At 36.5% G+C, this 72,089-nt stretch overlaps 1 protein-coding gene across 1 annotated transcript; it reads left to right on the plus strand.

The window, feature by feature from the left end:
- The first annotated feature begins 29,350 nt into the window (after positions 1 to 29,350).
- On the plus strand, positions 29,351 to 54,716 carry Cylc1 (cylicin 1). The gene is made up of 7 exons (XM_090327130.1): positions 29,351 to 29,373; positions 29,772 to 30,037; positions 38,293 to 38,413; positions 45,627 to 45,667; positions 47,264 to 47,382; positions 50,429 to 52,111; positions 54,564 to 54,716. Exons 1-7 carry the CDS (start codon positions 29,351 to 29,353, stop codon positions 54,594 to 54,596), a joined length of 2,286 nt encoding a protein of 761 aa, XP_090183256.1. The 3' UTR covers positions 54,597 to 54,716.
- Positions 54,717 to 72,089: the final 17,373 nt, after the last annotated feature.

Here is a 72,089-nt window from a genome sequence, read left to right on the forward strand (position 1 = left end):
TCAAGTGGTAACGTACTAAACGAGCACAATAGCTGAGGGGCAAGTGCTCAAGCCTGGAATTCAATCACACAATTTTGGTAAGCACTTATTGAAAATTCTGTGAAGTTTTCTTTCTAAGAGAAGTTCCAGGTTCATTTTGTAAGTAATGATGTACACTTCACATTCCATAATAATGTCATTATACAAATGACACTAAAACTTTTAGCCAATATGTTACTTCACTGGCATAAAATTTGTTTACTTAACTAAAGTACTAGGTCAATGTCTTCAAATTTTTAAAGTAGCTGTTTAGTCTCACTAACTAGAATTCTACATTCTGGATCACTGGATGAATTCAAAGTGTTGAATTTTATGTTATATAAATGATTTTAGCAAAACACTTATCTCTTAATAAGTACTTATATTTCGCTATCAAGTCTATGCCTATTCAACTTAATCTTAGACAATAATGGAATAAGTAGATATGATACTCTACAAAAATTAAAACAAGAAGCTACTACTTATTTGTACGTTTTGAGTTTTTTTGGTCAGTCGTGTGGCTTGAAATCTGGGCCAGGGCACTGTTCCTGGGCTTTTCAGCTCAAGGCTATCACCCTACCCCTTGAACAACAGTGCTACGTCCGGTTTTCTATTGGTTAATTGGAGATAAGAGTCTCATGGACTTTCATGCCCTGTCTGACTTTGAACCAGGATCCTCAGAGATCAGCCTTCATGCATGAGCCACAGAGCCCAGCTTATGTATAGTTTTGAAGGTTATCCTTCACATAATACTGTTTGACATCTCTTGGCTTATAAAAATTTGTATTGATCTATGCCTTTGTTTTCTCATGTTACTCTGATTGTGCATGTCTCTGTACCCAAATCCTTCCTAACTCATATGAACTTAATAACTCTGCAAAGATCCAATATCACCATAAGGTCACATTCTGGACCCTAACATGCACACACACACACACACACACACACACACACACACACACACACACACCTCATATGCATACACATTGACAATATTGAAGTTTAAATTCTGGGTCTGAGCTTTCTCTGCTAATGACACTCTGCCAGTTGAACTATAGCTTTTAGTTGATTATTTTGGAGAAGAAATCTCATGAAATTTTGTGTCCAGGCTAACCTAGATGCCCCTCAGTATATGATGAATGGATGATGAAGATGTGGTATATTTACAGCATGGCATTCTATGCTGCCTTCAGAAAGAATGACATTGCCTCATTTCTAAGGAAATGGAAAGACTTGGAAAAAAATCATATTAAGTGATGTAAACCAAACCCAAAGAAACATAGGTTCCATGGCTTCCCTCATTTGTAAAAATTAGTATTCATTTAGGATTCTCCTAAAAGAGGATCATAACAGCTCAAAAGCTATGACCATATAGGATGAGGCTAAACAAAATTAACTCCAGGATATGGAAAGAAGTTTATGTTTGTGATTATTGTTCTTAATGTACTTTGTGAAGCCATTTCCTTTTTAATTTCTTTTCCACTTAAAGTTTATGTCATGTTGTTACTGTATCTGAGTTTACTTGGAATATTCCATACATGTTTACATGTGTATTTGTATGGCAGTTCCTCAAAAGACTAAACATAGAGCTCCCCTGTGACCCAGCAATTCCACTACTTGGCATTTACCCAATCATCCAGAAACAAGGACATACTAAATCCACCAGCACGACAATGTTGCTACTTACCATAGCAAAGATATGGAACCAACCTAGATGTCCCTCAGTTGATGAGTGGATCAATAAGATGTGGTATTTGTACACAATGGAATTCTATGCTGCTGTCAGAAAAAAACGACATTGCCCCATTTGTTAGGAAATGGAAAGATTTAGGAAAAAATCATATTAAGCGAAGTAAGCCAGACTCAAAGGAACTTAGGCTCAATGGTTTCCCTCATTTGTCATAATCAGTAGAAACCTTGGGCTCTACTAGCAGAGATTTGCAATAGAGCAAAACCTTCATACAAAAGGCCATATAGTAGGATGCTGAATGAAAGGATCTCTAGGATATAGAAACATAATCCATATAATGAATTATTGTTGTTCTTAATGTACTATGTTATCTCTCATCTCTTTTGCTGTCCCTTGGTTATCTCATATTGTTACAGCATCTCACTTTGTTACCTGATATATCGGATATATTTGTATTTGGTTATTTGAAGCTGGATAGGGAAGGGGGGAAAACAAGATGAGGGGCAGGGGTGGGGGGAAGGGTAATGGGGACCAAGACATATGAAAGGGTATCAATGTATGTGAATTAATGCACATTCTATCTGGCAAATATCATGTAACCCTTCTATTAATTACAATAAAATATATGAAGAAAAAAAGTTGGAAGGTAAGGGGAAAACAAGACGAGTAGGAGGGTTGTAGGAGCGAAAGTCTGAGAAAATCATGGGATGAGGTAACAATAATCAATAAATAATGTACTCACTGCCTGATGAATGTATGTGTAATCCCTCTGTACTTCACCCAACAATAAAATTTAAAAAAAAGAAAATTTAAAAATAAAATAAAATAATAAATTTAAAAAGAACCACCATCTTCCAGATCTCACTTTCCTGAATAGCTAGGATTATAGATGTGAGCTATTCATTCCTAGCTCATATAATGTATTCTTTATCCCATCATTATCATCATCATCATCATCATCATCAATTAGTTGTACAAATTATTCAGTTTTGTATGTCCATTTATGGATGCAGTGCATTATGATCAGTGTCTCTTTCCATCTTCTCCTTTTTACCTCCTTCCCCTCCCTACAACCAGTGGAACCAAGCTGCCTTCTTTAATTGTGCATAGAAATAATTATGAACATGTTCACCATCCCTCCCCCTCTCCATTTGTCCTCACACATGCCATTATTCATGTCTCAGTCTAGACTGGAATATGCTTAGTTTCACCCTCCTTGTGTTACACTCCCTAGTAGTTGTTTAAAGGGATTTCACCATGATGCCAAACACATGGGAACATGTGTTTGCTCAGTAAGGGAGCATATCACACCCAGAAAGAGCCACAGTCTATGCCTTGTCTACCTACTAAATCCCAAGTCTCTGTATTGAGAAGCATGTACCACTGCACCTAGTTTATTTGTTAAGGTGTGAGCTATCTATCTTTTTGACTAATGTATATGTGCTGTGCACTTCTCCAATTGCCAAGTATCTTGGATTATAAACAAAAAACCCACCACTAGGCCTTCATTATAACTTCTTGATGCATTGCTTCCTTACACAGTATCCTTTTTTATCTCTTCTGATTACCTTTGACTTTAAGTATATTTTCTAAGGTATGAGATTTTGATATTTTTTAATATTTTTATTGTATTTAATAAAAGGGTTACATGATATTTGCCAGATAGAAGGTGCATTAATTCACATACATTGATACCCTTCCACATGTCTTGGTCCCCATTACCCTCCCCCCCACCCCCCCCCTTGGTTTTCCCCCCTTACCTGTCCAATTTCAAGTAACCAAATACAAATGTATCCAATGTAACAGATAACAAAGTGAGATATTGTGACAATATGAGATAACAAAGGAACAGCAAAAGAGATGAGAGATAACATAGCACCTTAAGGACAGCAATCATTCATTATATGGCTTTTGTTTCAATATCCTAGAGGTCCATTCAATTAGCTTCATACTATATGGCCTTATGTATCAAGTTTTTGCTCTATTGCAAATCTTTGCTATTGGAGCCCAAGGTTTCTACTGGTTATGATGAATGAGGGAAACCATTGAGCCTAAGTTCCTTTGAGTCTGGCTTACTTCGCTTAATATGATTTTTTCTACATCTTTCCATTTCCTAACAAATGGGGCGATGTCGTTTTTGCTGACAGCAGCATAGAATTCCATTGTGTACAAATACCACATCTTGTGCATCCATTCATCAACTGAGGGACATCTAGGTTGGTTCCACATCTTCGCTATGGTGAATAATGATGAGATGAATGAACATTGATGTGCTAGTGGATTTAGTATGCCCTAGTTTCTGGATGCTTGGGTAAATGCCAAGTAGTGGAATTGCTGGGTTGTAGGGAAGCTCTATGTTTAGCCTTTTGAGGCACTGCCATACTGCTTTCCATAGTGGTTGAATGAGTTTGCACTCCCACCAACAGTGTAATAGGGATTCCTCCTGGCCACATCCCCTCCAGCATCTGTTGTTATTAGTTTTCCTGATCCTGGCCATTCTAACTGGAGTGAGGTGGAATCTTAGAGTTGTTTTGATTTGCATTTCTTTTATGACCAGAGATGTCGAGCATTTCTTCATGTGTCTATAGGCCATTTTTGTTTCTTCTTCAGAGAAGAGTCTCTTTAAGTCTTTGGCCCATTTTTTAATGGGATGGTTGTTACTTTGGAGATTAGTTTTGGAGTGATTTAATTTTTTGAGCTGTTGATATATTTTAGATATGAGGCCTTTGTCCGTTGTTCGCTTGGTGAAGATCTTCTCCCACTCTGTAGGCTTCCTAACTAATTTACTAGCTATGTCCTTTGCCATACAAAAGCTCTGCAGTTTAATGCAGTCCCACTTATCCAGCCTTTCTCTGATTTGTTGTGATTCTTGGTCTTTATTAAGAAAGTTTCGACCTGTGCCAAGGAGGCCTAGTGTATCTCCTACTCCTTCTTGTAAAGTTTTCAGTGTGTCAACTGTTACCTCCAGGTCTTTGATCCATTTGGAGTTAATTCTAGTGCAAGGTGACAAAGAGGGATCCAACTTTAGTTTTCTGCAGGTGCTTAACCAGTTCTGCCAGCACAACTTGTTGAAGAGGCTATCTTTCTTCCATTCTATTTTTTTTGCTCCCTTATCAAAGATTAGGTGACCAGAGGTCTGTGGGTTAATATCTGGATCCTCAGTTCTATTCCATTGGTCTTCAGGCCTGTTCTTGTGCCAGTACCAAGCTGTTTTGATAATTATTGCTCTGTAATAGAGTCTAAAGTTTCGTATTGAAATTCCTCCTGCACTGTTCTTTCTGCTAAGAAGTGTTTTTGTTATACAGGGTTTTTATTATTCCATATGAAATTTTGGATTGCCTTTTCTATTTCTTTAAAGAATGACATTGGGATGTTGATGGGTATTGCGTTGAATTTGTAGATAACCCTTGACAAGATTGTCATTTTCACGATGTTGATTCTTCCAATCCCGGAGCATGGGAGGTTTTTCCATTTCCTTAGTTCTGCTTAATTTCCTTTTTCAGGGTTTTAAAGTTTTCATCAAAAAGGTCCTTTACATTCTTAGTTAAGCTAATTCCTAGGTACTTTATTTTCTTTGAGGCTATTGCAAAAGGAATAGCTTTCCTGATTGTTGCCTCGTTCCTCTCACTGTTGGTGTAGATGAAGGCAGTTGATTTTCAAGGGTTAATGAGATGTTTACTCCTGCTTAGTTTCAGTTTTTACATGCTTACGACATCATTTTCCATCCTTCCACTTTTAGGCTATGTGTCTTTGCAGTAAACTATGTTTTTTATAGGCAGAAAAAATTTGGATGTTATTTTTTATTGCAACTAACCAGTGTGTCTGCATCGTTTAACTAGAGAGTTAAAACCAATTGTGGGGGCCGGGAGTGTGGCCTATTGGTAGAGTGCTTGGCTGGCATGCACGAAGCCCTAGGTTTCATTCCTCGATACCACATGCACAGAAAAGGCCAGAAGTCATGCTGTGGCTCAAGTGGTATAGCATTAGCCTTGAGAAAAACCCAAGGACAGTGCCCAGACCCTGAGTTCAAGCCCAGGACTGGCAAAAAATAAGATCAATTATGTTTAGGATTATGCTAGAGTGACATTTGTTTAATCCTATAATTTTCTTTCTTCTGTTGGATTCAGTTACCATTACTTCATTGCTCCCTTGTTTAGAGTTAATTGGTTAATTGGTATCTGCATGGTATGCAGCAGTCCAGTGTTAAAATGGATGTTTGCAGAGTGCCAACAGAGGGAGTTTCTCCAGTCTTTCTTCTCTTTTGCTTGTAGCCCTACTAAATGATATTCCTTTTCTCTCTAATTTGCTGAGTAGCCCATTTCAGAGTTCATTGTATTTCTATTACAAATATTTTATTCAATATATTGAATTTCATCTGCTCTCCATCTACTGCTTCCTATGGTTCTCTATTTCCGTTCCATATCAGCCATCACTCTCCACAAGCTTCTGTTGGATCACATTCACAAAGATGTAGAAAAATGCTGTATGTGTTTAATATGCCATCTTGCTTTCTGTCTTTGGTCTGGGAACATTTGAGAAATATTCAAGACATCTTTCCTGAGGCAAATTACTTGGCTTCTTTTATATGGTGCTATTTTATTTGAAAACCATGCCTTTGCTAGCCTCAACTCTACACTGACTTTTCTGGCCAACTAAAACTTTGTGAATCTGTCTGCTTCTTGGTCCTCATTCTCACTAAAAAGATCTGCTTAAAAGAAAATCATAGGGGTATCAATATTAGAGAAATAATGTACCCACTACCTGATGAATGTAACGGCAATGGCTCTATATCTTAACTTGACAGTAAAATACAATTTAAAATAAAGAAAATCATAGCATCATCTATAGACTAAATCATGATGTCTCCCATATTGTCTTGTAGAACAGAAAGAAGATCAATTCTTTCCCATAATATAACACGGATAACTTCTTGTCTAATGCTCAGTAAGTTCCAGTTTTCCATTTGAAAACTTATGAGCACTTGTCAGCCTCCTGCTCCCAAACCCACTTTGTTTAAACTTAATTTCCTCAAGTAGACTTACTGAAAATGTCCCAGTAGGTCCACACTTTTATATAACCTATTCATTGTCAAGAGAAGGAATTTAAACTAATTTCTTTGATATTTTTTGAACCTATGAAACACCCACCCATGCTTCACAGAATCAACTCCACACTACCACAAATACAATTCCAAGTAAAACTCACTGTAAAGTCTCAACATACAACGGCACCAGCATTACGGTCTATGGTAGGTTGAACTCTCATCTTGCAGTGTAGTGAATCACCACATTTATAATCATGCACAATCATGTGATTATCCAGCTCAAGTCTACTGAATTCTTATTCTCATGATATTTTTGTTCTGAAGTGTTCTTTCTTCTCACATTGTCGAAATTCTACTTACTGATCTATTTTAGCAACATTTGCCCTATTAGAACCAGTTTTTAGACTACTATTACATTATTACACTGCTTAATGCCCAATTTATTTATGAAAATGTATTTGTCCCCTCTACTGAAGAGATTTCTTGTTCAACTGTTTCCCTCTAAAATGCCTTGTACATAAGAGATACTCAGCAAATGTGTGTTAAATTGAATCTAAGCTGACAAGATATCACTTCCACCTCTTCAAAAGCAGCTTTTATGTAAGTGTTAAATAAATTCATGATAGAACATTAAATCAAATTCCATTAAGAATGATATTTTAGCAGTATGCATGACTAATTATTAGAAATAAGATAAGTTGAGTGACAATGGCTCACACCTGTAATCCTAGATACTCAGGAGGCTGAGACCTGGGGAATCACAGTTCAAAGCCAGCTGTGGCTGAAAAGTTCCTTACCTTCAATTAACCACTCAATAGCAAAAGCACTCCGGGACAGTGTAGGCCCTGAGTTCATGGCTCCACAAGTGAAACCAAAAAAAAAAAAAAAAGGGAAGAAAAACAGCAAGGAAGGAAAGAAGAGAGAAAGGGAGGAGAAAAACAATGAAGAAAGAAAGAGCTAGACTGACTTTTCTCACTTCTTTCTTTCTTTCTTTCTTTCTTTCTTTCTTTCTTTCTTCCTTCCTTCCTTCCTTCTTTCCTTTTCCTTCCTTCCTTCCTTCCTTCCTTCCTTCCTTCCTTCCTTCCTTCCTTCCTTCCTCAAGGCTAGTACTCTACCACTTGATCCACAGCACTTCTAGCTTTTTTTGCATATGTGTTACCAAGGAATCGAATCAAGAGCTTTGTGCATACTACGCAGGTACTCTGTCACTAGGCCACACTCCTGGCTCAAGAACTATACTTTCTGTACAATTAATTTACCCTAGTAAAAAATTCATTGTTCAGTAAATTTTCTGTTATAATAATCACGGGAAAATTATGCTGTAATAAAAATACATACAAAAATATGAAGAGAGCAAATTCAATATGTGACATCATGCAAATTGAAAGCACTAGGAAATGGCATGAAGGTAAGAAAATTATGCTATCAGTAGGAATCAGTGGCCACCATCTGTAATGCTAATTGTTTAGGAAGCTGGGATATAAGGATTGTGATTCAAAGCCAGTCCAGGGAGGAAAGTCTGTGAGGCTCAATTGCTAAACACACACACACACACATACACACACACACACACACACACACACACACACACACACAACCAGTTACCAAAAAAAATGGAAGTTGGGTTGTGGTTCAAGCCATATTGTTATAGTATTTTACATGGTTACCTGTTTTTGTTTTTATTTTTGTTTTTTGTTTTTTTGCCAGTCCCGGGCTGAGCTCAGGGCCTGAGCACTGTCCTTGGACTTTCTCAAGGTTAGAGCTCTACCATTTGAGCCTCAGCACTACTTCCAGCTTTTTTCTATGTATGTGGTACCGAGGAATCGAACCTGGGTCTTCGTGCATACTAGGCAAGCACTCTAATACTAGGCCAAACTCCCGGCCACATACATGGTTATGTGATATATTGTATATATGTTTATTGGTTTATTTGAAATAGGAAAGGGAAGGGGGGGAAAACGAGATGAGGGGAACGAGTGGGGGGATGGAAATGGGGACAGTAACATGAAAAGGGGTATCAATGTGAAGTAATGCACCTTCTACCTGGGGAATATAATGTAACCCTTCTATTAATTACAATAAAAATATATGAAAAAAAGAAAAAAAAGTGTTAGTCATTCTTGTACTGGGAATGTGGCTTAGCATGCTTGAAGCCCTAAGTTCAATTCCTCAGTACCACATAAGCAATAAAAGGTGGAAGAGGCACTGTGGCTCAAGTGTTAAGAGTTCTAGCCTTAAGCAAAAGAAGCTCACAGATAGTGTCCATACTCTGACTTCAAGCCTTAGGATTGGAAAATAAACAAAAAGAAAAAAAGAAAAACAGCAGCAAGCAAGGAAGAGAAAAACAAAAAGAAAGGAAAAAGTTATTCGTGGGCAAAAAGCTGAAGGACAATGTTCATAGCCTGAGTTCAAACTCTAGTACTGGCACAAAAAATAAAAGAATAAAGAAAAGAAGCTCTCAAAAGTAAAAGGTAATTTTTCAAGTCTCCATTCCTGTATTATGCATGAAATTGTGTACAACAGAAGCAGAAGTCATGAAAAATAGTGGGGCAATGTATTTAGAGAAAGGACTTACAGTAATATCCTGGAGTCTAAAGCAATGGAAATATCCCTGGAGAAAAAAAAATGAGACAAGATATTGCAACATTAAAATACTCTACTCGTTATTATTGCGGGTTATTAGGAACTGAGATTTATTCGAAGTATAGATTTTGATGCTGGCATCTGTTATCTTCCATATAATTAACCTTGAAAGAGTAGAAGTTCCTCCCTCTGCTCCCACCCCCAAATGTACCATCGTAAACCATTGCTGGAGTGATCCAGTGCAATGTCAGCTTTTGAAGCCTCTTTTTTTCTTTTTGTTGATCATGGGGCTTGAACTTTGGGCCTGGGCACTGCCCCTGAGCTCTTCAGCTCAAGGTTACTACCCTACTCCTTGAGCTACAGTGCCACTTCCGGTTTTCTGGTGGTTAATGGGAGATAAAAGTCTCATGAATTTTCATGTTCCGGCTTGGTTTGAACCGCGATCCTCAAATATCAGCCTCCTAAGAAGCTAGGATTACTTACCTGGCAACAATTCTATGCTGTTTTTATATCAAGGGGTTGATTAAGTATGGAACCCTGAATCACCTTGGCAACTATTGTCAACTATTGTCTTACCCAACATTCCTGTGGCACGGGCTCTGGCTAGCAGGAGGACAGAGTTAGTGCTCCAGGTTGGAGTAACACCCTTGTCAAGTCTTTCAAATCTTTATTGCTCAGATAATTGTCTGAAGTCCTGTAGAAGCTGAGTTCTTCACTCCGTGAAGGTATCACATTACCTGGTATCACATTACAGGGTAAAGGAGGCAGACATAATTAGATTTGGGGAAGGGAACTGAACTGAGTAAGAAATAGTGGATTCTCAATTGTAAAACCAGGGTTAGATTTCAGAGTTAGATTTCTAAGCAGGGTTAGATAAATAGGCACTGAGAATGTTCATGTTAGTAGGATTATGAGTTTTGGAAACACATTTGTGGTCGAATGTAGTTTAAGCTATTTAAGCTATTTAGTGGCTTTGAGATTAAAAATTAGTATAAAGGTGATGTACAAAGGGGTTACAACTACATAAATAAGATAATGAGTAGGTATCTTAAGGAACATTGTTACCCCCTTTCAATTTTTTCTCTTTCCTATCCCCTTGAATCCTATAGCCCAGGTTGTAAAATTCCCTTCCAACCTAGTGTCTTGTGAGTATCGCTGTTGCCTTGGTTCATCCTTTACTTTTTCTCACCATTTTGTTATTGCCTTCCCTTCCCCAAATCAAATAAATATATGTACAACGCCCATGGTACCAAAATTGAAAGCAAAAACTGCAGGAAATAGACCAAAGGAAAAAGAAAAACCAATGGTTAATGACGAGTGGTTACTGTATCTGACTTCGTCACCTGGTATATTGTATACAGGTTTGTTTATTTTAAATAGGGAAGGGAAGGGGGAAAACAAGATGATTGGGAGGGGTGCGGGAAATGGGGACAAAGCATGAGAAGGGGTATCAATGTGTGAGAAGTTATGCACCTACTACCTGGCGAATGTAACTATAACCCCTCTATACATTGCCAGACCAAAAAAAAAAAAAAGAAAAAGAAAAAAGAAACACAAAAGAAAAAAAGAAAGAACTTCACAGGGTACATTAAAAACAAAACAAAAACATACAAAACAAAAAAGTCAAAGACATTAGATTTTAAACCTGTTTACGCATTAATAAAGTAATCTAAAATGTACTACTAATCTTTAAAGATTTTGGTTTGAGGCAAGTGAAGCAGTACATATGAAATGTAACCCTGCTATAATTAAATCGTATATATGTTGATACTTAATTTCATTTACTTGTGTGCAAAATGGTGGAAATTGTAATACATATCTGACAAGAATAAATGTAGTTTGGAAAAAACACATGAAAATAAATAAAATAAAATGATATAACTAGCAATAATTTGAAAGGAACCAATCATAATTGCTTTACTTACTCTTAAAACATACCTTTTCAAGTCCTATAGAATAATATTTCAAGTAGGTAAAATGAGACTAAAACATAGGATGTGAGAAGAAAGAATTAAACATTTTATCCACATTTATTTATTTATCTATAAATTTACTTTTCCTTCTATTTTTTGGTTGCTTTATTTTCTAGAAATATCATACATTTTGTAGAAATATAGTACACTTCATTTTTACTTAGAGAAATACCTACACAGGGATTTTTTTTCAATTACATAATATTCATATCTATTATCTTAGGCAATTATTTAGTTTGATATATTTTATATCAGTTCCATAAAATAACTGAAGGCAGAAACATGCTTTTAGATATCTGTATTTCTATGAAACAGTACCCTGTGTCTTCCACATATTCACTACACATTCAGTAAACATGATGATGCCTTTAAAAATTCAGTAATTACTGAGGATTGCAGTAGTTTGAAGAGAAACTAGTTCAATTTATTTGTTATAAACATTAAAATATTTATAAAATATTCTTTTCTATACAAATAATTCTGCTAGTACATTCTTACTAGCACTAACAAATATGACAAGAGAAAAATATTTGAGATGTGACAAACCAACAAAACAAATTAAGGAGACAACAGAATAAGGAATTAAATATTGCAATTGCAGAGCTTTTTGCTGCAACATGCTTCAACATCTCATAATTACTTTTCTTTTCCAAACAGGTACTTTAAAATACTATATTATAGAAAACTAAGAACAGAAGAAACATGGATAATTCAAAAACGTATGTAAAAATCTTAAGATATACTAGAACTACTACTGTGCTATCAAGAGTCCTAAAAAGACTTCCTCCAAAAGGAAGTCTTAAAAATATTCATATGCAGCCAGGAATGTGGCCTAGTAGAAGTGTGCCTGCCTAACTTGCATGAAGACCCAGGTTCCATTCCTTGTTACCACATACAGAAAAAGCCAGAAGTGTTGGCTGTGGCTCAAGTGGTAGAGCTCTAGCCTTGAGAAAGCCCAACGACAGTGCCCAGAACCTAATTTCAAGCCCCAGGACTTACAAAAAAATTCATATGTGATTCTCTTTCATGAAAATGCCTCTTACTAAGTGAGTCAGAGGCTTTAGTAAGATGTAAACTAAGCAAATATTTCATTTTCTATTTTCTAGATCTGAAGATGAATATTTTGATACAGATTCATGTTTAAGAACAGAATCTGAGGAAATAGAAAAAAATGAAGAAGATAGTGATGAAGGGGAGGAATTTTTTGATGCGTTGGAAACTCTAGATGAGCCACCTCCCCAAACTCTTGAAGAAGAAAATGCTCATCAGGAAATAAATAAAACTGCAAGTATGAACCATTTAAAATTTCTTCTTCCTAAGATGATTTAATAAAACAATTTTTAGTTTTTCCTATTAAACTATTTTAAGAATTTAGGATATTAAGTATGTTTAGTGTTCCAAATTTTTCCAGTCCTGGAGCTTGAATTCAGGGCCTTAACACTGTCCTTGGGCTTTCCTCAAGACTAGCTCTCTACCATTAGAGCCACTGCACCATTTTCAGCATTTTCTGTGTTTGTGGTCCCAAGGAATAAAACCTGGGTCTGCATATGTGCTAGGCAAGCACTATATCACTAGGCCAAACTCCCGGCCCAAATGTTCCAAATTTTAACATTAAATTTTTATATTAGAAATTATGGTTTTTGTCTTTTTGCAAATTTTGACTTTAATCAGAAAACTGAAAGAAGAAAAAGTCAAGACTTTAACTAAATTTGAGGACAAATCTGTAAAATAATCCTAGAGTTAGTAAGAATTTAGGTCTCAGGTTGAAATACTTAAACTTACTATATAACCCATCATCTCTAAAAATAGGTAATTCTGTGATGTGTCAAATATTCAAACAATTCTCATATTCCCCATTCTTGTTTCTCATTTAATCAATCTGAAAATGTCCGATTTTTAAAACGCAAACAAGATGTCTTAATTTAGCTATCATAATTCCATCCATTTACTATTTGTAGAGAAGCACTGTGTTAGAGTTAAACTTAAAAGACAGCATGGAAATGGATAGATCTGGGAAAAATCATACTGAGCAAATAAGCCAGTACCATAAAGAGAAAGGGTTCATATTTTCTCTTATACATGGATCTTAAAGCCAATATGCAATCTCCCATGTGAACACTCACTGGGCATTCGTGTGTGTGTGTGTGTGTGTGTGTGTGTGTAGGTGAATATTAAATATATATATATATATATGAGTGAAACATCATGGTGTAAACTGAACAATTAACAGTGTAACATAGTAATTATCAGAAAGCCCAAGTATATTTTGAAGGTGAGTCCTAGTGTGAGAAGAGTAGGTAAATGGAACAGAGAAAAGTAGATCAATATTGTCATAATATTCAATGTATGAATGTAGAAAAAGAAGCAGGAAACTTATGGCTGTTGGAGGATTATATAACTTGGAGAAAAAGAATCATGCAAGAAGCACTGTACATAGGTAAATGAACATGTTAAATTGTAATTCCCTTGTACAATCATGTTGAAGATAACACTATATACAGTTTCTTAAGACAGCAAGTTTAAAAAAGAAGATTCTTGTACACACATTCCCTTGATATTAAACAAGGGGATATTTTCTGACTGAAGTATATCAATGATGCTTTTCTGTTGATAGAACAATTTTCTCTTTTGAACAATATTTGGACATCAGTTTTATTACCCTTTAAATAAATTTTATTTTTATAATATCTAAGTGACAAAATATCAAACCGAAAGTTCACAGAATAAAGACCTATATCCAGTTCATTTATGATACAAGTCTTTGAATTTAAATCTCTAAAGTTATTTTTTGTTTTTAAATATGTGTGTGTGCACGTGTGTGTACATATAAAAGAAATAGCTATGAAACTAAATTTCTTTTACAACCTTGACTCATATGGGACATATTATCACTTAAAGGTGATAGGATTGGAAAATATAAAGCATATGGCATCAAGGAAAGAAGGATAAGAGATTGTAAGTCAAAAACCTGGCCTGGAACTCTTAGTGTTTTCATCAGTTTTCTTGCTCTTGAACAAATCATTTCTTGTCTCAGGGGCTTAAGTCTTTTTTCATTAAATGAGAAAGTGATATTGAATTCTAAAACTGTCTTTCAACACTGGGACTCTATTAAACCCACTGGAAGTATAAAAAATGTATCAATACAAACTTAGATAAATTAATGGATTTATATGAAAGAGATTTTCTAAAACTATAAATCTTTAAAGTACATTCTTAACTTTTGGAGTATGACATTGCAGAAAGTAATTCTGTGATAGTTTTTAGTAAAAAAATATTTCTAGTGACCTACAGTGGAAATGGCAGGTGAAAAAGACCAATGTTATAACACAATACAACTATAGGTTACCCAATATATAGTTTAGTCTGAACAGAAGTTAATGTGAATCAAAATTTGTGGACGTATTAAATTTGTTTGTTGGATGAAAATAGATGAATATATTAATAGATGATTTGTGTAGGGACCTACAATGTGAGTGTTATTTTCCTTAGACATCATCTGTTGGTAGATACTAATACTGCAATGATATGATCAAGACTATCAGAAGAAATGAGAATTGACTTAGCCATATTCATGAATGAAATCTCAGACCTATTCGCAAGATATTAATTACATTGGTTTCATTTATAATTGTTAATACTAAGAAAATTATTAACTTAAGAAAACCAATATTATCACAATTCTTGTGACTGCATATATGTAATTAAGAATAACATGCCTATTTTCTATTTCTTAGCTCTAGATTTAACTTTTGGTGAATAATCTCCAAAGTTAATCATTAAATTCACTCCCCTCTTTCAAAAGCCAATTTATCCTCAGAGAAAAGTTCAGTATAAATATTTTTTAAAACAATGTAGAAGTCAGTATCCTTTAAATTATGATTTATATGGCAACACGGAATCTCCCACTTATTTTAATTAGCACTGTTTATGACAGCAGTATCTTTCAAAAGCCAATGTGGTACAGCCACACATTAGTTATTCTGGAAAAACTCTGTGTACAATGTAGATTGTACTTTTTAGTACTTTTCAAAGATATTTTCCTGTATAGAGTAGAAAATCATAATGGATAATATAATGATGGTTGTAATTATGGCTTGTATAATACTACCTTTTTTAAATCTCAAAATGTGATTAAATCTGAAGGAGTTAAATAAATATTCAAACCTTATGAAAATTGCACGTTTCAAAATATACTAAGCTGGACTACAATGACACACCTGTCATCCCAGATACGTGGGTGTTTGAGATCTGAGGATCATGGCTGAAGGCTCCCCTGGACAGAAATCTCCATGAGATTCTCATCTCAAATTACCTATCCAAACCTAAAACTGCAGCTACAGCTAGAGTGGTGGCGTGATAGCGTTGAAAAACTAATTACAGAACAAAGCACAAATCCTGAGTTCAAGCCCCAACACACACACACACACACACACACACACACACACACACACACACACACTCACTCACTCACAAGTACACTGCTAAAAATATAATATTAATACTCATTCACTGGCTTCTAAAAACTGTTTAACAAAACTACTTTTCAGCTTGTTTTTCAGGCATGGTGTTGCCTGAAATGAAAAATGTTGTATTTAAACATCTAGAAAGACATATATTACAATACATTGCATAGCCATCAAAGCTACAATAAGAAATATAGGTTTTTATACTCATCAATCATGATAGCTTATTTTTTTTACAGTCCTGGGCTTGAGTTCAAGGCCTAAGCACTGTCCTTCGACTTTCTCAAGTCTAGACCCCTACCAATTGAGCAATAGCACCAATTCTTGCTTTTTTCTATGTATGTGGTATGGAGGATTTGAACCTGGATCTTTATGCATGCTAGGCAAGCACTCTACCACTAGGCCAAACTCAAAACTCCAGGTCCTTCATGATAGCTTATGCAATGGGATGGAAATACATCGTAAAGTTATTTTGTATGACCTGACACTGAATCTTTCACCCTCAGTGAAAGAAAATGTCTTGGCTTTCTAAAAAATCAAAAATGAATAATACAGATGTGCAAATACCAAGTTTTTATTTTATATGAGACATGAAAAAGACTCTCCAAGATGCAAATGTATATCCAAAATAAACTATTACTTTAACTTTGGGAATTAATTTTGAGAGTGATGGGGCTTGAATTCAGAGCCTGTGTACTGTCCCTGAGTCTCTTTGTGCTCAAGGCTACTGCTCTACCACTTGAGCTACAGTGCCACTCCTGGCTTTCTAGTGGGTAATTCTGTATAGGGTGGCTTCGATTTACAATCCTCAGATCTTAGGCTCCTTAGTGGCTAGGATTATAGATGTGAGCCACCAGCCCCCAGAAAATTTGGAGGTTTTTAAAAATTAAAACACAAGATTTTGCTCTATTGCAGATCTCTGTTAGTAGAGCCCAAGGTTTCTACTGATTATGACGAATGAGGGAAACCATCGAGCCTAAGTTCCTTTGAGTCTGGCTTACTTCACTTAATATGATTTTTTCTAAGTCTTTCCATTTCCTAACAAATGGGGCGATGTCATTCTTTCTGACAGCAACATAGAATTCCATTGTGTACAAATACCACAACTTGTTGATCCACTCATCAACTGAGGGACATCTAGGTTGGTTCCATGTCTTTGCTATGGTGAATAGTGCTGCAATGAACATTGTTGCCAGGATATTGAAACAAAAGCCATATAACGAATGATTGTTGTCCTTAATGTACTATGTTGTCTCTCATCTCCTTTGCTGTCCTTTGGTTATCTCATATTGTTACAGTATCTCACTTTGTTATCTGATATATTGAATTTATTTGTATTTGGTTATTTGAAATTTGATAGGGAAGGGGGGAAAACCAAGATGGGTGGGGAGTGTGGGGGGGAGGGTAATGGGTACCAAGACATGTGAAAGGGTATCAATGTATGTGAATTAATGCACCTTCTATCTGGCAAATATCATGTAACTCTTTTACTAATTACAATAAAAAAAAAGCCAGAAGTGGTGCTGAGGCTCAAGTGGTAGAGCTCTAACCTCAAGAAAGTCCAAGGACAGTGCTCAGGACCTGAACTCAAGCCCAGGACTGGCAAAAAAAATGCATGTGAAAGGGTATCAATGTATGTGAATTAATGCACCTTCTATCTGGCAAATATCATGGAACCCTTCTATTAATTACAATAAAAAACATATGAAAAAATGCAAATCAAAATAACTCTGAGATTCTACCTCACTCCAGTTAGAATGGCCAGGATCAAGAAATCTAATAAAAACAGATGCTGGTGTGGATGTGGCCAGGAGAGATCACTACTACACTGCTGGTGGGAGTGCAAACTCGTTCAACCACTATGGAAGGCAGTATTGCAGTTCCTCAAAAGACTGAACATAGAGATTCCCTACAAACCAGCAATTCCACTCCTTGGCATTTACCCAAATGTCCAGTAACAAGGGCATAGTAAAGCCACTAGCACAACGATGTTCATGGTAGCACTATTTACCATACCTAAGATATGGAACCAACCCAGATGCCCTCAGTAGATGATTGGATCAAGAAAATGTGGTATATACAATGGTATTCTATGCTGCCATCAGAAAGAATGGCATTGCCCCATTTGTAAGGAAATGGAAAGACTTGGAACAAATTATTAAGTGAAGTAAGCCAGAACCAAAGGAACATAGGCTCAATGGTTTCCCTCCCTGGTAATAATTAGTACACATTTAGGACTCACCTAGCAGAGGATTACAATAGCGTAAAACCTAGATACATAAGGTCATATAGGATGTGGCTTAATGAAAGGATCTCCAGGATCAAGAACTATATCTTGTGTGATTATTGTTCTTATTGTACTATGTTATTTCTCTTCTCTATTGTTGCCCTTTAGTTAATCTAATATTGTTACAGTATCTGATTTTGTTACCTGGCATGTTGTATTTACCTTTATCTGTTTATGTGAAATAGGAAAGGGAAGGGGGGAAACAAGATGAGGGGATGGGGTGGCGAGAGGGAAATGGGGACAAAAACATGAGAAGGGGTATCAATGTGAGAAGCAATGCACCTTCTGTCTGGCAAATGTAACTGTAACCCCTCTATTAATTACAATAAAAAGAAAGTATTTAAAAAAACACAACAAATATGGGGCTGGGAGTTTTGCCTAGTGGTAGAGTAATTGCCTAGCATGCACGAAGATCCGGGTTCAATTCTTTGGTACCACATACTTAGAAAAAGGCAGACGTGGTACTGAGACTCATGTGGTAGAGCTCTAGCCTTGAGAAAAATCCAAGGACAGTGCTCGGGCCCTGAGCTTAAGCCCAGGACTGGCAACACACACACACACACACACACACACACACACACACACACACACACACACACACACACACAACAAATATTCTTGTGACTATTTGAGCAAAATAGTTAATATTTTGTGTCACTTTTTATTGTTGTCTATAAAATAATCAATCAGCTTTTGTACAATATATCTTTTTTGTCTGGTTCTGGGACTTGAACTCAGGGCCCACGCTCTGTTCTTGAGCTTTCTTAAGGCTAAATGGTCTAACATTTGAGCCACAACACCACTTCTGGCTTTTTCTGTGTATGTGGTACCAAGGAAATGAACTCAGGCTTCATGTATACATAGGCAAGCACTCTACCACTAGGCCACACTCTCTGTATATACAATACATCTTACTGCTTGGGACCTATGACTCATGACTACTCAGAAAGCTGAGATATGAGGTTCATAATTCAAATCCTGCCTGGACACGAAAGTCTGTGAGACACTTATCCCCAATTAAGTAGCAAAAAGCTAAAAGGAGAACCATGGCTCAACTGTTAAGAGTACTGGCCTTGCACAAATAAAGCTTAGGGACAGTTCCCAGGCTTTGGGTTTAAACCCCAGCATGGGTACAAAAATTATCTTACAGAATTCTGTTTATGTATTTATTTATTAATATATTTTTCTGTTTCTTTTTTTTTGCCAGTCCTGGGGCTTGAACTCTGTGCCTGGGCACTGCCCTTGGACACTTTTTGCTAGGACTCAGCCACTTGAGCCACAAAACCATTCCTGGCTTTTTCTGTATATGTGGTACCAGGTTCCTTCCTGTCACCCCCACCCTAGTTTTAAAGTTCACTTTCAATGTATTGTCTTTGAATATCATTACATAGCATGTTTTAAAATACCTCTATTTCAAGAAGCTTATTTAATTTAAATGAAATCCTATTTTCAGTCAAACTGTGACTCTAGGTCAATAGCTATTGCCCGGCTCTAGGTTTCAACTTCATTATGACAAACAATACGAAACTATAGAATATATATGTAAAACTACCAAGTGTCACTTGAAAACTGTATTGAAAACAATAATTGATAACTCATTTATTATATTATTCATATTGGTTTTCATTGAACTTAAACTAACAAAATTATTTTTCTTTGTGTTTTCTAGACTGAGAGCCAACATCCTGCCTCTTCAGTTAAGACAAGGTTATCCTAATGAGAATATAATAAACAATTCTCATCAATATCTTTTGATTGTGGCCATATTATTTAATTCAATGAAATGTTTCAAAAACCCAGATTAACTTTTTTAAGCAGGTGTAGAAGTGTTTTTAGTATCCTCTGTATTTTTAGGACTTTAAAAAAACTATCTCCTTAGAGTTTTGTCATTAAAACATCAGAAATATATTGAAACTTGATGCTTATTGTTCATTCTATTACTAGTTCAAGGTAGTATGTTTTTCTGTTTTTGGCTTTATTGTGACAAATTACTTCCAGAAGTCTAACACATAGAAACAAAAAGGTTGTTGAAACAATAAAACAAAACTCTTCTTTGTTAAAGCCAGTTACAGCTATCTACATCTACATAGAATTAATCTTGGGGCAGTTGTGAAGTTTGTGAAGATTCCTCTATAAGAACTATATTTTCATTTTGATTCAAGAGATATTTAAGAAATAGAAATCACTTGAATTAATTGGAATCAGGTGGTGGGTGGTAAGAAATAAGAATGTATCCTGGTATTCTGAAAGGAGCAACAGAGTTGATAAAAGAATACCAGGATAATTTGTTTTGGTCTGTAAGTATGTAAGTGCTTGTGGAATATGAAACTATGAGGAAATATTAATTCTAACACAAACATGAATTTCCTAAATATACTATATATATATATATATGATCTGTGGGAGGAACAATCATCATCCTAGAATAAAATTTAAATAATTTCTTAAATTTGTGAGATTATGGACCCTTTTGTTAATAGAATTCTATGCCCAGCACTGTGATTCCTCTAGATACTCAGGGGCTAAGATCCACAAAATCACAGTTTGAGGACAGTTCAAGAATAATCAATTATACTCAACCTTAAAAATTATTGTAAAAACACAGGTTTCCTCTCAACAAACACACACACATATGTAGATGCACAAATGCTTAAGCTTTCTAAACATATGCTTAATTTCTAAAATTTCCACATAACTGTGTGCATGGAGGCCTCTAGTGTTGTCTTCTGAGATTAAGAGAAAGGGAAAGAAGTCTCAGTGCACAGTTCTGAAGAATAAAATTCAGTATAACTTCTAAAAAACCTATTAAGAGCTGGCCAGTAATACATAATATGGGTTATCCTGGAATTTACATTTAATTGAAAGGTCCCCTTCATATAGATTTTACTTACTTTATTATTAGAATCAAAGTTGAAGGAAAAAACATAGAAGATACAAACTTGTCTATATTTTAATATAACACCAAAAACTCACATGTGTCTCTGTTAACATTTATCAAATAATAGAAAGGAATATTGTGTTTCCATGTTGTCTCATTGTCACTATGTCTTTGAAGTATTCTGATATATTGAATGTTTTCTTTACTTTTCATTCTATTCAACCAATGTCCCAAATGCATGTTTAAAGTTTCTGAATTTGGAAATATCCAGGTGGCCTTTAGTATCCAGGTTCAAGAATACTGAAGATGGGGCTTGAACTCAGGGCCCTAGCACTATCCTTGGGCTTTTCTCAAGGCTAGCACTCTGCCACTTGAGCCACAGCTCCACTTCCAGCTTTTTCTATGTATGTGGTACTGAGGAATCGAACCTCGGTCAATACCGGGTCGATTGCTAGGCAAGCACTCTTACCACTAGGCCAAATTCTCAGCCCCCAAAGTCTCCAAATTTTAAAATAGAAATATCAAGATTTGTTTTTCCAAGAACTGGAGGACTAGTCAGACAACATAAGGAAAACGATGACGGAAGATGTATTTCCAGTAGGAAACGTCTACAAAATGAATATTTCCTTGATGAAGTTGGTCTCTTAGAGCATGTAATTGGTGGCTTCTATATATTCAGTGATATTTTAGTAAATAAGTGCAGATAACTTAATATTATATTTTCCTTCTGTGGGAAACTTCATAGATCCAATGACTTTCAAAATAAAATATTGGCTATCCTAATTCCAATACTAAAGAATATGGGGAACCTTAAATTTGGATATGATTCTTACTTTTTCTACTAGAAATCTTTCAAGTTTATTTTGCTAAATAAACAGATCATACTTGTGAAAAAAAAAGAATACTGAAGAAATTTGAAATCCCAGTCAGCGCTCATGACCAAATACATTAAGCCAACACATAGGTAGTGGCCTTGACCTTTGAATTAGCATGAGAAATGAAAATTGTGAACATAAAAAACTCATTTGTCACGAAAAATGCTACATTATAAATATGTCTCCATGGACATAGCCTTCAGAATTAAAACTGATTATTTTCCTGTACAGCACAATTTTCTGTGAAAATATCACACTGGTATTACTAGAATGATTGAAATGGCAATTTTTTAACATAAAGCTAATGCCAATTGCTAGAGGACTAGATTTTAAAATGTGTAGATAGATAATAAGATAGATAGTAAGAATGGAAACTTAACAGCACAGAGATAGTTTGAGTTTTGATACCTGTTGGCTTCTCTCAGCATCTCAAGTGTTTAACCTAAAATATATCTAATTAGCATAGAAAATTAGAATTTAAACAAGCAAAACTATAGTATGTTCCATGTGTACATGACCAGTCATATTTATAGTTCATGTTCATGGACAGTATCTGTAATTGTTGTTCAGCTAGCTTTCCCACATCCACAAAGGTATGGGAATGATGATATTCATTAAAAGTTGCCATTGATGCTGTCTAATGCATATGTCCTATAGACAGTGAGTGAGTAATGAATCTTTGGTCTATAGGTAATCAGGATGACTTTTGCTTTTTAATGGGCAATACAGACTTTTAATGGGAATACAGATTTCTTTTCTGTCCTGGGGCTTGAACTCACTGCCTGGATGCTGTCTCTGAGCTCTTTTGATGAAGGCTAGCACTCTATCACTTGACTGACAACGCCATTTTTAGCTTTTTTGGTGCTTGGAAATAAGAGCCTCGTGGAATTTTCTTCCATGCTGGCTTCAAACTTCAATCCTTCCATGTCAGCCTCCTGAGTACTAGGATTACCAACATAAGACACTGGCACCCTGGGACAGATTTTAATTAATGGACCTAAAGGATTTATTTTCACTTTATTATTTAGCATATTTCCCCATACATATCCCCAGATTCCAGATAAGATGTACTATCAACTAATATATGAGAAACTTATGGCGAAAGCAAGTTAACACAACAAAGACATTAATCATCCAATACAAGATTTTTCTGCTTTATTGAGTACATCCCCATGTTATCAACCAATTTTCTCTCTCCAAATTCTGTCACCAAAGTTTGACTTTGCTTGCAATTTTCATGGTTGAGTATATATATTATATATGTGTGTATGTAGCTTAGATATATATATACACATACATATACACACGTATATATTTATGGTGCCCCACCCCCAAGCAGCCCTTGCTCAACTGCTCCAACCCCTTTAGATGCTTTGCTCTCCCATCAGTTTTGTGGCAGTGATCAGTGATTTCAGCCTGGGGTGCTACTTCCAGCCAGAATGAACTCCCCCTCCATGCCCCGATTCCTCAACATGCCTCTGGTACTCAAACTTTTACTTTTTTTCTTTTTTACTTAATGACTAAACTTTTTTTCATTTTTTATTGTAATTAATAGAAGGGTTATAGTTATATTTGCCTGGAAGGAGCATTAATTCACACACATTGATACACATTCTCCTGTTTTTGTCCCCATTTCCCTTCCCCATCCCCTCCCCTCATCTTGTTTTTCCCCCTTCCTTTTCCTATTTCAGATAAACAGCAAAAGATATATACAATATACCAGATAACAAGGTAAGATGCTGTAACAATATGAGAATAGCCAAGGGACAAGAAAAGAGATGAGAAATAACATAGTGCATTAAGAACAACAATCACACATTTTATAGATGTTCTTTCCATATCCTGTAAGTCTGTTCATTTAGCCTCATCCTATATGACCTTTTGTATCTTGGTTTTGAGCTATTGTAATCCTCTGCTAGGAGTGTCCAAGGTTTGTACTAATTATGACAAATGAGAGAAATCATTGAGCCTATGTTCCTTTGAGTCTGGTTTACTCCACTTAATATGATCTTTTCGAAGTCTTTCTATTTCCTTACAAATCTGGGATTGTCATTCTTTCTGATGGCAGCATAGAATTCCATTGATCCACTCATCAACTGAGGGGCATCTGGGTTGGTTCCATATCTTTGCTATGGTAAATACTGCTGCAATAAACATGGTTTTGCTAGTGAGTTTAGTATGTCCTTGTTTCTGGACCACTTGGTAAATGCCAAGGAGTGGAACTGCTGGGTCATAGGGGAGCTCTATGTTTAGTTTTTGAGGAACAGCCATAGTGTTTTCCAGAGAGGTCGAATGAGTTTACACTCCCACCAACAGTGTAGTAGTGATCCCTCCTGGCCACATCCCCTCCAGCATCTGTTATTATTAGACTTCTTGATAATGGCCATTATAACTGGAGTGACGTGGAATCTCAAAGTTGTTTTGATTTGTATTTCTTTTATGGCCAGAGATGTTGAGCATGTCTTCATGTGTCTATAGCCATTCTTATTTCTTCTTCAGAAAAGTCTCTCTTTAAGTCTTTTATCACGCGCTATCTCTGTCCCGCAAGGAAGACACGCGACACAATGCTAGCTTAAGCAGGATCCTTTATTCTTCTTCTCCTCTTCTCCTCCTTCCTCTCTCCAGGCTGCTATATACAGGCAGTGGGCCAATCAACTCATGCCAGCTCGCTCAGGCCCTCCAATCACAGCTTCACATGCTCCAGTCATGCACCCTTCATGCATCTGGCCATGCAGAGACCAGGCTTCCGCTAACAATGGCAGCATTCCCCAAAATGGATGCCGGCCTTCATCCGGTCATGTGGCGGATATCCCTGAGTCACGTAGCCACCAGCACCGCAGGCGGCCCCACAGTGAAAGGGGGACTCACGCTTCCGGGTCCTGCCACCACGCGGGAGGGGCCGGGCTCCCCACAGTCTTTTGCCCATCTTTTAATGGGATGGTTGTTTCTTTGAGGATTAGTTTTGGAGTGATTCAATTTTTCGAGCTGTTGATATATTTTAGATATGAGGCCTTTGTCTGTTGTATGGCTAATGAAGATCTTCTCGCACTCTGTGGACTTTCTATTTAGCTTGCTATTTATGTCCTTTATCATACAGAGGCTCTGCAGTTTAATGCAGTCCCATTTGTCCAAACTTTGATTTGTTGTGTTTTTGAGTCTTTATAAGAAATTTTCCATCTGTGCCAAGGAGGTCTAATGTATCCTTTTCTTTGGTGGAATCTTATTTATCTATTTGTCTCCCTATTGCCTGAGCTCTGGGAGTTTTATGCAAGAAGGTCCTACTTATGCCAGTAAGTTTCCTTGTTTTGCATATTCTTTCTGTTGTGCCAAGATTGTTCCAAGTTCTGGGAATGACCCCCTCCCTCCTTGTTTAGGGCCAATGTACTTGAACCCCAGGTGGTAACAGCTTGGTACTTAGTGGTTAGACACCTGAGTTCTAATTCGACCAGTGGTTAATTGTGATTCTCCTTTAAAAGCGGTGTAAAGTTCTTGTTTAGGGCCTTTCAGCGTTGCCGGCTGTTGGTACGCGGAGGCCCGAGTCCGGACTCGAAAATAAACAGCTTTGGCTGTGGTCTCTGGTGGTCTTTTTGGGGTTCTAGAAATTCGGGTACAACATTGGGTGCATTGGCCGGGAACCCCCACGTCCATTCGGACGCCTAGTCAAGGGGTGGTTGAAAACCGCGGTAAATACGCTGGCTTCGTTTGTCTCTGTGCATTGTGTTTTATTTGATAATTTGTTAATCTGGGTTGCCTATAGGTTCTGTATCTGGGTCAACGAAGAATCCTGGCAGAGGTGCTATAGGATTGTTGACAGGGCCAGTGGGAGATGTCCCTTGTGCCCTTATTGGGAACTATTGTTAGGATGGTCATGCTGCGACCATCCCTCTGTCTGATAGTTCCATCCAGGCTATATTGAGGAGCTATTGTTAGGATGGTCGTGTTGCGACCATCCCTCTGTTTGATACTCCCATTCAGGCTGTATTGGGGAACTGCTGTTAGGACAATCATGTTGTGATCGCCCCTCTGGTTAACAATTCCCTTCTGGTTATTGGTTTAAGCGCGCATGTGTTGTTTTTGTTGTTTATTTGTTTTTTTGTATTTCTGTTTGTTTTTTTGAGTTGGATATCTTCCCCTGAGATGGGTACTACTCTGCTTGCTCTTCTAATGAATTTTAAGGATGTTAGAAGCTGATTTGAGTAAAAACAAACTAATTACTCTTTGTAATTTGGATTGGCTGACCTTTGATGTTGGATAGCCCCCAGAGGGCACTTTTAACCTTTCCATAATACGGAAGGTAAGGGAGAGGATACCAGAACAGTTTGGCTACTTTGATCAGATGCCTTATATTCTTGTTTGGCAGAATTTAGTAGAAGATCCCCCTGCCTGGTTATCTCCCTTTCTTCTCTCGACAAGCAACGTCTTTCGACAAGCAACGTCTTGGCCCTACGCCAGGCTGACGCCTCTCGACCCAAGCCCTCAGCTCCTTTTCACCCGGTCTTGGCTGATAGTACAGATCCCCTTCTTCTTGAACCCCCTCCATATTCTCCTCCTCCTTTCAATCTGCAATTCTCTATGTCAACATGGGGAGTAGAGGTTTCTTCTTCGGGCGAGGTGGAGGCGAAAGTGGCTTCCCCAAATGCCGTTGAAGGCCCAGCGGGTAGGACACGGGGACGTACTCAATGAGCAACGAGCTCATGTTTTCCTGATTCCACGATGGCCCTCCCACTGCGTGAAATTGGTTTTCCAGATGATACTGGGAATCCTAGGTTTCAGTATTGGCCTTTTTTCCTCCAGTGACCTCTATAACTGGAAAACCCAGAGTGCTTGTTTTTCTGATAACCCTAAAGTTTTGAGTTCTCTTTTAGAAAGTGTTATGTTCACTCACCAGCCCACCTGGGATAATTGTCAGCAGCTCCTCCGAATCTTGTTTACTGTGGAGGAGAGGGAAAGAATCCAAGTGGAGGCCAGGAAATTGGTCCCTGGCGACGATGGGCAGCTCACTGTTAATCCAGATTTGATTAATGATACTTTTCCCTTAACTAGACTTCCCCAGGATAAATGGGATTACAACACAGCAGAAGGTAGGGGAAGGCTACAGGTGTATCGCCAGACTCTAATGGCGGGTCTCAGGGCTGCCGCTCGCAAGCCCACTAATTTGGCTAAGGTATATTCAGTTCTTCAAGGTAAAATAGAAACTCCTTCTGAGTACTTAGAGAGATTAATGGAAGCCTTTAGATGGTTTACCCCAATGGACCCTGAAGCCCCTGAAAATCAGGCAGCTGTAGTTATGTCTTTTGTTAACCAGGCAGCTTCAGATATTAAGAGGAAGCTACAGAAATTAGAGGACTTAGGAGGAAAAAGTATCCAAGATTTACTCAGGATTGCTCAGAAAGTTTTTAATAATAGAGATGCTCCAGAGGAGAAACAGCTGAGAGCAACACAGAGAATGACTAAAGTACTGGCTGCTGTAGTTCAACAGGGAAGACTACCACAAAGAGGTTCACGTGGCCCACAATCTTTGAGGCCTTCAGTTCGAGATTTGAGCAAAGATCAATGTGCTTACTGCAAAGAGTTTGGTCATTGGGCTAGGGAATGCCAGAAAAGAAAAAAGAACAGATTTGACAGACAAAAACACCTCGATTTGGCCCTTTTACAGTATGTCAATGATCTTTTAATAGCGGCACAGACTCATGAAGGGTGCATCCAGGGGACGAAGGACCTCCTACCAACCTTAGGAAAGTTGGGCTATCGAGCCTCGGCTAAGAAAGCACAGATCTGCAAGACTGAGGTAACATATTTAGGCTACCTACTGAAAGGAGGGCAAAGGTGGCTAACTGCTGCCTGCAAAGAGACAGTGCTCCGCATACCCAGACCACAATCACAACGACAGGTGTGGGAATTTTGGGGGACAGCTGGATTTTGCTGGCTGTGGATTCCCGGGTTTGCGGAACTAGCCAAGCCTTTGTACTTGGCTACTAAGGATCAGAAACCTTTTTGTTGGACAGAGGAAGCTGAACAGGCTTTCCAACAAATAAAGACAGTTTTGTCTGCCACAGCCTTGGGACTCCCGGATGTTCTCAACCTCTTACAGTTATTTGTAGATGAGAGTAAAGGAGTAGCTAAAGGAGTCCTGACTCAACATCTGGGTCCCTGGAGACGACCCATTGCTTATCTATCTAAAAAGCTGGATTCCGTGGCTGCTGGATGGCCTCCCTGCCTCCGAATGATTGCGGCCACAGCATTGATGGTAAAGGATGCAAATAAGTTGACCCTAGGACAGGAGTTACAGGTCACAACACCTCACGCTATCGAGGGCATTCTTAAAAAGCCCCCAGATCGATGGCTCAGTAATGCCCGGCTTATTCATTATCAAGGACTATTGCTAAACCCCCTCAAGATTCTTTTCCAGCTTCCAACTGCCCTTAACCCAGCCTCGCTACTGCCCGATCCAGACCTGGAAGCCCCACTTCATGACTGTGCTGAGGTTTTGGCCCAAGTGCATGGAATAAGAGAGGATTTGTAAGATAAGCCTCTGCCAGATGTGGAGATTGTCTGGTTCACCGATGGAAGCAGCTTTATACACCAAGGACAGAGGTATGCAGGGGCTGCAGTAGTCTCAGAGACTGAAGTAATCTGGGCTGAGTCCCTGCCTCCAGGGACATCAGCACCAAAAGCGGAACTGGTGGCTTTAACCCAAGCTTTAAGACTGGGTAAGGATAAAAGACTGACAGTTTATACAGACAGTTGGTATGCTTTTGCCGCCGCCCACATACACGGAGCAATATACAGAGAGAGGGGCCTCCTTACAGCAGAAGGAAAGACTATCAAAAATAAGGAGGAAAAATTGGCACTCCTGGCTGCTCTTTGGGAACCAAATAGTCCATTGCCCAGGACACCATAAACCTGTAGATCTAGTGTCCAGGGGCAATCATCTGGCTGACCAGACTGCCCGGGAGGCGGCTTTATCTTCAACTCCAGCTCTAGCCCTCCAACTCCCAGACCCAGGACACAGAGTCTTACCACCAATCCCAGGGTATACGGAGGAAGACTTGCAATGGATTGAGAAACTACCTATGGTACGGCTCCTTGATGGATGGTGGAGAGATTCCAGGAGTCACATAGTACTCCCAGAAAAATTAGGGACGAAGGTGTTACAAAAAAATTCACCATAGTACTCATCTGGGAGCTAGAAAGATGCAAGACTTAATCAGACAAACTGGACTACGAATTAAGGAAGCAACCATCAAAATTGATCAGATTATTTCAGGTTGCATAGTATGTCAGCTAAATAATGTAGGGAGAAATCAGCAAAATTTAGGGGCAAGACAGCAAGGGGATAAGCCAGGAGCCTATTGGGAGGTAGACTTTACTGAAGTAAAACCAGGGAAGTATGGATATAAGTATTTGTTTTTGTAGATACCTTCTCAGGATGGGTCAAGGCTTTCCCCACTAAAAGGGAAACTGCACAGATAGTGGCTAAGAAGATACTTGAGGACATCTTACCCAGGTATGGATTTCCAGAAATGATAGGTTCGGACAATGGACCTGCATTTGTCTCGAAGGTAAGTCAAGGACTGGCTTCCATACTTGGGACAGATTGGAAATTACATTGTGCCTATAGACCCCAAAGTTCAGGACAGGTAGAGAGAATGAATAGAACATTAAGAGACCCTAACCAAATTGTCCATGGAGACTGGCGCCAACTGGGTAGCTCTTCTCCCCTATGCTCTGTTCAGGGTTCGAAACTCCCCTTTTAAATTAGGACTTACCCCTTATTAATGTTTGGTAGACCTCCCCCTATAATACCTAATCTTAAAGAAAATCTTGTTAAAAAAGAAGGGGATGGTGATTTTGAATTTTTGTTTTCACTCCAAGCCCTGCAAAGGGCTCACCAAGAAGTCTGACCCAAGCTGAAGGACCTGTACAAGACAGAACCACCTCTGGTGCCTCATTGCTATAGACCAGGTGACTGGGTATTCGTGAAACGCCACCGGCAAGAAAATCTGGAGCCACGATGGAAAGGACCCTTTGAGGTCATCCTGAAAACAACCACCGCCCTCAAAGTAGACGGAGTAGCTTCTTGGATTCATTACACCCATGCCAAGCCAGTGGATCCGTTTCCAGACCTTATAAAACCCTTGTCCAAAACAACTTGGAAGATTGATTGGACTAAAAGTAGCCCTTTAAAAATTGTTACGTCGCCAAAATCAATTATAGTTATGGGCAGTATTTGAACAGGGACTTTGTGTGGGTAAATACTCATAGTTGTGTATTTCCATCTACTGGTGTTAAAACGGGAAAGGGAGCAAAGTGAAGGAATTTTTCCCCTTGGTTGATAACTGTTTCTTGTCTTAGCTGGACCCTTAGGCCCTTGTGCGATTATGCAGAGATAGCCAAGATTGGCTCTAAAAGTATCATGGGAAAGGGGAGAATGTTGTGCCAAGATTGTTCCAAGTTCTGGGAATGAACCCCTCCCCCCTTGTTTAGGGCCCATGTACTTGAACCCCAGGTGGTAACAGCTTGGTACTTAGCGGTTAGACACCTGAGTTCTAATTCGACCAGTGGTTAATTGTGATTCTTGCTCAGGGCCTTTCAGCGTTGCTTGCTGTTGGTATGCAGAGGCCCGAGTCCGGACTCAAAAATAAACGAACCCCTGCTTTTTAGCTTTGGCTGTGGTCTGTGGTGGTCTTTTGGTGGTACTAGAAATTCGGGTACAACACTTTCCTGAAAAATTTACAAGGTTGCAGGTTTTTACATGAAGGCCTTTGGTCCACTTTTCATTGATACTGGTAAGGGAGACAAAAAAATCCAGTTTCCATCTACTGCATGTGGATATTCAGTTATTTCAGCTCAGTTTGTTGAAAAGGCTATTCTTTTTTTTGTTCTTTATCTTATACATAGATATACATTGTTTCATATTTTTATTGTAATTAATAGAAGGGTTACATGATATTTGCCAGATAGGAAGTGCATTAATTCACATACATTGATACCCTTTTACATTGATACCCTTTCACATGTCTTGATCCCCATTTCCCTCCCCCCCACCCCCTCCCCTCATCTTGTTTTCCCCTCTTCCCTATCCAATTTCAAATAGCCAAATACAAATATATCCAATATATCAGATAACAAAGTAAGATACTGTAACAATATGAGATAACCAAGGGACAGCAAAAGAGATGAGAGATAACATAGTACATTAAGGACAACAATCATTCATTATATGGCTTTTGTTTCTATACCCTAGAGATCCTTTCATTTAGCATCATACTATATGGCCTTATGTATCAAAGTTTTGCTCTATTGCAGATCTCTGCTAGGAGAGCCCAAGGTTTCTACTGATTATGATAAATGAGGGAAACCATTGAGCCTAAGTTCCTTTGAGTCTGGCTTACTTCACTTATTAAGTGAAGAAAAGGCTATTCTACATCCAATGAAAATTTAGACCTAGTATGCCCAAAGTCCTTTGAAAATAGATGTATAGATTTATTATGCAGTCTTCTAGTCTGCTCCATTGCTTGTCAGGTCTATAATAGCTCTTGTAACAAGCTGTTTCTGTTATTGTTTTATATATAATTTGAATTCTCTTTTTATGATATTTTCAGTATTTGTTTACAGCACCTCATAATTACTTTGGCTATTTGAAGCATTTTTAATTACCTGTTCTTTTAAAGAGGAAATTTTATATTCAGTTTTCTTGCATATCTTCTCTCTCACATAAACACATATCCAGATATGTAAGTAAATACACTTGTGGGCATTCATACTTATCCCCAACTGCTCTTAATTAGGCTGAAATAAAATATATTCAAAGTAATAATTAGATTCAGGTAGATTCAATCATGTAAATAGAGAATTAAAGCATCTACAACTCTATAGCTGATTTGAAGCATATTTAAACTTTACAACATTCAACCACTGTGTATTTCTCCTTTAAATTCTTGTACTTCACAATTTCTTCTTTATGATGTCATCACTCAACTCACCAGCTTGAACCTACCACCACTTTGAACTTTGGCAGTCCTGGCAGCACAGAGACAGGGGAAATGTCTCTTCCTGGGTCGTAAGTTATCTTTTTGGTCATTCTTATATATGAACATTCTCAATTTTGTTACATGGTTTATATATATGGATACAACATAGTTTTATTTGTATATATAACATTAGAAAACATTATAATCATGTTTTTGTAGTGAAACTGGGCCTTGAGCTCTCACTAGGCTGTTTGATTTACAACTGATGCTCTAAGACTTGAGTCATATCTCTAGTTCTGGTTTTCTGCTTTTATAGGAAAGAACCTCCTTGAGAATTTCTCTGTGTGGTCTGCCCTTGAATTATGATCCTCAGATGTCAGCCTCCTGAGTAGCTAGGATAGCCCTGAGCCACGATCCCCGGGATCAAATTTTCTGTAGATTGAAAAATATATTTTAAACAGAGATCTGAACTTTCCATTTTATCATAGATGCTTGCCTTTAAAATTTAGCTACATCAGTCTCTTTCACATTTCAACCATTTTACCTCTCTGGGTCTCACTTTCTTCTAAACACATCTTGTATTGAGAAAAGTGGAGAAATAAATGTGTATGAATGTACTTTAAGATATAAAGTAAAAAAAAGCAATAGGCTGGTTTTGTTGTTCTTAAAAATGATAAACTAGCCAGTTGTTGGTGGCTCATGAAAAGTCTACAAAATTCCAGTTCCAGAGGGAGAACCTGGATGTTGTACTTTGTGACTAAATTAGGGGATCATGGTTCAAGAAAGTACAAAGCCTTGAGCTCAAACACCATTACCACAAGAATGTTAGTTAATTTTATAAACTTATATGATTTATTTATAATTTATATTTATATATTGATAATTTCTTTATTTAATTTTACAAATAAAATCAGACTGTCCTGTATTCTGAGATAAAAGACTGAAAATTATGTACATTAAAGAACTACAAAGTTTATTTCTAAGAGCACTAATACATGATAAATATGGAATTAAAGACAATATTTTTTCAATTTACAATTGCTACAACTTTCAGTATTGTTTAATATTTTGTTAACCATTCCTTAAATCTTGTTCTTGGAATTAATTAAATATTAGGATAATTTAGTTCATGCTGACGTTGACATACCACTTAATCAACATGAGTATTATGTTGCAACATATGAAATGTGAACATTCAAACATTTCCTTACAAAGGCAGAGATTATTTTATGACTTCATAAAAATCTTTTAAGATCAGGAGAAATTGCAAAATTCATATGGCATATAGTCAGGTATATGGACATATAAATGTAAATGTGAACAACCTTATAAAATGAAATTTAGAAAATCTTTCACTCAGAAACTCAAATTTGGTGAATATTTTCCTTCTATCATATTCTTTCTTTGATCATTCTCCTTTTTCTGTCCAAATATATATAATGGAAAAACCTAAAACTTTATATTTTAAGTTTTCTTTTTCTCAGTATATTTTTTTGTTTTGTTTTGTTTTTTTATTATTTTATATTGTTTTTTTGTAATTAATAAAAGGGTTACATGATATTTTCCAGATAGAAGGTGCATTAATTCACATATATTGATCCCCTTTCACATGTCTTGGTCCCCATTACCCTCCCCTCCACCCCCCCTCTTGGTTTTCCCCCATTCCCTATCCAATTTCAATTAACCAAATATAAATAAATCCAATATATCAGATAACAAAGTGAGATACTGTAAAAATATGAGATAACCAAGTGACAGCAAAAGAGATGAGAGATAACAGTACATTAAGGACAACAATCATTCATTATATGGCTTTTGTTTCAATATCCTGGAGGTCTTTTCAATTAGCTTCATACTATATGGCCTTATGTATCAAGGTTTTGTTCTATTGCAGATCTCTGCTAGTAGAGCCCAAGGTTTCTACTGATTATGACAAAAGAGGGAAACGATTGAGCCTAAGTTTCTTTGAGCCTGGCTTACTTCACTTAATATGATTTTTTCTAAGACTTTCCATTTCCTAACAAATGTGTACAAATACCACAACTTGTTGATCAACTCATCAACTGAGGGACATCTAGGTTGGTTCCATATTTTTGCTATGGTGAATAATGCTGCAATGAACATTGTTGTGGTAGTGGATTTAGTATGCCCTAGTGTCTGGATGGTTGGGTAAATGCCAAGTAGTGGAATTGCTGGGTCATAGGGGAGTTTAGCCTTTTGAGGCACTGCCATACTGCTTTCCATAGTGGTTGAATGAGTTTGCACTCCCACCGACAGTGTAGTAGTGATCCCTCCTGGCCACATCCCCTCCAGCATCTGTTATTAGTTTTCCTGATCCTTGCCATTCTAACTGGAGTGAGGTGGAATCTTAGAGTTGTTTTGATTTGCATTTCTTTTATGACCAGAGATGTTGAGCATTTCTTCATGTGTCTATAGGCCATTTTTTTTTCTTCTTCAGAGAAGACTCTCTTTAAGTCTTTGGCCCATCTTTTAATGGGATGGTTGTTCCTTTGGAGATTAGTTTTGGAGTGATTCAACTTTTTGAGCTGTTGATATATTTTAGATATGAGGCCTTTGTCCGTTGTTTGGTTGGTGAAGATTTTCTCCCACTCTGTAGGCTTCCTAATTAATTTACTAGCTATGTCCTTTGCCATAAAAAAGTTCTGAAGGTTAATGCAGTCCCGCTTATCCAGCCTTTCTCTTATTTGCTGTGACTGTTGGTCCTTATTGAGAAAGTTTCGACCTGTGCCAAGGAGGCCTAGTGTATCTCCTATTCCTTCTTGTAAAGTTTTCAGCGTGTCAGCTTTTACCTCCAGGTCTTTGATCCATTTGGAGTTAATTCTAGTGCAAGGTGACAAAGAAGGATCCAACTTTAGTTTTCTGCAGGTGCTTAACCAGCTCTGCCAGCACAACTTGTTGAAGAGGCTGTCTTTCTTCCAGTCTATTTTTTTTGGCTCCCTTGTCAAAGATTAGGTGGCCATAGGTCTGTGGTTTAATATCTGGGTCCTCAGTTCTATTCCATTGGTCTTCAGGCCTGTTCTTGTGCCAATACCAAGCTGTTTTGATAATTATAGCTCTGTAATAGAGTCTAAAATTTGGAATTGAAATTCCTCCGGTGCTGTAATTTCTGCTAAAAAGTGTTTTTGATATACGGGGTCTTTTATTATTCCATATGAAATTTTGGATTGCCTCTTCTATTTCTTTAAAGAATGACATTGGGATGTTGATGGGTATTGCGTTGAATTTGTAGATAGCCCTTGGCAAGATTGTCATTTTCACAATGTTGATTCTTCCAATCCAGGAGCATGGGAGGTTTTTCCATTTCCTTAGTTCGGCTTTAATTTCCTTTTTTAGGGTTTTAAAGTTTTCATCAAAAAGGTCCTTTACATTCTTAGTTAAGCTAATTCCTTTATTTTTTTTGCGGCTATTGTGAAAGGTGTTGCTTTCCTGATTATTGCCCCATTCTTCTCACTGTTGGCATAGAGGAAGGCAGTTGATTTTTGAGGGTTAATTTTACAGCCTGCTACTCTTCCAAAGTTTTGAATCAGTTCAAGGAGCTTGGGAGTAGATTCTATAGGATTCTTTAAATACAGAATCATGTTGTCTGCAAAGAGGGATAGTTTTAATTCCTCTTTCCCTATTTGGATCCCATTTATGCTTGCTTCTTGCCTTATTGCACGGGCTAGGAATTCTAATAATATGTTAAAGATGAGTGGAGAGAGTGGGCATCCTTGTCTTGTTCCTGATTTTAGAGGGAATGGCTTTAGCTTTTCGCCATTAAGTATAATACTAGCTGTGGGTTTGTCATACACAGCCTTTATTATATTGAGGAATGTTTCACGGATTCCTAGTTTCTCCAGAGCTTTTAACATAAAGGGGTGTTGGATCTTGTCAAATGCCTTTTCCGCGTCTATTGAGACAATCATGTGATTTTGTCCTTGGTACTGTTGATGTGTTGAATTATATTAATTGATTTGCGTATGTTGAACCAGCTTTGCCGCCCTGTGATAAATCCTGTTTGATCATAGTGTATAATTTTTTTGATAAGTTGTTGTAGACAGTTGGCCAGTATTTTGTTCAGACGTTTTGCATCGATGTTCATCAAAGAAGTAGGTCTATAGTTCTCTTTCTTTGATGAATCTCTGTCTGGTTTGGGGATGAGGGTTATACTGGCTTCATAGAATGAGTTTGGTAAAGAACCTTCATTTTCAATTTCGTGAAAAGCTTAAGGAATATTGGTGTGAGCTCTGCTTTGAAGACCTTATAGAATTCAGCTCTGAATCCATCTGGCCCTGGGCTTTTCTTAGGTGGAAGTTCTCTTATTGCCATTTCTATTTCAGAGCTTGAAATAGGCCTGTTGAGTTGGCTTAGTTCTTCTTGGTTCAGTGTGGGTATGTTAATATTGGCTAGGAATTCATCCATTTCTTCTAGATTCTCAAATTTGTTGGCATAAAGGTTTGAGAAGTATTCCCTCATGATATTCTGGATCTTGGAAATTTCTGTCATGATATTAACATTTTCATCTGTGATTTTGTTTATTTCGGTATGCTCTCTTCTTTTTTTGGTAAGATTTGCTAAGGGTTTGTCAATTTTGTTAATTCTTTCAAAGAACCAACTCCTTGTGTTGTTGATTTTTTTCTATAGTTTTTTTTGGATTCCAAATCATTTAATTCTGCTTTGATTTTAATAATTTGCTTCCTTCTACTGGGATTAGGGTTGGTTTGTTGCTCTTTTTCCAGGAGCTTAAGGTGAGACATTAAATTGTTGGTTTGAGATTTTTCCAACTTGCTGTTGTAGGCACTCAGCGCTATAAATTTTCCTCTGAGTACTGCCTTTGCCGTGTCCCAAAGGAGTTGGTATTTTGTGTGCTTCTTATTGTTAAATTTCATGAACTGTTGGATTTCTCTTCTGATCTCTTTGATGACTCATTGGTGATTCAACAATGTGTTGTTCAGTCTCCATGAGTTACGGGGTTTTTGTTGGTGGAGATGTGTGTTCAGTTCTATTTTGATGCCTTTGTGGTCTTCGAGCATGCAGGGAATAAATTCAGTGTTTCTGAATCTGTCCAGGTTTGTTTTATGGCCTAAGATGTGGTCTATTTTGGAAAATGTTCCATATGCTGCTGAGAAAAATGTATATTGTGTTATTGCTGGGTGGAATATTCTGCAGATGTCTGGTAGATCTAGTTGGTTTATATAGTTGTTCAGTTTTAAGGTTTCTCTGTTGAGTTTTTGCATTGTTGATCTGTCCATAGGTGAGAGTGGTGTGTTAAAGTCAAAGTTTGCTTGATGAAGTTCGGAGCTCCGGGATTGGGTGTGTAGATATTTAGGATCGTTATGTCTTCCTGGAGGAAAGATCCCTTTAGTAGTATGTAGTAACCTTATTTGTCTTTTCTTACCAATTTTAGTTTGAAGTCTATTTTATCTGATATGAGGATGGCAACTCCAGCCTGCTTATGGGGGCCGTTAGCTTGATAGAGATTATTCCAACCTCTCACTTTCAAAAGATGCTTGTTTTTTCGGGTAAGATGTGTCTCTTGAAGACAGGAGAACGATGGATCTTGACCCAACTAGACAGCCTATGATGTTTAATTGGAGAGTTAAGTCCATTGATATTGGGAGTTAGGATTGAGAGATATTTATTAGTTCCTACGATTTAAAAGCTTTTATTAGGGCCTGTGTCTTGACAGTTTTTGTGGTCCTTAGATGGTATGATGTTTAGGTTCCATTTCTTTCCCTATGTTGCATTTATTTTGGTTTTCTATGTGTAGAACATCTCTGAGAATTTTCTGTAGTGTTGGTTTTATTACTACATATTGTTGCAGTTTTTCCCTGGAATAGAATGTTTTTATTGTTCCCTCAGTTATGAATGAGAGCTTAGCTGGTTACAGTATTCTTGGTTGGTTGTTATTTGACTTAAGGGCATGACATATATGCTTCCAGTCACTTCTTGCTTGCATGGTCTCTGCTGAGAAATCTGGGGTTATTCTTATTGGCTTGCCTTTATAGGTTACTGATCCCTTTTCCCTGGCTGCCTTTAGGATCCTTTGTTTGGTCTGTATTGATCCAGTTCGGATTACAATGTGGCAGTGGGATGTTCTTTTCTGGTCAGGTCTGTTTGGGGTTCTAAAAGCTTCTTGTATCTGTATGGGCCTGCCCTTCTGGATATTTGGGAAGTTCTCTGAGATGATTCCCTGAAGTATATTTCCAATACCATTGACCTCTTTCTCCAGACCCTCCTCAATACCAATCAGCCTTAAATTAGGCTTCCTAATTGTATCTTGGACCTCCTGAAGCGCTCTCTCATATTTCCTAGATTTTGATTGACTCATTTTCTGTTCTTTCTATATAACAACTAAATTTTATCATGTAACTAAAATAAGCTCTAATTACGAGTGATATAATATCCTTCCTATATGTTGAATTTTCTAAAAATATTTAAGATTTTGTTATCTCTGAGATATATTTCCTTCCTATGTACAGTATTTTCAGATTCATTTAAACCAAGGTTATGCTGTCATAGAATGCTTAAAAGTACTTGCAGAATTTATGAATAATTACCATTTCTTCAATAGATATTTTGGAGATCTTAACAAGGAAGACACCGAGACCTGGACTTTTCTGTATCCGTGAGTATACTAGTTATAACTCACAATTTTTAATGTGTGAATGATAAAGTACATTCTGTATTTACTCCTATTTCAATTTTCATTTTTTGAATTTATCTTTTTCATATAGTTGTCCTAATCAACATAAAGGTATCTTTTTAGTTTAGTTTTCTTTTAATTTTCCTTCTGTATCCTTTGTTTTTAATTTGCTGCTCTATACTTAGCTTCTTCAGGGCGATATTCAGATAGTGGATTTTCTACTTTTTATGTCATGGAGATTGAACTCTGGACCTGGGTACTATCCCTGAGCTCTTCAACTCAAGGCTACCAACCTACCCCCTTGAGCCACAGTCCCTCTTCCCTTTTCTGGTGATTAATTGGAGATAGGAGTCTCACATTCTTTCATGCTTGGACTGGGCTGGGTTTAAACTGTGATCCTCAGATCTCACCCCCCCCTGAGTAGCTAGGATTACAGGCATGAGCCACCATGCCTGGCTCTCCTTCTTTTTTTTTTTTTTTGCCAGTCCTGGGCTTGAGCTCAGGGCCTGAGCACTGTCCTTGGACTTTCTCAAGGCTAGAGCTCTACCACTTGAGCCTCAGCACCAGTTCCGGATTTTTCTATATATGTGGTACCAAGGAATCGAACCAGGGTCTTTGTGCATGCTAGGCAAGCACTTTAACCACTAGGCAAGACTCCCGGCCTCTACTTCTTTTCTCGAAAAGATTTTTTTCATTATCTACAAAGTCACAGATTAGTTTTAAGAATATATTTTTGATCAAGTGTCTTTTCCTTCTGATATTTATTTGTTGAGTATTGGTGTGGATAAGTTATGTACTGGAAATAATGGATATTAAAGTCACCCAAAAGTTTTGTGTTGGAATGGATCTGTGCCTTCATATGCAGTGTTTCCAGTATTCATGAAATTCAACCTGCTGATATTCATTGGTGTATATGCTTGGGATTAGCATATTCTCTTATTGGGCTGTTTCCATTATCAATGTGAAGTAACCTTTCTTGCCATTTTTTGATTAATTTTAGTTTCAAATCCGATTTGTTAAATTAATACAGCTACCCATATTCAGGCAGTCTTTCCTTTTAATACCTTTTTTTAGTATTTCAACTTAAGACATTGCCTTCACCAATCTGTTACATTTATTTTAGGACAAGAGACTGCATATTTTTTATGTAAATAGTTATTCGCATAGATTGACTTCACAAAGTGTTTTACTATGGTATTTACAGCATGCATGTAAGGTCCTTTGATCAAAATCTTGCTCTTCTTTAACCCATCCCTCCCATTTTTATAGTTTGTGATGAATTTCATATTTAATTCATATACAAGTACTTCTAGAGTATTTACCACTTATCAATCTGTCCTCTCATCTTCCATCTGCCAGTGTCCCAAGCCATTCCCCTTTTACAATCATATCATTACTTTCATCAAGTCTAGATTCCTAATGTGAGTAAAAACTAATGAATTATTGTTCTTTCTCAGCTTGGTTTATTATACTTAATCTTATGTTGCGAAATCCATTTCTGTCTTCTTAATGACTATTATTCCATTGGTTATGTGTACAATATTACATTATCTAATCATTTGAAATCAGGCATCTATACTTTTTTCTATATTGGCAATTACAAATAGTGTTGGTACAAACAATAGGTGTTCAAGTATTTTCCTTGTATGCTCAATTACACCGCTTTGAATAGATATTCAAAAGTGGTAATATAGGATTCATATGGTAGTCTTATTTTTAGTTTCTTGAAGTATATTGATGCTTCTTTACATGGTGACTGAACTAATTTGTTACTGCCAATAGTACATAAAGAGTCCTTAATTCCACAAATCCTTGACAATATTTATAGTTTGTTTGGTAGAGAACAGTTATTCTGACTGGGATGGGAGTCATTTTGATTTGCATTTTCCTTATGATTAAGGATGTTGAAAATTTCCTATATTTTCTCTGTATTTGTGCTTCTTTTAAGAGATATCAGTCTAGTTTCTTCTCCCATTTCTTTATGTGTATTCATTCTGGGGCTTGAACTCAGGTGCGTTTCCTGCTCAAGGCTAGCACTCTTACTACTTGTGCCAGATCTCCACTTCCAGATTTTTGGTGGTTAATTTTAGATAAGTGTCTCACAGATTTTTCTGCCAAGGCTAGTTTTGAACTGCAATGCTCAGGTCAGTCTCCTGAGTAACAAATATTGCAGGCATGGGCCACTGGTGCCTGACTACTGATTAGCTGGATTATTTTATGTGTTTCATTTTTGAGCACTTTAAATGTTTATGATTTTAATCATTTTTAGCCAATTGTTTGGAAATACTAACTTCTGTTCTCTAGGTTAACTTTGTAACAACACAGAAGTTCCAACTCAGGGTCCCACTCTTGCTAAATTTGCTAGCTTAACAGGAAATCTTCCCAGTAAGCTGTCTATATATACCTTGATACACTTTGCTGCAGTGTCTAATAGGAGGATGGCCACAAAACATAGCCATGCAGTAAGATAGGGTCTGATGTGAACTCACTGGAAAGTTTAAACAGCAGGGAGTGGAGGCAGTGAAGGATGTAGTGATTAGAAATTTTACTTTCCCAGCAAGAAGTGACTTCCACTTGCTAAGGATCATTGTGGAAACAGGGTCTTTAGATGCTAGACTCAATATTTTCACACACTGTACAGTAAACCCATACCTTGTTGGACGAAAAAGGGTATAGAAATGATGCTTAAGATGGTCTCAGACCTTTTATTTCCACCTACTTGTAAACAGACATTCAGTCAGGAGGCAAAGCTGGTAAGCCAGCCTCACTATTTTCTGATGTATCTAGAAGTTCTCTATATTGTGAGAGGAAGAGGTTGTGGATCTTACATTATTCATAATATCAGTAAAAATTGTTTTATTATTATTTTCATAATATCTTACAGCTTAAGAGTGTCAGCTTGATCTGGCAGTAAACACACTTATCCTGGAAAGAACTCCTAGTACTCAAGTACTTCAACAGCTACTGATGTGCTGTTTCCACAATGATCCTTTGCCTGTGAAACTCACTTCTTGCTGGCAAAGTAAAATCTCTAATCACTACATCCTTCACTGCCTCCACTCCCTGCTGTTTAAACTTTCCAGTGAGTTCATATCAGACCCTATCCTTCCATATGCCCACTTTTTGTATCCATCCTCCTATTAGACACTGCAGCAAAGTGTATCAAGATTTTCAGAGCGGTGATGATTCATTGTTTTGACATTTCTTCAGATTCCTCTCTCAACTGAGAAGCCAGTACTGGAGTCTTGGACTACATTCTGCGTTTCTCTATTGGCTTTCTATTTGTACGTTTTGGCAACTCCTTCCTGATTTCGTATACTCTTCTTTTCCTTTCTTCAAAATATTTTCTCTACTTTGTTTCTCCTATTCTTATTCATAGAATCAATTCTAATCTGCTACCCTCATGATTAATTTTCTTGTTATAATTAGAAATATCTTTCTTAGCCTTAAGATGATTTGCTTTTCTCTTACTGTTTTTAACTGTCCTCTTGCCTTTAGCCTTTAAAATTTTTATGATAAAATGTTTTAAGATCACATTAAAAGTATTGGGTTTGTTTGTCTTTCCAAACTTGAATGTTAATTCCCCTCACTCTCCAGATAAGAGAAGTTTCTGTTATTTCATTAAATAAGCTGTGTTGGGAGCCAGAGTGGAATCAAACTGTACCTTGATTTGCATCAGACAATGGCTTTATTGTCTTATTGTTTTCTGGCCTTATTCTGTTTAAATGACCTGAGATTTACCATATGAATGTAACACCTGGAAGTTCCCTGGGTCTCAAGGAGGGAAGAAGCTGGAGTGGAAAATAAACGTGGCAGTCTTTACCTGGACTGCAGACATCCCGGACCGGGTGTGTCTGTCTCTCTTCTTTTTCTTCCTGGTCCTTGCCCCCTATTTCAGGAACCCTGGTTTGCTGCCGGCTGGCCCCGGCAAAGCTGGTGTTGCTTTCATTTTCTTTTTTTTCTTTTGTAGAACGCCAATAATGTATACATAGGTATGCTTGACTGTACCTCATAATGCTCAGGTGCTTCTTAATGCTGATAGTTTTAATGTTATTTCTCTGATTGCTAGTTTTATATGACATACATTCACCTAGTAAGTTCATTGCTTTTCTTTCTCTGTTTGAATTGGTCTACTGTTGAATCATTTTGTGAATTTTTTAGTTTATTAATCTGTAGCTCCTTGATATTTTTGTATTTTGGAGCTTTTATCACTTTGTAGAGCTCTATATTTTGTTTATGCACCCTTTTCTTAATTTTACACAGTTGGTTATCAATATTTGTTTATAGCTTACTGATCTTTAAGATGATTATTTTGAATTCTTTTACAGGTAGTTGGTAAATCTTCATTTCGTTAAGATTATACTGGTATTAATTTTGTACTTTTGATGGTGTCATCTTTCCCAGATTATTTATGATATTTGTGGCTCTATATTACTGTCTAAATGTTTTGAAAGTATGAATATATTCTAATTTATAAGACTTCTTTTGGCATGGATAGCTACTTACCAATGGTCAATTTATCAAGACAGTCTTTTAAAACCACTTGCAGCAGTCAATATTGCTACTACAGTCCTCATGCAATTGTCTCAGTTCCTGGATCAACAGATTAGTGGATTTATTACCCAAATGTATGGAGGCAAGCTTGGATCCTGGTCTGTGATGGCTAGTCTGAAGTCCACAGGAGGTAACAGCAATGGAATGGTAATCATCTCTGAATCTGAGTCTTTCATGGCTAGTCAGATGATTAGATGCCTCTTACATTTGGGACAACAGAAATGAGCTTAAGCATGAATCTGTGAGTACTGGCATGCATTTGGAATTAGCGAGGAGCTTAAGCCTATGGGAATAGGCTTGTATTTTGAGTCCAAGGGGTGAAATTTAGAGTCTGGATCTGCTGAGAAGGGCATAGACCCTCAATTTGCGTGGGTTTTCCTGAATACCAGGGTCTTCTTGATTAACCTGTACTCTGTATTTACAAGAGTTTAGGAGCAATTTTTTTAGCCTAGAGTATTGATCTGGCTTCATCCAGAAGCTTAACTTCAAGGAGGCTAATCTAGAAATTGTATCTATGAGGGCTAGTGTGAATATGGATCCTCAGAAAAAGTACTAAGGCCATCCTAGTTGCAAAAATTACTTGGAATGAGACAGGAGACAAGCTCTTCTGAAATAATTGTAGGCCAATTTGGAAACACAGAGGACAGCCTTGTACCAAATGAGCTGTATCTGAAAGATGTGCCTTGACATTGAGTTCTCACCAGCCAGCTCAATATCATGCTGAATCTTGGATTCCACTGTATTCACATGGCATTTGGGTAGAGCTAGAGGCAGGATATATAGACCTAGGATTTAGGGATCTGAGATCTTGCCCGGGGCTGGTGTGGGTTGGAAGTCTGGGCAATGTGTGTGAGGACAGCACTTATGTATCTTGGTTTATCAATCAGAAAATCTGGTCTAGTACTTAGCTTTTATCTTCAGAGGCTGACATGGTTGCTGAGGGTATGGGTATAGTCTTGGAAGATAGAGCCTTGTAAAATAGCTTGGATCTTTGGTCCACAAGGGTAGTCTTATCGCCTGGAGACACAAAGGCTGGCCTACCTACACTTGGGATCTACTGGGATGTCCCTGGACTCTGAATCTAGAAGTATGGAGTTTCACATGCCTGCTAGACACTGGGATGCCCTTGAGCCACAGAATCTTCTCTTAAGACTTGATCTGTAACTACTATTTTAGTGTCTAACGCCACTTTGACTGGCCCAGAAATATTCCATAAATCTCAACCTGGTGATAAGATGGAGTTGTTTTTGTTCACAAGGGTCCTGACCTAGAGTCTTAAACTATGGCTTCTGTGTTGGTAATGGCATAAGTCTGAAGACTTGGATTATATGAACTGGTCTAATGCTAAGCCAACTAATCTCAAACACCAAAGGAGAACTTGATGGGCTTATAGTCAATATTCTTGAAGTATGGCCTAGAGACTAGATTTGTGCATATTAGCCAATGTACCTAGAACATCAGGGCTCAACCTATACCTGAGGGTCTGTGAGTGTTGTCCTGAATTCTGCAACTGCAAAGGCAAGCCTAGTTCTTAAACAATCTGAAAGTTCTACCTATGGGAGCAAAATCAATGTTAAGGACAGTGCAGAGTCTACAGCCATGGGTGTTGTATCCACCTGAGGTTTTTGAGTTATGGAGCATTCACTAGGACTGTGGCAGTGGGGAGAAGTGTGGCAGTGGATCACTCTTGGAACTTGACTCTGTGGGTTGGCCTAGTGCTGAGGAAACACACTAGGGACAGATTTTTGATAAGGCATGACTAGTCAGTGACCTAGTCTAAAGCTCCTTGTAATTCAAGTTTTACAACAGATTCTGAAGTATTGGTACATTATATTGAGTTGATATGCCTAAAATGCTTTACTGATAAATTTTTGAAAATGATAATTTAGAACATATAACTTTTGTCAAAATTAATGAAGACTTACATTTCATAAAAAAGGGATGAAAAAATTAATGAAGATGCAAAATCCTTCTGTGATATTATAAAGAAAACAATCCAGATAGAACAAAAATTTTCAATTACTAACTTTCAAAAGATGCAGCTCACTATATTATTCTAGCAACTCTATCAAATTAATGTGGTCTTAGCACATTCACCAGTTTCATTGGAAAAGAGAAAAAACTTACAAATATACACTATTTAAGAAATATGTGAAGTTTCCATTTTTACCAATATCGAGAGCAGTGGTTATTAATCAGAGCTGAGAATCTGATTATGAATATAATCCAGGACAGTTTTTAAATATAGATTTAATTAACCCATTATGTAATTTTTATTCGTGGATCTGGAATGTGTTCTCAAATATACGTATGCTTTTAAGATAGTCCACATTGATTGTGGACTATTAATCCACAGGATTAGTAATTTTATGATTGCTTTAAAGTTTTTCACTAAGTAGCTATTGCTTATTTAATGATGAGCATAGGCCAGCCTTTGTGCTGCATGTCTAGAGGTTTAGGAAGTAAAAATAGTTTTACTCAAATACATTCTCCTCTTTCGATCTATTTTTTTATATTTAAGAATTTGATGATAAGAGAATGCGTAAGAGTTCTTCATATTGCTGAAATATTATTAATGATAGTGTTGAGTATTACTACACATGACATAATCTCAATTAGAACATTTTTATATTTTTTACAGAGATGAAACAAGCAGCAAAACATCAGATGATTCCTATGAGAGTAAGAATTTAGCCTTCAAAATTCAATATTTAGTATTTGAAAATAATTTTAGCAATAAATGAGGATATCTTTTATTAAATGTGATAAAGCAAATTTTTCCATAATTTCCATTAAAATTTAAATAAACACATGTATATGCACATGAGTAGGTTGGATTGTGGAGTATAAAATATTTTTGAGTTTGTCTAAACTTGTTTATACAAGTGAAATATTTGTTTATATAAAGTGAAAGATTTACTTTGTTCTTCCTTATATTACAAATCAGCATGACTGAAAAAATTATTGTGTTTAAATATCACAATGACAAAATCCCATATAGGGAAGACAAATATAGAGATATGAAAGTAATTGTTTAATTGCTGCTACTTTAGGAATGTTCCTACTATACCAAACTGAAAATTGACAACAGTAGGTTTTTGTCCAATGGTTTCATTTCTTCTTTTAGGAAACATAAGTCCTGTAGCATGTGATTAAGAGCATAATCTCTGAGGGCAAACTGATTTTTGGTATCGTTATGATCTTTGGCCAGAAATTTAACCTGTTCATGCTTCATTTTTCACATTTGTTAATAAATTACATTAAATAGATTTTAAAAAAATAATAAAACAAAACAATCCCGGTGTGGTGGCTCACGCCTGTAATCCTAGCTATTCAGGAGGCTCATGTTTGAGAATAACAGTTCAAAGCCAGCCCAGGCACCAAAGAATGAGAGACCTTTATCTCTAGGTAATTACTAGGAAATGGGAGGTGGAGCTGTTGCTGTGGGCTGAAGAACTCAGGGACAGCGCCAGGCCCAGAGTTCAAGCCCCAGGACCAACAAAAAAAATAATTTGCCATATATAAAGTGTTTAGCATATGGTGTTGTGCATAGTAAATACCATATAGCTTCTGCAGTTCCAGTTATGCTATTATTGCTAAAGCTACTATCGTATATAATGGCTACTTTTTTATTTTGTTCACAGAAATGGCATATCTCATTAGCCTCATCTTCTCTAGACATATTCTGGGTGCTTTCTTCAGTTCCTATATTGACATATTTTCCAACTGTTTTTGTCTTCCTGATGATTTTATTGTGGATGACTTTAAGTATATATATATGCAGTTCCTTAAATATCAATTTCTAGAACTGAATGCTGTATTTTGCATTCATGGTCCTACATATCTCTCTGACTTAGGTCAGAGAGGGTACTAAAATCTCAAATGCTTTTAGTAAAGAATTTTAGTATGTTAGTTACTATAGAAATGACAGAATCAATAATAATTTCTGCTATTTAAAATGGTCCGAGAAAAACATAAAAAGACAATGAAGACATTGAAAAGGAATCACTAAATCATTCTTTATTTTCCATCCTTATTCACTTATGAGAAGTTTTTTCCATTGTGATTTAGGAAATACTTACGAGCTTTGTCTAATGTAAAAATATAAGTACAAGTGTTATTTTAAAAATAAATGTTCCAGAGTGTATATATTTAAGTTATACCAATATTTATCTTAGCAGTATATTATCTTACATAGTATATTTCTTACTAAACTATATTGTCTTGCTGATACAAGTCCATCCACCATTTCTAAGTTATTATCTTCTCTCTTTTCAGTCAGCGAAACTAGTGAAAAATCATCGAATCAAGAGCACTTAACTTTGACATTTCCCAAACGACCTGTGCCAGATAGAAAAGAGAGATCAAGCCCTTCAGAACCACAAATCATGGTTCTTGTAAGCTGAAAAAAATATCTTAAAACCTAATATGTTTATGTAACATATATAAATATGAGTAACATATATAAAAATTAAATTTGACCTAAGTCTATGTAACACATATAAATATGAGTAAGGTATATACAAATTAAATTTGACCTAATATAAGTGTATGTAACATATATAAATATGAGTAAGGTATATAGGAATTAAATTTGACCATGCAGAAGCACATTTAAAAATTTGTATTTTTCTGTAGATTTTCCCTACCTGTTTTATTTTTTTCTTATATTTTTATTGTAATTAATAGAAGGGTTACATTATGTTCACCAGATAGAAGGTACATTACTTCACAAATATTGATACCATTTCTCATGTTATGGTTCCCATTCCCCCCCACACCACTCATATTGATTCCCCCCTTCCCTCTCCTATTTCAAATAACCAATTAAGTATATATAAAATATATCAGATAACAAGGTAAAATATTGTAAAAATATGAGATAACCAAGGGACAACAAAAGAGATGAGAGACAACATAGTACATTAAGGACAACAATCACTCATTATATGGCTTGTGTTTCTATATCCTGGAGGTCCTTTCATTTAGCATCATCCTATATGGCCTTATGTATATAGGTTTTGTTCTATTGTAAATCTCTGCTAGGAGAGCCGAAGGTTTCTACTGATTATGTCAAATGAGGGAAACCATCGAGTCTATGTTCATTTGAGTCTGGCTTACTTCACTTAATACAATTTTTTCTAAGTCTTTCCATTTCCTTACAAGTGGGGCAGTATCGTTCTTTCTGACAGCAGCATAGAATTCCATTGGGTATAAATACCACATCTTGTTGATCCACTCATCAACTGAGGGACATCTGGATTGGTTCCATACCTTTCTATGGTAAATAGTGCTGCAATAAACATTGTTGTTCTCGTGGATTTGGTATATCCTTCTGGATAATTGGGTAAATTCCAAGTAGTGGAATTGCTGGGTCATAGGGGAGTTCTATATTTAGTCTTTTGAGGAACTGCCATACTGCTTTCCATAGTGGTTGAATGAGTTTGCACTCCCTCCAACAGTGTAGTAGTGATCCCTCCTGTCCACATCCCCGCCAGCATCTATTGTTATTAGATTTCTTGATCCTGGTCATTCTAATTAGAGTGAGGTGGAATCTTAGAGTTGTTTTGATTTGCATCTCTTTTATGGCCAGATATTCCCTACCTGGTTTGTATTAAACATATTTTTATATGGCCCACCACATGGAAGTCATTATGTTTCTAATAGGTTAAACAAGTTTAAAAGCCTAATGATAATGACAGTGTCTATCGAAAATGTTTATTATTGCCAAACATATTTAAACTTGAATATTAGAACAGGAGCCAGTCTTCCATTAAAGACTTCCATTAAAGAAAATAGAAGTCAGATGAAACATCATGCACAATTCCAGACATTAGATACCAGGAGATTTATGTTTTCTTTTGTTCTGTAAAGTGGAGTTTCTTATTAATTAACCCAAAACTAAACTAATGTACATAGAGTTGCCACTGTGATATGAAATACCTTAAAGCATCTTCTAAAGCAAAATTATAGTCAATGAATTTATTCAAATGCTTTTAATTATATGTGTAATGATCCAAATTCTATTTCTGTTCATGATCCTCCTCCAGTCCCATATGAAAGTTACATAGTTGGAAGCTCTGTAGGGTAGATGAAATATTTTCAAAATATAAGTCAATCTTTGTACCATATATTAAAATGGCATTTGCCAAATATTTTGATATGATAATTACTAAAGCTACTACCCTATATAATGGCTCTATTTTGTTGTTGAGAGAGTAATGGCATATCTCATTAGCTTCCTCTTCTCTAGACCTATTCTGGGTATTTTCTCTAGTTCCTATATTGACATATGCTCCAACTATGTTTGTCCCTGATGACTTTATTGAGAATGACTTAAGTACACATGCAATTCCTTAAATATCAGTTTCTAGAACTGAATGCTGTATTTTGCATTCATGGTCCTACATATCTCTGACTTAGGACAGCACTGAGGTCAAGAGGGTGCTAACAAAATTAATATTGCTGGATGACAGTGGCTCATGCTTATAATCCTAGCTACTCAGGAAGCTGAGATCTGAGGACTGCAGTTTAATAGCCCAGGAACAAAAGTCCCTAAGACTCTTATATCCAATTAATCACCAGAAAACCAGAAGAGGTGTTGTGGCTCAATGTAGAATAGTACTAGACTTGAGCTGAAGTGTTTAGGGAGAGGGAGAGTACCAGAGTTCATGCCCCATGTCTGACAAAATAAATAAGTAAATGAATAAATAAAATATTGACTGAATTTGTGGAAATATCCTTTTCTTTTCATATTTTACTATGTGGAGTGTGTCAGACTTTCAATTTTGCCAGAGAAATTAAAAGCATACCAAGAAATCAGGATAGGCCAAACCAGCATAACTTACACAGAATAACATGAAAATTTCAAGATCATCCTATTTATTGCTAACACGGGGAAGAAAGGTATTCAAAATGTCCTCTGAGTTCCAAAAGGAATTCACTGTTGATTTGAGTACAAGACTTAGACTTGTGGAATATTGTTGGCCCAATCCAATCCCAATATGAATTGTTAAGAGAGCCTTTTTTCTGCCAATCCCGGGGCTTGAACTCAGGGCTGAAGTACTGTCCTTGGGCTTTCTCAAGGCTAGAGCTGTAACTCTTGAGCCACAGCACCACTTCTAGTTCTTTCTGTGTATGTGGTATCAAGGAATTGAACCCAGGGCCCTGTTAAGGGAATTTTGTCTTTCCTAAAGACATCTAAGCTCTAAAATGGGGTTTTAGCCACTCATGTACACACTCTCTCTCCTCTCTCTCTCTCTCTCTCTCTCTCTCTCTCTCTCTCTCTCTCTCTCTCTCTCTCACACACACACACACACACACAAACACACACACACACGCAATTTTAAATAGTTAATGAAATGATAGACTATGTTTAAAATACAACATAAAAATATAAGTTGGCCACAAATGATTGTCATTATTCTACCAAATCTTTTTCAGAAGCAAAGCAAAAATAAAATTGAGAAAGACCGTATGTCAATTGATATGTGGATGAGGCATTCTTTAAGAGAACTTCTCCAAACACCATCAACTTATGTACCTGTCATGATAGAAACTCCATCCATACACCCTTATGCTTGTGAAACCTCTCCTATAAAGGAAGAGATTAAAAAGTCTGAAGATGTTAAAAAAAATACAACTTTGAAAGAAAAGCCAATGAACAAAACAGGTCTATGTGTAACAAGTCCAGAATCCAAAAAGTTAGTGAAAGGTGCTATATGTGAAACAAGTAATGAAGCAGGTAAATTTCCATCAAAATCAGTACACAAAAGTGAGCTAGTTAAGAAGTCCAAGGCCAAATCAGAAACAAATTCAGAGTCCAATGACTGTAATGCAACCTCAAAAACAGAGTTAAAGGGAGCTAAGAAAGAATCAACAAATTCTCAGGAGACAGATACTGAATCCATGCGTACAAATAAAAATCCAAAGGTAGATTTCATGAATATCCTAAACAAAGATGATTACAACAAATCAGGGTCTTGCTCAATAAATCATTTGAATGGGAAACCAGTGAAGGGTTTAAAGGTGTCTGATGTTACATACCTTGATTTTGACAAGCAGACAATAAATTGCTCACAGAACAATTCAAAGAAGCCTTCAAAAAAGGCCAGTAAGAAGAGCTCTGATGCTGAATCTGGAGACTTGAAAGATACAAAGAAGAGTAAGAATGATACAAAGAAAACTGAGAAGAAAAGGAATTCAAAGAAGAATGAAGAGTCTAGTGGGGTTGAATCTGGAGATACAGAAGTTTCAAAGAAAGATTCAAAGACAGGTAAGAAAGATGCAAAGAAAGGTGACAGGAAAAAGGATTCAAAGAAGAATGAAGACTCTAGTGAGGCTGATTCAGGAGACATAGAAGTTTCAAAGAAAGATTTAAAGAAGGGCAAGAAAGGTTCAAAGAAAGATGACAAGGTACATAAAGGCTCAAAGAAAAATACAGCATCTGAAGACACAAAAGATTTAAAGAAAGATCCAAAGAAAGGTAAGAAAGTTTCAAAGAAAGATATAGGCACTACGGATTCTGAATCTGAAAAGGACTTGAAGAAGGGTAAGAGAGATGTCAAGAAGGAAAGGAAAACAAGTATACAGAAGTCTCCTCAGAGCTCAGAGTCTACTGATGCTGATTCTGAATCTGACAGTGATTCCAACGAGGCTAAGAAAGATGCAAAGAAGGGTAAGAAAGACACAAAGAAGGAAGGGGACAGAAAGAAAGATATGAAGAACACAGTGTCTACTGAAACTGAGTCTGATGTAGAGCCAAAGAAGGGTAAGAAAGATACAAAGATCGAAAATAGAAGTTTAAAAACTGTCAAGAATGATATAGAATCTTCTGATGTTGAACCCACAGATTCACTGTTGTCTAAGGTTAAAACCTTTGATGATTCCGATGTCACATCCATAGAGTCAAAGAAGGAAATGCTAGAAATGAAGAAAGGATTCAGACTTCTAGGCAAAAAGACTACTTTCAGAGAAATGGGGGAAATACCATCTACTAGAATTCCTTCATCGAGGGAAAGAGCACCATTTCCTCCTTGTGAGCTTTATCTACAATCACCTAAGATCAGACGTATCTGCCAGTGCAACTTGCCTTCTCCACCTCCAAAACCAAGATATGCTCCTTTGGTATGCCTACTGATTTTATTTTATGCCAAACTGGATTTTTAACTGAAATTATTTTAAGAGTCTAAGCGTACATATTCTCTAAAAATAGTTCTCTTTTACTCTAATGTTGGCCAATGTTGAGATTCAGAGCTAAGAAAGGTGAGTCCTGCAAAATAAAACAAGTTACAAAATTTGTTAAACATTTTAAGAGAAAAAAATATTTTGACTACTACCAATAGAATCAGCTTGCAGTTTACTTATAACAGGGTGCTTTTAATAAAGTGTTAACTGCTCTGTTCTACCCTAAGGAAAAAACAAAAATGAAAATGCCCTACAACCTCTATACAAGTGCAGATTTAAATGAGATATAAAGACATTGGCTAAAAGCTAAATTGCAAATATAGTAAACCTCCAATTAACCAAAATCCAGACATGATAGGTTGAAATATACTAAAATTCTTGTGTGGGAATATTTATTCATATTTGAGCTTTTCTGATACTCTGCCCCTACTCTGCCCCCTTGTGCTAGACAGATATTCTTCTGGTTAAATCCTGTCTTTAGCCCATTTTGTTCTGTTTTTGAGACAAGGTTTCTCATTGGGAGGCCACCCTGGAACATGATCTTCATAGTTTACACTTCCTACAGTAGCTGGGATGACAGACACATGCCACCAAACTGAAGTGAGATAGAATTTTGAAAAATGTTTTGCTCAGGCTATCCTCAAAACACCATTTCTTTATCTCACTCTCTAGTAGCTGAGATTATTGACATTACCACAACCATCTGAACTAAACATTCCATGAGCCTTTTTTATGATCCCTGCTGAGTGCTTGAATACAAAATAAACTTTTAAGAAGTAGTAAATCTCTCTGTCTCTGTCTCTCTCTGTCTCTTAATAAACTGTCTTAGGCTAAGTCCATCTTTTTTTGGGGGGTGATATCTTCTGTGCTAAGCTTAGGCCATTGGAGCATCTTTAATTATTGTATTTGTGACCTTTCTCCTAGTTTCCTTATACTTCTCTTTTGTTTTTTTCTTCCTATATCTAATGTCTAGATTTAGTCAACACTTTGTCCCAATTATTTCAGAAGCATAGGATGCAAAACAATATCAAGTTGAATTGAGCATGTTAATAAAAAGACAAAATACAATAAGATAAAAGTGTCACTAATAAAAGGTTAAAAATAGGGACAGATAATTTATATAGAAGGCGAGTGGTAAATATAAATAACAAAATCAGGGACAGATGCAGTGCTTTTACTTCTGTATTCTTACATACTCATAAGGTGATGTTCAGAAGGACTGTGATATGAGTCTGACCCTAGCAAAACATTCACAAGACCCCATCTTAGTCAATAAAAAGCAGGGAATGTTGGCAGAGACTTTTCATCACAGCTCTGTGGTAAGAGTAAATAGTAAGACATATCCAAGGTAAGCCAGGCATTAATACAATATCCTATTTGAAAAAAAAATGAAAAGAGTTGGAGGATTGGCTCAAGTAATGTAGCACCTACCTGAAAAGCATAAGATCTTGAGTTCAAACCGTAACTGCCCCAAAAGCAGGAATTAAGGATGCGGCTCAGTGATAGAGAACTTATCTAGCATATATAAGACCCTGGATTTAATTTTCATCACTTCAGATAGAAAATAAAGATGGAAGGAGGGAGGGAAGAAAGAAAAGAGAGAAGAAAATCAGGAAAATATTGACTATAGATAATCAAAGCAGCCCAGTGAGATAACTCAGCATTTAATATAATGCCACTAAATAGAGTATACATATAGTAACTGGTGCTGGTAGCTCATGTCTGTAATCCTACCTATACAAGATGCAGAGATATGAGGATCATGGTTCTAAGCCAGCTCTACCAGAAATCTCCACAAGACTCTTATATCCAATTAATGAGCAAAAAGCCAGAAATGGAGCTGTAATTCAAGTGGCAAAGCACCAGCCTTGGACAAAAATTCTAAGAGAATGTCCAGGCTCTGAGCTCAAGCCAATACTGTCCTAAAATGCATTATATATGTATTTTATACTTCTATAAATGTATCAAATATAACGTTAGGTATTGTCTTTATACTATACAATTTTATGGCGATTTTGGATTCAGTGTTGTTGGTACACATATATTTTTTTCTTAATTGTATTCTTATAGTTTTCCTTATTACTTTTAAGATTATAGTTATTTTTAAAAGAGGTTACTGGACTAACATTTAGCACTAATCCCCCTTAAGTGGTCATTAGAATCATTCAGGGGCTTTTTGATGTCTACATTTTTAAAATTTCATCTTTAGATACTTTGAGTTAGTGTCAAGGTGAGACCAGACTCCTTCATTGTTGGAAGAAATAAGAAAATTGATATCTAAGTACCATTCCATTGTTGACATTCTATGTTTTGGTATAGTCCTTAACACATCAAGAACTCTCTATAATTGATGACATCTTACTTTATTTTCTCTTTCTATTTTATTCCTCAGCCTGAAGCAAAATGGATCCATAAGCTGCTTTAAGGAGCAACTGAGCACTTGGTTTCACAGAACGGCTTTACTATAGCATTAGCATGTTCTGTTAACATAAGCATCTGTACTGTGTAACTGTAATAAATAAAAACAGGTGTTGCATGGATACAACAGTAAGTCTTCATATCATTTTTAGTGAATTATTTAGTGAATTATTTATTGTCTAAAATACTGCAAAAAAATACTCTCACAGTTAACTCCATTCTCTGAAGCTACTTTGTAGAACCATTTGTGTGTGTGTGTGTGTGTGTGTAGAATAATTTGAGTTGTGATATAATATAGCAATATTTCCTTTGAATGTCTTTATCCTATGTTCTTAAATACCTTTTAACTGAACAACTAAAAAGGTTGATAGAGATTGCAGAGCCAGAGAGTTCCACCCTCATAAAAGGAAAACAAGTACTCTTAAAGATTAAACCTTAACCATGATGTTTTTGCTAAAGTAATAACCAGACTCCCAAATTTTCTAGTCTATCTTATAATGTCCTTGTAAAATACAGTTATAGCAAGAAACGTACCCAATCAGTTTAATGATATGCCTCACCCTGAATATCTAATAACTCTTGATACATGATCTTTGAACTCTATCCCAGATGATATCTGATTATCCTTGACCTCTCAGTATTTTTCCATTCATTTACAACAAGCTCCTTGGCTGTAACTTCCCTTTAGTTCATGGTATATTTAGAGCTGTGATCAATCTCTTTTCTGAACAACCTCGTTGATCTGATTTTAAGCCTTTTTTGTAGCAATGATTAAAGGTTGAGTCACCAGATCCCAGACTGGATAGATACTTTTTTTATTGGAATGCTGAGATCAGATCCAAGTATTATTCCTTCAGATGCATCCAGGAGCCTTGCAAAAGATGACGCTGTTATGGTAGCATCTTATGATGTTTCCTTGCTATATTCTTGCTATTTTTCTTGAACGGATTAAGTAGCACCTCTTCACTTCTCCACCTAGTTTGCCCCTTGAAATTCCATGCTGTATTAATATCTTCCCAGTAAGCTACACATTTAATGTATGTCTTATTTTATTTTATTTTACTTTCTGCATTTTATTGTTATTGTAAAGGTGATGCATAACTATATAAGGTCAGATAAAGATTCCATTTCTTTTTAAACTTTTATTTTGTATTATTTGTACTTATTTTTATTATTTTATTTATTTTTTCTTTTAATTTTATTAGAAGGGCAATGTTCGGAGGGGTTGCAGTTACATAAGTCAGGTAATGAGTATTTTTTAAACAGTGCCGACCCTTACCTTATGTCTTCCAGTTTTTCCCTCTTGTCTCCACCCACAACTTATATAGTTCATTTTCAGAATAGTCTCTTGTGAGTAAGACTGGATACTTATTTACTCTTTAACCCACCATTTCTCTGACCTCCCCTTACCCTACTAAAGGCAAACAAATGAACAAACAAGATGAAAGGAAAAGGAAACAAAAACAATATAGAAAAAAATCTTGCTCATTTTGATAAATACTGTTTTATAATCAGATGCATGTAGGAAATGAGCCTTTAGAATATCTTCCTTGAGGGAAATGGGGACAAAAACATGAGAAGGAGTATCAGTGTGTGGGAGGTAATGTGCCTACTATCTAGCAAATATAACTGTAACCCTTCTATACATTACCTTGCTAATAAAAAATAAAATGAAAAAAGAATACAGGAACTTGTCATCTGCAAATAGAGATAGTTTTCTTATTTTCCCTATGTATATCTACATTATGTTTGTTTCTTCCATTTATTCTCTCAATAGGAATACTAGTGCTATAGTAAAGAGGAATATTGAAAGTGAACATTCTTTTTCATTCCTGATGTTAGAGGAAATGATTTTAGATTTTCACCATTATGCTGGCTGTTGGTTTGTCATATACAGGCTACATTTTATTGAGGAATGTTCCAAAGACTCTTAGCTTCCATGGAGATGATCATGTGGTTTTTGTCCTTGTTTCTGTTGATGTGTTGTACTATATTGATTTATTTACTGATATTGAACCAGTTTTGCATCTGTGGAATGAATCCTGTTTGATCACAGTGTATTCTTTTTTTTGGTTAGCCGTAAAATTTGGTTGGACAGAATTTTATTGAGAAGTTTTGCACTGATATTCATTGATCAAGGAGATTGATCTCTTTGTTTGGTGGGTCCCTATCTGGTTTTGTGTTTGATGTTACAGTGGCTTCATAAAATGAAGTTGATAGTGATCTTTCCTATCTATTTCATTGAAGTCTTTGAGATGTATTGGTGTGAGTTCTCCTATAAAGACCTTACATAATTGGGCTATAAATCCATTGGGCCATTGTATTCCCTTGGATGAGAGGTCTTCTATTGCTATTTCAATTTCAGTGCCTGTTATGGGTCAATTTAATTGGTTAAACTCTGCATTTGGGTATATTGGTGTTCCCTAGAAATTCTTCCATTTCTCTCAGATTCTCCAATTTGTTGTCATCAATATTTGCAAAATATTCCCTTAAAATATTCATAATTTTAATCATTTTTGTGATTTCCCATTTTGTTTCTAACTTTGTAAATTTGGGTATATTCTCTTCTTAGATTTGTTAAGGGTCTTTAAATTTTACTTTATTTTATTTTTAGTGGGTCACGGGGCTTAAACATGGCCTGGGCACAGTCCGTGAGCTCTTCAGCTCAAGGCTACTGCCCTACCGCTGGGCCTGAGCATTGTCCCTGAGCTCTTCAGCTCAAGGTTACCACCCTACCCTAGAGCCAAGATCCACTTCTTGTTTTCTAGAGGTTAATTAGGAATAAGAGTCTCAGGCCCTTTTGTGCCCAGGTTGGCTTTGAACCTTGATCATCAGATCTCAGCCTCCTGAGATCTGAGCCACCCGCCTGGCATTTTATTTTATTTTTTCTAAGAACAAACAGTTTGGTTGATTTTTCTATGGATGTTTTAGTCTCTAATTTATTTCTGATTTAAATTTTATTGTTTTGATCTACAGTTTTGTGGTTTGGCTTGTTGCTCTTTTTCAAAGAGCAGCATTACAGTGCTGATTTGAGATTTTTCCAATTTGTTGATATTTACACTCAGAGCTATAGAATTTCCTATGAGTAGTGCCTTTGCTGTGTCTCAGAGGAGATAGTATTTTTGTGTTTATTTATATTAAGTTTGATAAATATTTGAATTACCCTTCTAATCTCTTCAGTGACCTACTGATCTTTTAGAAATAATTGTTCAGTCTCGAAGAGTTAGAGAATTTTTCTGTGATATCTTTTATGGTTGAAATCTAGTTTCATTCCATTATGGTTTGACAGGATGCAGGGAATATTTTCAGTTTTTTAAAAAATTTTCACAGATTTTTGATCTAAGCTATGATTTACTTTGGAGCATATTACTGGGCTGCTGAGAAATATGTATATGTCTGTCTAGTGTGGCTGGTCAATGCAGTTATTTAAGTCTGAGATTTCTTCTTTTTTATTGTAATGTACAGAGGGGTTACTGTTATATTTGCCAAATAGAAGGTGCACTACTTCTCACACATTGATACCCCTTCTCATGTTTTTGTCCCCAATTCCCTCCCTCTAACCCCTCCCAATTATCTTGTTTTCCCCCTTTCCCCTTCTTATTTCAAATAAACAAACATATATACAATATATCAGGTAACAAAGTCAGATACTGTAACAATATGAGATTAACAAAAGGGCAACAAAAAAGAAAAGAAATAACATAGTACAGTAAGAACAATAATCAGTCAATATAAAGCTGGAGATCCTTTCATTTAGTCTCATCCTATATGGCCTTATGTATCTAGGTTTTGAGCTACTGTAAACCTCTGCTAGGAGAGTCTTAGGTTTCTACTGATTATGACAAATGAGGGAAACCAATGAGCCTTTGTTTCTTTGAGTCTGGCCTACTTCACTTAATATGATTTTTCCCAAGTCTTTCCATTTCCCTACAAATAGGGTGATATCATTCTTTCTGATGGCAGCATAGTATTCCATGGTGTATAAATACCACATTTTGTTAATCCACTCATCTACTAAGGGGCATTTGGGTTGGTTCCATAGCTTTGCTATGATAAATAGTGCTGCAATGAACATAGTTGTGCTATTGTCTTTATTATGTCCTTGTTTCTGGACGATTGAGTAAATACCAAGTAGGAGTCTATGTTCAGTCTTTTGAGGAACCACCATACTGCTTTTCATAGTAAGTCTGAGATTTCTTTGCTGACCTTTTGCCTAGATGATCTATGCACAGGAAACAATATGTTGATGTTGCCAACAATCAGTCTTTGGCTGTACGTGTTTTTAGCTCTAGTAGTATTTATTTGATGAAGGTTGGTGCTCCAGCATTCAGTGCATAGATATTAGTAGTTGTTATATCCTCCTGTAGGAAAGTTGATATTATTAGTATGTAATGTCTTTCTTTGTGTCTTCTTACTAATTTTAATTTGAAATCTATTTTATTTTTACCTTTGTTTTTGTCAGCAAGAATTTTATTTTACAGACAACAAACTTTGGGTATTGCTTTTTGATCCAACTTGCCAATATATGTCTTTTAATTGGAGAGTTAAGTCCATTGATAATGAGAGTGAGGACTAAGAAGTGTCTGATAATTTCTGCCAAGTTATCCACCTTCTTAGGGTCTCTGCCTCATCTATATTCATCTGGGTCTCTGGTAGGAATATTTTCTCAGCTAATATGTTCTTTGAACATCTCCATTAATGTTGGTTTAATGGAGATAATTTTTTATCAGTTATTTTGTCTCATGGAATATCTTTTGAACTAATTTGGCAATGATATTTACTAGACATTATTTGAAAATGAACTATACAACCTGGGAGGGAGGCAGGCCAGGAGGAAGAAAACTGGGAGAAAATAAGGAAAAGTATTACTCTGTTCAAAATGCAATGTTCTTCTTACCAGACTAATGCAATTATAACCCCTCTGTATATCATCTATATGATAATATTTTAAATAATGAAAAAGGCAAAATAACATCAACACAACACAATGAAATGAAAATGCTTTTGTGAAAATGCTATGACATACCAGTGCTTAACAAATAAATGTTGGTTCGTTAAAAAAGATAATCATATTCCAAGTTAGAGAGAAATATCCAAATTGTAACAAATGAATCTTACGGTTGTGACTTCCATCTGTAATCCTAGCCACTTCAGAGGCTGAAATCTGGGTGATCACTTTTTTATTTTTTTCATTTTATTTTTAATGTTGGGGTAATATATAGAAGGGTTACAGTTACATTCACCAAGTAGTACGTGCATTACTTCTCACACATTGATACCCCCTCTCATGTTTTTGTCCCCATTTCCCTTCCCCACCCCCTCACAATCATCTTGTTTTCCCCTTTCCCTTTCCTATTTCAAATAAACAAATAAACGTATATACAACATACCAGGTAACAAAGTCAGATACAGAAATAATATGAGATTAACCAAAAGGCAACAAAAGAGAAGAGAAATGACATAGCATATTAGAGACATTAAGAACAACAATCATGCAAGATAAAGCTCTTGTTTCCATATCCTGGAGATCCTTTCATTTAGTCTCATTCTATATGACCTACTGTACCTAGCATATTTTTCATATATTTTTTATTGTAATTAATAGAAGAGTTACATTTTATTCAACAGATAGGAGGTGCATTACTTCAGAAACTTTGATACCCTTTCTCATGTCTTGGTCCCCATTTCCCTCCCCCCACCCCCACCCCCATCTTGTTTTCCCCCCTTCCCTATGCGATTTCAAATAACCAAAAAAGCATATATATGTCCTGTCCAGCGGGACGTCAACTAGGGCCAAGAACCTAGAAGGAGGAATGAAAGGGACAGGAGACATGAAGAAAGCAGCAAGATAAGAGTTCTGATCAAGCTGTGAATTTTATTTTTCACACAGGGGTTTATATACCTCTTCAGGAGAGGCAAGAGGGGGTTGGGGTAAAGAAACTGCTCTGGCTAGGAGGTCCAGTGGTAGGATGTTTCCATATCAACACAATCAGGCATGCATTGCTTAGTAACATAATTACAAAATGTTGCCCTTAGGGCAAGGAACTATGCAGGCACATTCTTACACTAAGACTTCAGGGAAGGGGATGTTCCTGACAATATACAATATATCAGATAACAAGGTAAAATACTGTAAAAATATGAGATAACCAAGGTACAGCAAAAGAGATAAGAGACAACATAGTACATTAAGGACAACAATCACTCATTATATGGCTTTTGTTTCTCTATCCTGGAAGTCCTTTCATTTAGCATCATCCTATATGGCCTTATGTATCTAGGTTTTGCTCTATTGTAAATCTCTGCTTGGAGAGCCCAAGGTTTCTACTGATTATGACAAATGAGGGAAACCATTGAACCTATGTTCCTTTCAGTCTGACTTACTTCACTGAATATGATTGTTTTCTAAGTCTATCCATTTCCTTACAAATGGGGCAATGTCGTTCTTTCTGACAGCAGCATAGAATTCCATTGTGAATAAATACCACATCTTGCTGATCCACTCATCAACTGAGGGGCATCTGGGTTGGTTCCATACCTTTGCTATGGTAAATCCTGCTGCAATGAACATCATTGTGCTAGTGGATTTAGTATGTCCTTATTTCTGGACGAGAAAGTAAATGCCAAGTAGTGGAATTGCTAGGTCATGGGGGAGCTATATGGTTAACCTTTGAGGAATTGCCATACTGCTTTCCACAGTGGTTGAATGAGTTTGCACTCCCACCAACAGTGTAGTAGTGAGCCATCCTGTCGACATCCCCTCCAGCATCTGTTGTTACTAGATTTCTTGATCCTGGCCATTCTAACTGGAGTGAGGTGGAATCTTAGAGTTGTTTTGATTTGCATTTCTTTTATGGCCAGAGATGTCCAGCATTTCTTCATGTGTCTATAGGCCATTCCTATTTCTTATTCAGAAAAGACTCTCTTTAAGTCTTGGCCCATCTTGTTTCTTTGGAGATAAGTTTTGGAGTGATTCAATTTTTTTTGAGCTGTTGATATATTTTAGATATGAGGCCTTTGTCTGTTGTATGGTTAGTGAAGATCTTCTCCCACTCCATAGGCTTTCTGGTTAATTTGCTACGTATGTCCTTTGCCAAACAGAAGTTCTGCAGTTCAGTGCAGTCCCACTTATTGAGTCTTTCTCTGATTTGTTGTGTTTTTTGGTCCTTATTAAGAAGGTTTTGACCTGCGCCAAAGAGACCTAGTGTATGTCCTATTCTTTCTTGTTAAAGTTTTTCTTATTAGGATTAGATGTGGGTTAGAAATGGAATGGATTTTGTGTCAAAGGGAATCTTGTTTGAAGAATCAGCAATCCAGTACAAGTTAGGACTGGTGGAATCTTGAGAAGTTTTAAATTAATATGGTTAGTATTGATACTGAAATATTTCTGGGGAAGAATTGTGTGGTAAGGTTAGTGTTAGGACCAGTAAATGAGAAAGGATTTAGTCAAAACTGCAAATTATTTTAGGAAGGATGAGTGGAGTTCAAGTTAGGAAGAATGAAAATTAAAGTGCTTCTTGTTAGCAATTGATGTAGGTGCTAATTAAGGTTAGGGTTAGGATTCTGGCCAAGTTTGGGGTTAGAGTTTCGAAATGGGAAAAATTTCCATTGAAACCTAAAGTAAATTTTGACTTTAAAAGTGGAATAAACATTAAAATTTACCTATAATGGAACATTCATGTTTTGTGGAGTACTTGGACATTATTAGGACTAGAGCCACTATTATGTTCTTGTTAGAGTTAGGAATAAAGAAATATTTAGGATTCAACTGCAACTAATATTAAAAGTATGCATCCACATAAAGTTTGGCTGCATGAACATTAGTAGGATTGTGCTAGTGATAGTATACAAGTTGTACTATCTTTAGGGATAAGCTTAATTTTCCGGCTAGGGTTCCTGTTGGGGTTAGCAAAGGGTAAGGATTAGAATGAAACTGTCATCTGTATTAAGAATTACAAGTAGAAGAAATTCAAGGAGTGAATGTAAAGTAGATTATTTCCCTGCTATGATTCCATGTTTGTTAGAGGTAATATTAGGAGTCAGAGTTGGGGTTTTGGCTAGGTTTAAGTTTAGGGCTAGAAACTGGTTAGCTTTGGAGTAAAGGGAAATTTTTTTTAAGGAAACAACTCTCTAGTACAACACAGGACCTGTCAAATCAAGAGAAAAAAGTATTCAATATTTTTACTAAAAAACTTATGGGGAAGAATTCTGTGGGGTTAGAATTAGATGCAATAAATGAAAAAGGCTTAGGTCAAAACTACAACTTATTTAAGAAGTATGAGTGGAGTTCACATTAAAGTACTTCTTGTTAGTATTAGATGTAGGTGCTAGTTACTATGAGGGTTAGGATTAAGGCTCTGGCTAAGGTTAGGGTTAGTATTTAGAGATGTGTAATGTTTCCAGTGACACTGAAAGTAAAATTTGGCCTTAGAAGTGGAATAAATGTTAGAATTTACCTAAAATAGAGCATTCATTTTATTTGTCAATAATTAGAACTAGAGTTACAGTTAAGTATTTTAGGGTTTGATTGAAGAACAAGGAAATAGGTAGGATGAGCACAACTTATTTTTAAATTATGTACCCACACAAAGTTTGGATGCTTGAATGTTAGTTTGTTTGTTAATGTCAGTATACATTATTATCATTATGTTTATGGTCAATTTTCAAGTTTAGGTTGGGTTCATTTTAGTGTTTGTAAAGAGTATTAGGATAAAACCACCTCTTAGGAATTTCACATACAGGAAATACAAGATTTGTTGAAAACTATAGTATTTTCTTGTTAGGATTTAAAGTTAGAGATCAGATTAGAGTTAGAGTTCAGGTTAGGACTGAGTTGATTAGGTTTAAAGTACAAAAAACTTAGCTTCGGGGTCAAAGTGAAACTTCATGAAGCAGATGCCAGTACAAGTTTGGATGAGTGTGATTCAGAAAAGTTTTCATACTGTTAAGATTTGGCATTTTTACTAGAACGTTCATGTGGGAGAATTCTGTAGGGTAAGAGATAGGTCCAATAAATGAGAAAGGGTTAGGTCAAAACTTCAGCTTATTTTATGAGGAAAAAAATGGAATTCAGGTTAGGAAGAATGAAAATCTGAGTATTTCCTGTTAGCATTGATTTGGATGCTAATTATGTTTAGAATTCTGGCAAAGTTAGTGTTTGGGAAAGGTTAAAGTTTCCAGTGAAACTGAAAGTAAATTTTGGCATAGAAGTAGAATAGATGTTAGATGTTACCTTCAAACCACTCAAGTGTTTCGCACCTTGAAAATTCAAGTTCATTATTATGAAGATAGTAGTGTTTAGATAGTAAGTCATGAAGATATGCACAATTTTCTAACAGTGCCTAGTTACTAATAGGAAAAAATTTATGAAGATTGTAGACTCTGAGGTAATGAATGTCAGACTCCCACCAGTGTGAATTATCAGACAATGGCAAACATTACTTTGAAAGCCTTAACATCAGCAGTTGCCAGTCATACCTACTAAGCCTGATTAGAACAAGATCCTCACTTATAAGCCTGGCATATAAATGTCAAGACTGGATCATTTCAATATGTTTGCATCTGAATTTATTATTGGGAAATTATTCAGAACTGGCCAGACACCTGTAGCTCCTGCCTGTATTCCTTGCTACTCAGGAGGCTGTGATCTCAGGATTGAAGTTCAAAGCTAGCCCAGGCAGGAAACTTCATGAGATTCTTATCTCCAATTAATCACCAAAAGAACTAGAAGTGGAGCTGTAGCTCAAGTGTTAGAGCACTAACTTTGAGAAAAAATATCAGCAACAGCACTTAAGCTTTTAGTTAAAGCCTAAGTAAAAGCCCAAACAAAAACAGTATTCACAACTGTTGGACTGCCTAGCCAAATGGGCTGTTGCCATTTAAAATCACTATAATTAATTTGGTTAGAGCAAATCTTGGCTATTCAACTATTTTTTCAACTTCTTTTGTTCTAAGAAGATTGAAGGGAATTTAGGTTAAATGCCTCTCAATTTCTGTTGCTCCTTTCTTACAATGGAGAAATAATTCTTATAATTGTGGTGAAAGTTTGTGAAGTATTTCAAAAGTATTTACTTTGGAAGTATTTACTTACTGAAAGCCTGAAATTGTATTTTGTCTAATGAAATGAGTTACTTTGGCTAGTAGTCCAATTCTTTTTACTGGTGTCACTAATATTATAGTTTAAAGTGATTTATGGACTTAGCCATATATGCTACTAAAGAGACTGTCTACTTTTTCCTCTCACTTCTTCGATTCATGAAAGTTTGAGGTTAGAGGGAAAGCATTTTCTAGTTAATTTCGGTTTAAATATATCAATAGTGCTTAAGTCTCATTTTATACAAGGCCAATTTCTCTTGCTGTTTTGAGATTCTGAAACTAAATCAGAATACTTATTTCAGAAATGCAGTCAATGCTTTTAACTTCTTGTGAATTCCATGTTCCTATTTTTATCACAAAGACACAAATGTACTATAACAATGCAAATTGTAATATATATATATATATATATATATATATTCATGAACTCATGACCATATTGAAAGGGACTTACCCCAAAAAACCATCCCCTATAGGCATCTCCCATCTTCATGACAAAGGAGTACTTGACCCAAGGTGGGGACTGTAAAATCCCTGATAACAGCTCAGATTACAAGAGCAGTTAAACCAGGTGGAGTTACCAGAATTCCTCCCCCACCCAACCCCCTTGGCCTGCCAGGAAAATCCCTCCCTTTCCTTTGTCAGTGCACCAGAAGCCCTCGGAGATGATAGGTCCATTCAAACAGCAAAGGTGTCAGTGGTTGCCCCAGCCATCAATCAACTATGTTGAATTCCATTGGCCACCTGTGTATGGCCAGCCCAACCACATGGCTGGTGGTCTATAAAAGTAGCCTGTAAGATTAGGCGGGGTCACTCTCACTCACATCTTAGAGATGGCCCTGACTGGTCAGTATATTCTTGATGCTAGGCAGGGAATAAAACTATGTTTAATTTCCAGTTTTGTGTCAGATTCGTTCCTTTGATCACGGAACCTAATATTGGGGGACAGGACACTAAAACATATCTCAGTGTATTTTTTCCTTTGATTGATTATTACTGAAATTTAGTGTGATATTATAATTTTTTTCTATTTGAATAGAAAAAGCATTAATAAATCATATACTACTTATAATACATATGACATGTAGTTACAAAGTCTTGTTTCACCATTTTCCTATGCATAAGAAGCATGTTTGTAATATTTTAAAAGTAGATTCACTGATACTATAGAAGTTTCAAGCCTGTGATGGATGTTAGTATTTACTATAAAGAGTTGGATATTTTATTATTTCATTTATTAGTTTTGCTTCTTATACTTGAGCCGAATCATTTCCTCACATATGCCTACATATGTCTGGGTCTGGAAATGTTTTTATTTTGTGGGGACGCTTGTTTTGCATGTTTTTTTCATAGAATTTTTATTGTAATTAATAGAAGGGTTACATTATATTCACCAGATAGAAGGTGCATTACTTCAGAAACATTGATACCCTTTCTCATGTGTTGGTCCCCATTTCACTCCTCAAACCTCAGCCCCTCATCTTGTTTTCCCCCTTTCCCTAGCCTAACACCAAGTCAGGCAATGCATGTAATCCTAGCTACTCAGAAAGTTGATATCTGATAATCACAGTTGCCAGAAAAGAAAAGTAGATGAGACTCTTATCTCCAATTAACAACCAAAAGGCCAGAAATGGAGCTGTGGCTAAAATGTTAGAGAACTAGCCTGTGTGAAAAAGTTTAGAGAGAGGACCCAGGCCCTGAGTTCAAGTTCCAGAAACAGCAAACATAAATAAATTGTTAAATACCACTTTTATTAATAAAATATATCACTAGCTTTGAAAAATTCAAATAACTGATTTTTTTTCAAACTTCAAGAAGTGTGGAGTACATACAGATGACTAAATGAAGGATAGGAATGAGAGATTCAGTAAAATATAGAAATTTTGAGTAAATTAAATTTTGAAAAAATCTATTGACGACCTAAACAGTAGACTATATCAAGTAAAAGAAATGTATTACAAATATTTTTGATATAAAACTTACAAGTGGGACCGGGAGTTTGGCCTAGTGGTTAAAGTGCTTGCCTAGCATGCACGAACACCTGGGTTCGATTCCATGGTACCACATATATAGAAAAAAGCCGGAACTGGTGCTGAGGCTCAAGTGGTAGAGCTCTAGCCTTGAGAAAGTCCAAGGACAGTGCTCAGGCCCTGAGCTCAAGCCCAGGCCTGGCAAAAAAAACAAAAAAAAACAAAAAACAAAAAACTTACAAGTGGAATCAATAATCTTTGATGTAGCTGTAAAAAGACCCCTAAAATCTGTATTATTAGAGTATCCATATGAAAGAAATGAAAAGTTAAGGTACTAGAAAACCTAATACTCTGATCCAACCATTTGAGAAGCTAATGTGTAAGTATCATAAATAGGATGCTAAGGTCAACTATGTAGTGATTTCCAGACCAGTGTTGTCCAAAAGAAAGAAGGAAAAGGAAGAAGAAAGGGAGAACAGAGGGGAAGAGGCAGGAGGAAATGGGAAAAAGGAAAGAACATAAGAAAAAAATAAATCAAACACAAAATCAATTATCCAATCAAATAACAGAAAAATTCCTCATCTTAGGAAAGGGCTGCCTATTTATAAAGAGGAGTATTATAGATCCTTATATAAGAAAAGATCCTTACTATAACATTAACTTTATAGTCAGTTTGACAAATAAGCACAATAAACAAAGTATTTTAAAATCTGGAACAGAAGCAGAACACCAATGACTCACCCCTTTAATCCTATCTATCTGAGAGACTGACATCTGGAGCATTGAACATTGAAACTAGACTGGGCAGAAGAATCTGTGAGACTATCTTCAAAACAGCTAGCATAAAAATAACTTGAGTGGGGCCGGGAGTTTGGCCTAATGGTAAGAGTGCCTGCCTAGCATGCATGAAGACCAGGGTTCGATTCCTCGGTACCACATACATAGAAAAGCCAGAAGTGGTGCTGTGGCTCAGGGTAGAACACTAGCCTTGAGTAAAGCCCAAGGACAGTGCTCAGGCCCTGAGCTCAAGCCCAGGACTGGCAAAAACAAATAACTTGACTGGTAGAGGGCCAGCCAAGAGCAAGGAAGCCAAGCTAGTACCAAACCTTGAGTTCAAACCTGAGCATCAGCAAAAATTTTAAAAAATGTTAATGAATGGTATATATATGCATAAAATATTATATAATCTTAAAGAAAAATAAAATTATTTTGCAAGAAAATGAGTAGGACTATTTGATGTCATGCTGAGCAAGGTAAGTCAAGCTCAGAAATCCAAATATTTTATAATTTTAATCATATATGGAAAATTGACCTAAAAGACACATATCCATAAATTTATATATATATGTATATATATGTATGTATACAAAAAGTAGAACATAATTATACATTGCAAGCTGGGCACCAGTGGCTCACACCTTTAATCCTAGCTACTCAGACGAATAAGATCCGTGTATTGTGGTTTGAATCCAACCTAGACAGGAGAATCCATGAGACTGTTATCTCTAATAAACTACAAAAAAAGACAGAAATGGAGCTTTGGCTCAAGTGGTAGAGCACTAACCTGAGTACAAAAGCACATTGACAGTATTCAAGCCCTAAATTCAAGCCCCAATAGCTGGGCACATACACATACATACACACAGCCACACACACACAAACAAATGATATATTGTAAACATGTATGAAGGTGGCATAAGTGAATCTCAATGAAAACTGTAGAGCAATATGGCATTGGGTGAAGACAAAAAAGTAAACAGGGTTAATATGGTCAAAATATATACACATCTGAAATACCAAGATCACATCCTTTGGAATAATTAACATACACTAAACAATGACAGGAAAATAAAACAGGTTCTGCTGGGGACATGGATAGTGGCAAGAGGAACGGAAATGAAGAAGGTGAACGAAATGAATATACTCCATGAATTATATTTGTGTATATGAAATTAAATCAATTAAACTGTTCAGAGAGCCAAGATGAGTTTGATCGGGGCACATGGTATACATACATAGAAATGAAAGAGTAAACTCCCCTTGTACAACTAATGAGTACTAACAAAAAAATATCTTAAGGGGCCGGGGGCATAGCCTAGTAGTAGAGTGTTCGCCTAGCATACATGAAGCCCTAGGTTCAATTCCTCAGTACCACATACTCAGAAAAAGCCAGAAGTGGCCCTATGGCTCAAGTGGCAGAGCACTACCCTTGAGAAAAAAGTGTTCAAGGATTGTGCCTAGGCCCTGAGTTCAAGCCCTAGGACTGGCAAAAAAAATTATCTTAAGAAAAGTTTTACAAAACAAAGTTAATAGAAAAAAAGCATGACATCAGCAGAAGAGGAGACATATCTTTAATGCAAATATCAGTGTTTGGCATAAGTGTAAATGTCTAGACCAATAGAATACAAGATGACTCAAAAAGAAACTCATGCACCTACAGTCAACTGATTCTCAACACAGGCATTAAAAACGCACAGTGCAGAAATGATTGCCCTTCAAATAATGGTGCCAGAGAAGATTCAGGTCACTGCCCTTTTTCCCCATATATTTTTATTGTAATTAATAGAAGGGTTATATTATATTCACCAGATAGAATGTACATTACTTCACAAACATTGATACCCTTTCTCATGTCTTGGTCCTCATTCCCTCCCCCCACCCCACCCCTCATCTGTTTCCCCCCTTCCCCATCCTATTTCAAATAACCAAATAAGCATATATAAAATATATCAGATAACAAGGTGAAATACTGTAACAATATGAGATAACCAAGGGACAGCAAAAGAGATAAGAGATAATACAGCACATTAAGAACAATCACCCAATATAAAGCTCTTGTTTCCATATCCTGGAGATCCTTTCATTTAGCCTCATCCTGTATTGCCTTATGTATCTGGGTTTTGAGCTATTATAACCCTCTGCTAGGAGAATCCTAGGTTTGTACTAATTATTACAAATAAGGGAAACCATTGAGCCTTTGTTCTTTTGGGTCTGGCTTACTTCATTTAATCTAATTTTTTCCAAGATACCCTGAAAACTTTACAAGAAGGAATAGGAGATACACTAGGTCTCCTTTTGCACAGGTCGAAATTTTCTTAATAAAACCCAGAAACACAAAAATTAAAGAAAGTTTGGACAAGTGGGGCTGCATTAAATTGCAGAGTTTCTCTATGACAAAGGACATAGCTACCAAGTTAAATAGAAAACTCACAAAGTGGCAGAAGATCTTCACTAACCATTCAACAGACAAAGTCCTCATATCTAAAATATATTCAAAAAATTGAATCTCTCCAAAACAAATCTTCAAAGAAACAACCATCCCATTAAAAGATGGGCCAAAAATTTAAAGAGAGACTTCTCTGAACAAGAAATAAGAATGGCCTATAGGCACATTAAGAAATGCTCAACATCTCTGGCCATAAAAGAAATGCAAATCAAAACAAGTCTAAGATTCCACCTCACTCCAGTTGGAATGGCCAGGATCAAGAAATCTAATAACAACAGATGCTGGAGGGGATGTGGCCAGGAGGGATCACTACTACACTGTTGGTTGGAGTGCAAACTTGTTCAACCACTATGGAAAGCAGTATGGCAGTTCCTCAAAAGACTAAACATAGAACTTCCCTGTGACCCAGCAATCCCACTCCTTGGCATTTACCTAATTGCCAGAAACAAGGACATAACTAAAGCCAGTAGCACAATGATGTTCACTGCAGCACTATTTACCATAATGAAGATATTATTTGTTTTTTTTTTTAATAGGATGAGAAACAGAAAAACTTCAAACTCACATATATGAATACTCAGTATTCTGGCCTGATCTATTAAAGAGATCAGTATCTCAATGAGATACTGTCTCACATTATTTATAATCCAACAAATGGCTGGTAAGAATGTGATAGGAATGGAACTTTCATAAGCCACTAATGGCAATGTAAAATAATATAACCATTATGGAGAACTGTAGGCAGGTTCCTAGGAAAATTGAAAAATAACATATCTTCCATACATCCCACATCAATGTACATACTCAAAAATAAGTAAAATCAATCAACTAAAGAGATTTCTACAGGTCCCATGTTTACTGCACCACCATTAACAGTAGCTAAGTACTATAACTGATGAGTGAGTGGATAAAAAAATGTGTTGTAGCCTAGCTAATCAGGAGGCTGAGATCTGATGAGCAAGGTTCAAAGCCAGCCCGGGCACAAAAAGACTTGAGACTCTTATTTCCAATTAACCTATAGAAAATTGGAAGTGGGGTTTGGCTGAAGTGTAGGACGTTAGCCTTAAACTGAAGATCTTAGGCCTAGTTCAAGCCAAATGACCCACAAAAAAAAAGAAAGAAAAAGAAAATGTGTTGTACACAAACTATTATTGAGCCATAAAGAAGAAGGGAAATTTGTCATTTGCATCAAATTTGTGGCCACTGGAGGAAAAATGTACAAGTCCTATAATTCTGTCTTTTTTTCCTAGAGAAAAAAAGTTTACCTGAAAATATAATAGTGGTTACTAAGGATTTGAAATGACATCTAAGGAGTATGGAGAGGAGGAAAAGGAATTTGGATTGGATCACTACACCCTGTAGGAGTGTACTGAATTGCCTACTGAAGCTTAATATGTATAATTGATAAATATTTATAACAAATTTAAAGAAACTGCCAAGCACCTGTGCCACATGCCTAAAATCCTACATACTGGATAGGCTAATGCTAAGATCAGTTTGAAGATCTCAGTTCAAAGCCAATCCAAACAGAAAATTCCATGAGAATTCTATCTCCCATTAAGCAAAATGCTGGCTTAGAGGCATGTGTCAAGAGGGAGAGCAAAACCTATGAGCAAAAACGCCTGAGTGAAAGTGTGATGCTGTGAGTTCAATCTCCAGTACTGGCATATATGAGAGAAAAGAGAGAGGGGGAGAAGAAGAAAAGAGAGGGGAGAGAGAGATCTTTACCAACTCCATCTTTGTGATGGAAATACCTTTATATTTTTGTCTAAAGGTTTTTTCACTATTTCATAATGATGTTTTATAAGCTAACTGTAATGAAACTTTATGCTTCCAAGATTCATTTCTTCTACAGATTTTCAACTGGCCAGGCCAGCACCATTTATTGGGAATATTATCCTTCCTGTGTTGGAAGGCAGTTGTCGTGTTCTCTTTGTATCATTTAAAATGGTTTCAACTGCCAGGTGGTAAGGATTCACTCTTATAATACTAGCTGCTGAAGAGGCTGAGATGTGAGGATTGTGGCTGGAAATTATCCTGAGCAGAAATGTCCATGAAACTCCGACCTCCAATTGACCACAAAAAAGCCACAAAAGTAAGCTGTCATTCAAATGGTAAATTTCTAGCATTTAACACAAAAGTTCAGGAACAGGACCCAGGCCCTGAGTTCACAATCCAATGCCAGTAATAAATAAATAGATGAATAAAT

The sequence above is a fragment of the Megascapheus bottae genome, chromosome X, assembly GCF_031878675.1.
Source record: "Megascapheus bottae isolate mThoBot1 chromosome X, mThoBot2.hap1, whole genome shotgun sequence".
In the NCBI taxonomy this organism is placed as follows: domain Eukaryota; kingdom Metazoa; phylum Chordata; class Mammalia; order Rodentia; family Geomyidae; genus Megascapheus; species Megascapheus bottae.

Excerpts from the sequence above, each read along its gene's own strand:
- Cylc1 (XM_090327130.1), top strand. The coding sequence starts at position 29,351 with ATGGACCTGCATTTGTCTCGAAG. Across the intron at positions 45,668-47,263 it reads ATCAGATGATTCCTATGAGA|TCAGCGAAACTAGTGAAAAA; the intron begins GTAAGAATTTAG and ends CTCTCTTTTCAG. Across the intron at positions 47,383-50,428 it reads AACCACAAATCATGGTTCTT|AAGCAAAGCAAAAATAAAAT; the intron begins GTAAGCTGAAAA and ends AATCTTTTTCAG.